General features: G+C 38.6%; 1 protein-coding gene across 1 annotated transcript; it reads left to right on the top strand.

Moving 5' to 3' along the window:
* Positions 1-14720: 14720 nt before the first annotated feature.
* LOC128655637 (vomeronasal type-2 receptor 26-like) lies at positions 14721-50764 on the top strand. Its single transcript, XM_053709228.1, has 3 exons — positions 14721-14834; positions 28816-28939; positions 49851-50764. Exons 1-3 carry the CDS (start codon positions 14721-14723, stop codon positions 50762-50764), a joined length of 1152 nt encoding a protein of 383 aa, XP_053565203.1.
* Positions 50765-72089: the final 21325 nt, after the last annotated feature.

Genomic DNA, 72089 nt, shown 5'->3' with positions numbered 1-72089 from the left:
GCCGCTACTTACATTATCCTTATGTACCCCTAATCTGCTGCCCCTAACACCGCCGACCCCTATATTATATTTATTAACCCCTAATCTGCCCCCCACAACGTCGGCTCCACCTGCCTACACTTATTAACCCCTAATCTGCCGAGCGGACCGCACCGCTATTATTATAAAGTTATTAACCCCTAATCCGCCTCACTAACCCTATAATAAATAGTATTAACCCCTAATCTGCCCTCCCTAACATCGCCGACACCTAACTTCAATAATTAACCCCTAATCTGCCGACCGGAGCTCACCGCTATTCTAATAAATGTATTAACCCCTAAAGCTAAGTCTAACCCTAACACTAACAACCCCCTAAGTTAAATATAATTTAAATCTAACGAAATTAATTAACTCTTATTAAATAAATTATTCCTATTTAAAGCTAAATACTTACCTGTAAAATAAATCCTAATATAGCTACAATATAAATTATAATTACATTGTAGCTATTTTAGGATTAATATTTATTTTACAGGCAACTTTGTAATTATTTTAACCATGTACAATAGCTATTAAATAGTTAAGAACTATTTAATAGTTACCTAGTTAAAATAATTACAAAATTACCTGTAAAATAAATCCTAACCTAAGTTACAATTAAACCTAACACTATACTATCATTAAATTAATTAAATAAAATACCTACAATTACCTACAATTAAACCTAACACTACACTATCAATAAATTAATTAAATACAATATGTACAAATAACTACAATGAAAAAAACTAACTAAAGTACAAAAAATAAAAAAGAACTAAGTTACAAAAAATAAAAAAATATTTACAAACATAAGAAAAATATTACAACAATTTTAAACTAATTACACCTACTCTAAGCCCCCTAATAAAATAACAAAGCCCCCCAAAATAAAAAATGCCCTACCCTATTCTAAATTACTAAAGTTCAAAGCTCTTTTACCTTACCAGCCCTAACAGGGCCCTTTGCGGGGCATGCCCCAAGAAGTTCAGCTATTTTGCCTGTAAAAAAAAACATACAATACCCCCCCCCCAACATTACAACCCACCACCCACATACCTCTAATCTAACCCAAACCCCCCTTAAATAAACCTAACACTAAGCCCCTGAAGATCTTCCTACCTTATCTTCACCATACCAGGTTCACCGATCGGTCCAGAAGAGCTCCTCCGATGTCCTGATCCAAGCCCAAGCGGGGGGCTGAAGAGGTCCATGATCCGGCTGAAGTCATCATCCAAGCGGGAGCTGAAGAGGTCCATGATCCGGCTGAAGTCTTCATCAAAGAGGGAGCTGAAGAGGTCCATGATCCGGATGAAGTCTTCTATCAACGGCATCTTCAATCTTCTTTCTTCGGGAGCCATCATCTTCCATCCGACGCGGAACATCCTATTCTCCCGACGGCTACTAGCCGAATGACGGTTCATTTAAATGACGTAATCCAAGATGGCGTCCCTCGAATTCCGATTGGCTGATAGGATTCTATCAGCCAATCGGAATTAAGGTAGGAAAATTCTGATTGGCTGATGGAATCAGCCAATCAGAATCAAGTTCAATCCGATTGGCCGATCCGATCAGCCAATCAGATTGAGCTCGCATTCTATTGGCTGTTCCGATCAGCCAATAGAATGCGAGCTCAATCTGATTGGCTGATCGGATCGGCCAATCGGATTGAACTTGATTCTGATTGGCTGATTCCATCAGCCAATCAGAATTTTCCTACCTTAATTCCGGACCTCTTCAGCTCCCGCTTGGATGAAGACTTCAGCCGGATCATGGACCTCTTCAGCTCCCCCTTGGATGATGACTTCAGCCGGATCATGGACCTCTTCAGCCCCCCGCTTGGGCTTGGATCAGGACATCGGAGGAGCTCTTCTGGACCGATCGGTGAACCTGGTATGGTGAAGATAAGGTAGGAAGATCTTCAGAGGCTTAGTGTTAGGTTTATTTAAGGGGGGTTTGGGTTAGATTAGGGGTATGTGGGTGGTGGGTTGTAATGTTGGGGGGGGGATTGTATGTTTTTTTTTACAGGCAAAAGAGCTGAACTTCTTGGGGCATGCCCCGCAAAGGGCCCTGTTCAGGGCTGGTAAGGTAAAAGAGCTTTGAACTTTAGTAATTTAGAATAGGGTAGGGCATTTTTTATTTTGGGGGTCTTTGTTATTTTATTAGGGGGCTTAGAGTAGGTGTAATTAGTTTAAAATTGTTGTAATATTTTTCTTATGTTTGTAAATATTTTTTTATCTTTTGTAACTTAGTTCTTTTTTATTTTTTGTACTTTAGTTAGTTTTTTTCATTGTAGTTATTTGTACATATTGTATTTAATTAATTTATTGATAGTGTAGTGTTAGGTTTAATTGTAGGTAATTGTAGGTATTTTATTTAATTAATTTAATGATAGTATAGTGTTAGGTTTAATTGTAACTTAGGTTAGGATTTATTTTACAGGTAATTTTGTAATTATTTTAACTAGGTAACTATTAAATAGTTCTTAACTATTTAATAGCTATTGTACATGGTTAAAATAATTACAAAGTTGCCTGTAAAATAAATATTAATCCTAAAATAGCTACAATGTAATTATAATTTATATTGTAGCTATATTAGGATTTATTTTACAGGTAAGTATTTAGCTTTAAATAGGAATAATTTATTTAATAAGAGTTAATTAATTTCGTTAGATTTAAATTATATTTAACTTAGGTGGGTGTTAGTGTTAGGGTTAGACTTAGCTTTAGGGGCTAATACATTTATTAGAATAGCGGTGAGCTCCGGTCGGCAGATTAGGGGTTAATAATTGAAGTTAGGTGTCGGCGATGTTAGGGAGGGCAGATTAGGGGTTAATACTATTTATTATAGGGTTAGTGAGGCGGATTAGGGGTTAATAACTTTATTATAGTAGCGGTGCGGTCCGTTCGGCAGATTAGGGGTTAATAAGTGTAGGCAGGTGGAGGCGACGTTGTGGGGGGCATATTAGGGGTTAATAAATATAATATAGGGGTCGGCGGTGTTAGGGGCAGCAGATTAGGGGTACATAAGGATAATTTAAGTAGCGGCGCTTTGCGGTCGGCAGATTAGGGGTTAATTATTGTAGGTAGTTGGCGGCGACGTTGTGGGGGGCAAATTAGTGGTTAATAAATATAATACAGGGGTCAGTAAGTAATAGAAGTTTCCCCTGTTCCACATTCTGATCATATCCTCCCTGGCCCACTAGATGGCAGCATAGACACATAAGAATACTTACTTATGATTAAGATACTTGCTAGAGGTTCCGTTTTCTACTCCAAATGCGGAGTGACAACAAACAGAAGGTAGGAATATTTGACAGTCCGCATTACTTCCATTTAATGTAGAGCATATCAGACAGGTTGATACCCTGGAAATGAAGTTTTGTCCTGCTCTAAATTATGTTTATATGTTCTTCATGTTAGGGTACTTAGCCTATAGCTTTATGTCATAAGGGTATGTAGGTACTAAAATTGTTCACAGAAACAAGTGTAGCAACTAACCTTAGTGAAACTATGATATATGTTACACAATATTCCATATGCTCTATACAATATCCTATTTTAATGGGGACCTGAGATCCCCTGGTGTATCAAGGTTTTTCCCATACTCACAATATATGTTGTACCATTGTATGCCATTTTTATTATTTCCCATGCAATGCTTTGGTCTAAAAGGGTCTCTTATGTCATGGTCAGCACCATAAACTTGTTAGAAAACTAATGTGCATATCTTCTCATACAGTTAGGGGGAGACTTTTAATGTATTGTGATATCTTTACACCCTACTATTTCCTTCCCCTATACATATAACGGTGTGTTTCCTCTTTCTCCCCCAGCCGGCGGGGGGGGGAATGGGGATTTATAGAATCTAGCAGAAACCATCTTTAGTTATCACCGCCTGTCTATAAGGTAATTGAATTGTACCAAACACCCTAAATGTGTTTTTTTTTCACAGTGAGAAATATAGCCCTGATTTATTCTATTCGCAACCAGATGCATCTACCAGGCTTAGAATTACTCATTGACCACTTGTGACATGTTGGCAAATACTTCCGTACATCCCATAAGGCCCCTGTAAGTGTACCTTAAAATATAGAAGTCGCCTACTTAAGTAGTTGTCACTAACTCCGGGGTATTTCTACAAATTGTGCTCCCCCTAGATAATCCTCTGCAGATGATAAATATGGATTCATATATAACACACTAGCCCCATGTTCAGATATTTTACTCATCATGGTTAGTCTAAGCTACTATATTGTCCTACCTCTGTTCATTTTATACTATTCATACGGTGTTTAGCTGTTGAACTCTATTTCATGATACATACTTTATATTACATAAGATGTCCGCTCCCTGCCCCCCATACACTAACATGGGCCTCTGCTGGGCTACACCCATAATATTACTTAAATATCAGGGGTACTGTTATCTATCTATTTTAAAGCAGTGTTTACCCACTGTTATGTTCTGATAATGTATAATTGATGTGGTTATAATTTTAAGAATGATATTGTTTCCTAGATCAATTGGTTCATAAGTAACCATCAGAACTGATCACTGTTTATTGCTATCCTGAAAACTTTAAAACGAGATTCTCAAGTTATTGTTAGCTAAGCATTATACAATTATCACATGTTGATATATGGGATGTAATGGTTTATTGTGCATTCACTAATTGGAGACATTTCTTGTTCATGTATAATATTTAGTATGCTATCTGTTGTTTAACTATCACGAATCTCAATAAAAGATTATTTAAAAAAAAAAAATAGTTCTCATTGTTTAATGTAACGGGAGGATTTTATCACTAAGTGGAACAATATACTAACACAGTGATCAATCACACTTTTAGATTTCTTGATTAAACTTCTTTTCATGCAGTGATCAAGTGCGACGGTTGCACATGAAACGCATATGCAGGAACACTCTATGCCCTTCATTGTTGTCACATCTGTGTGGCTTCTGTCATAATTGTGTGAGTGTAGCGATGTATTATATTTACAAGCAAACATATTATTGAGCCAATGACAAGTGACTTATAGCACAATCAATTCTCACCAGATAGCTCCCAGTAGTGCATTGCTGCTAAGATTACCTAGGTCACTTTTCAACAAAGGATATCAAGAGATCAAAGAAAATTTGATAACAGATGTAAAATGGAAGGTTGTTAAGTTGTATGCTCCCCCCCCGGTAGTGCAGTATAGAGAAAACTGCTATAGTCAAAATCTAAGAAATAGAACCACTAGTTTTGAAAAAATATAATTGATGTAAGGCTTTAGTAGTGAGATGTGAAAGACTGAGTGTATGCACAGGGTTTTGGCCAAGGCTACTTTGTAGGCAACAGGAGACAGTCTTTTCAGGACTTTGTAAGGACCAATAAACCTAGGCCCCAATTTGTGACAGGGTTGAGGTAGACAAATATGTTGAGTAGAGACCCAAACACGTTCACCTACTGAGATGGCATGTACAGAAGCTCTATGACGATCAGCAAACTTTTTATATCTAGAGACAGCTGAACGTAGCTGAGAGCGAATATGTTGCCATTGAGTGGTGAGTTCAGTAATGTGTCGGTCTGCAGCAGGAACCCCAGTGGACTGAGCAGAAAGAGGGAAGACACAAGGTTGATACCCTGCTGCGGCTTGAAATGGTGAACATTGAAGAGAAGAGTGCCAACGCCGCTAGGGGTAACAACTCGGACCAGTTGGTATGAAGAGCATTGACAAAGGATCTAAGATAAGCCTCAAGATCCTGGTTTACTCTCTAACGGCTAGATTTAGAGTTTTGTCGGTAACGACCCGCGTAGCTAACGCCGGCTTTTTTCTGGCCGCACCTCTAAAATAACTCTGGTATTGAGAGTATTGAGGGTCCAAAAAAGGAGCGTAGAGCATTTTTAACGCAACTGCAACTCTCGATACCAGAGTTGCTTACGGACGCGGCCAGCCTCAAAAACGTGCTCGTGCACGATTCCCCCATAGGAAACAATGGGGCTGTTTGAGCTGAAAAAAAACCTAACACCTGCAAAAAAGCCGCGTTCAGCTCCTAACGCAGCCCCATTGTTTCCTATGGGGAAACACTTCCTACGTCTGCACCTAACACCCTAACATGTACCCCAAGTCTAAACACCCCTAATCTTACACTTATTAACCCCTATTCTGCCGCCCCCGCTATCACTGACCCCTGCATATTATTTTTAACCCCTAATCTGCCGCTCCGTAAACCGCCGCTACTTACATTATCCTTATGTACCCCTAATCTGCTGCCCCTAACACCGCCGACCCCTATATTATATTTATTAACCCCTAATCTGCCCCCCACAACGTCGGCTCCACCTGCCTACACTTATTAACCCCTAATCTGCCGAGCGGACCGCACCGCTATTATTATAAAGTTATTAACCCCTAATCCGCCTCACTAACCCTATAATAAATAGTATTAACCCCTAATCTGCCCTCCCTAACATCGCCGACACCTAACTTCAATAATTAACCCCTAATCTGCCGATCGGAGCTCACCGCTATTCTAATAAATGTATTAACCCCTAAAGCTAAGTCTAACCCTAACACTAACACCCCCCTAAGTTAAATATAATTTAAATCTAACGAAATTAATTAACTCTTATTAAATAAATTATTCCTATTTAAAGCTAAATACTTACCTGTAAAATAAATCCTAATATAGCTACAATATAAATTATAATTACATTGTAGCTATTTTAGGATTAATATTTATTTTACAGGCAACTTTGTAATTATTTTAACCATGTACAATAGCTATTAAATAGTTAAGAACTATTTAATAGTTACCTAGTTAAAATAATTACAAAATGACCTGTAAAATAAATCCTAACCTAAGTTACAATTAAACCTAACACTATACTATCATTAAATTAATTAAATAAAATACCTACAATTACCTACAATTAAACCTAACACTACACTATCAATAAATTAATTAAATACAATATGTACAAATAACTACAATGAAAAAAACTAACTAAAGTACAAAAAATAAAAAAGAACTAAGTTACAAAAAATAAAAAAATATTTACAAACATAAGAAAAATATTACAACAATTTTAAACTAATTACACCTACTCTAAGCCCCCTAATAAAATAACAAAGCCCGCCAAAATAAAAAATGCCCTACCCTATTCTAAATTACTAAAGTTCAAAGCTCTTTTACCTTACCAGCCCTAACAGGGCCCTTTGCGGGGCATGCCCCAAGAAGTTCAGCTATTTTGCCTGTAAAAAAAAACATACAATACCCCCCCCCCCCCAACATTACAACCCACCACCCACATACCTCTAATCTAACCCAAACCCCCCTTAAATAAACCTAACACTAAGCCCCTGAAGATCTTCCTACCTTATCTTCACCATACCAGGTTCACCGATCGGTCCAGAAGAGCTCCTCCGATGTCCTGATCCAAGCCCAAGCGGGGGGCTGAAGAGGTCCATGATCCGGCTGAAGTCATCATCCAAGCGGGAGCTGAAGAGGTCCATGATCCGGCTGAAGTCTTCATCAAAGAGGGAGCTGAAGAGGTCCATGATCCGGATGAAGTCTTCTATCAACGGCATCTTCAATCTTCTTTCTTCGGGAGCCATCATCTTCCATCCGACACGGAACATCCTATTCTCCCGACGGCTACTAGCCGAATGACGGTTCATTTAAATGACGTAATCCAAGATGGCGTCCCTCGAATTCCGATTGGCTGATAGGATTCTATCAGCCAATCGGAATTAAGGTAGGAAAATTCTGATTGGCTGATGGAATCAGCCAATCAGAATCAAGTTCAATCCGATTGGCCGATCCGATCAGCCAATCAGATTGAGCTCGCATTCTATTGGCTGATCGGAACAGCCAATAGAATGCAAGCTCAATCTGATTGGCTGATCGGATCAGCCAATCGGATTGAACTTGATTCTGATTGGCTGATTCCATCAGCCAATCAGAATTTTCCTACCTTAATTCCGGACCTCTTCAGCTCCCGCTTGGATGAAGACTTCAGCCGGATCATGGACCTCTTCAGCTCCCCCTTGGATGATGACTTCAGCCGGATCATGGACCTCTTCAGCCCCCCGCTTGGGCTTGGATCAGGACATCGGAGGAGCTCTTCTGGACCGATCGGTGAACCTGGTATGGTGAAGATAAGGTAGGAAGATCTTCAGAGGCTTAGTGTTAGGTTTATTTAAGGGGGGTTTGGGTTAGATTAGGGGTATGTGGGTGGTGGGTTGTAATGTTGGGGGGGGGATTGTATGTTTTTTTTTACAGGCAAAAGAGCTGAACTTCTTGGGGCATGCCCCGCAAAGGGCCCTGTTCAGGGCTGGTAAGGTAAAAGAGCTTTGAACTTTAGTAATTTAGAATAGGGTAGGGCATTTTTTATTTTGGGGGTCTTTGTTATTTTATTAGGGGGCTTAGAGTAGGTGTAATTAGTTTAAAATTGTTGTAATATTTTTCTTATGTTTGTAAATATTTTTTTATCTTTTGTAACTTAGTTCTTTTTTATTTTTTGTACTTTAGTTAGTTTTTTTCATTGTAGTTATTTGTACATATTGTATTTAATTAATTTATTGATAGTGTAGTGTTAGGTTTAATTGTAGGTAATTGTAGGTATTTTATTTAATTAATTTAATGATAGTATAGTGTTAGGTTTAATTGTAACTTAGGTTAGGATTTATTTTACAGGTCATTTTGTAATTATTTTAACTAGGTAACTATTAAATAGTTCTTAACTATTTAATAGCTATTGTACATGGTTAAAATAATTACAAAGTTGCCTGTAAAATAAATATTAATCCTAAAATAGCTACAATGTAATTATAATTTATATTGTAGCTATATTAGGATTTATTTTACAGGTAAGTATTTAGCTTTAAATAGGAATAATTTATTTAATAAGAGTTAATTAATTTCGTTAGATTTAAATTATATTTAACTTAGGTGGGTGTTAGTGTTAGGGTTAGACTTAGCTTTAGGGGCTAATACATTTATTAGAATAGCGGTGAGCTCCGGTCGGCAGATTAGGGGTTAATAATTGAAGTTAGGTGTCGGCGATGTTAGGGAGGGCAGATTAGGGGTTAATACTATTTATTATAGGGTTAGTGAGGCGGATTAGGGGTTAATAACTTTATTATAGTAGCGGTGCGGTCCGTTCGGCAGATTAGGGGTTAATAAGTGTAGGCAGGTGGAGGCGACGTTGTGGGGGGCATATTAGGGGTTAATAAATATAATATAGGGGTCGGCGGTGTTAGGGGCAGCAGATTAGGGGTACATAAGGATAATTTAAGTAGCGGCGCTTTGCGGTCGGCAGATTAGGGGTTAATTATTGTAGGTAGTTGGCGGCGACGTTGTGGGGGGCAAATTAGTGGTTAATAAATATAATACAGGGGTCGGCGGTGTTAGGGGCAGCAGATTAGGGGTACATAATTATAACGTAGGTGGCGGTCGGCAGATTAGGGGTTAAAAAAATGTTATCGAGTGGCGGCGATGTGGGGGGACATCGGTTTAGGGGTACATAGGTAGTTTATGGGTGTTAGTGTACTTTAGAGTACAGTAGTAAAGAGCTCTATGAAACGGCGTTAGCCCAAAAAGCTCTTAACTCCTGACTTTTTTCTGCGGCTGGAGTTTGGTCGTTAGATTTCTAACGCTCACTTCAGCCACGACTCTAAATACCGGAGTTAGAAAGATCCCATTGAAAAGATAGGATGCGCAATTTACCTAAGGGGATCTTCGGTATGGAAAAGTCGCGGCTGAAAAGTGAGCGTTAAACCCTTTCCTGACTGACTCGAAATACCGGCGGTAGCCTAAAACCAGCGTTAGGAGCCTCTAACGCTGGTTTTCACGGCTACCGCCAAACTCTAAATCTAGGCCTAAGTTAGTCCATTGCTCTGAGGATGGTAGCCAGAAGACAAGGAAACAGTTGTTTCAATCAACTTTCAAAAGGCTCTCCAAAAGGTAGAGATGAATTGTGGACCTCTGTCGGAAACAATATTCACAGGAATGCCAGGAAGTCATACCACATGCAGGAGAAAAAGAGATGATAATTATTGGGCAGAAGGTAATTTTGTTAGGGGTACAAAATGAGCCAGTCTGGAAAAGCGATCCACCACAACCCAGATAACTGTATGGTGGTCAGTAGGAGGAAGGTCCACAATGAAATCCATTGTAATGTGTGTCAATGGTCATTTGGGAATGGACAATGGTTGGAGCAAGCCGGAAGCATCAGACTTCATAGTAGCTCAGCCACCATACATGTTGGGAAAGACACTCAACAGTCATTGTCAAATAGTGATGTCTTGAATTGTTCGCCGGTGAATAGTTCCCGGCGAACATAGCGATGTTCGATCTGCCCCCTATTCGTCATCATTGAGTAAATTTTGACCCTGTATCTCACAGTCTGCAGACACATTCCAGCCAATCAGCAACAGACCCTCCCTCCCAGACCCTCCCGGCTCCTGGACAGCAGCCATTTTAGATTAATTCGGAAGCTGCTTTCTTAGTGAGAGGAGAGACAGTGTAGCTGCTCCTGATTTAATAGGGAAATTGATAGCTAGGCTAGTGTATTCAGTGTCCACTACAGTCCTGAAGGATTCATCTGATCTCTGCTGTAAGGACAGCACCCCAAAAAGCACTTTTTAGGGCTGATTTTTTTTTCCTGTGTAATCTAATTGCAGTTGCCTGCCTGCCAGCATGTGTGTCAGGCTCACAACGTATACTGTGCCCACTTGCCCAGTGCCACCACTTATATCTGTTGCAACAGTAGAGTAAATTTAAAAAAAAAAACTTTTTTGACTGTGAAACATCAGTCTGCTAGTGTAATCTAATTGCAGTTGCCTGCCTGCCAGTGTGTGTGCCAGGCCCACTTGCCCAGTGCCACCACTCATATCTGTTGTAACAGTAGTGTAAATTTAAAAAAAAAAACTTTTTGGACTGTGAAACATCAGTCTGCTAGTGTAATCTAATTGCAGTTGCCTGCCTGCCAGCGTGTGTGCCAGGCCCACTTGCCCAGTGCCACCACTCATATCTGTTGTAACAGTATTGTAAATTTAAAAAAAAAAACTTTTTTGACTGTGAAACATCAGTCTGCTAGTGTAATCTAATTGCAGTTGCCTGCCTGCCAGCGTGTGTGCCAGGCCCACTTGCCCAGTGCCACCACTCATATCTGGTGTAACAGTAGTGTAAATTAAAAAAAAAAAACTTTTTTGACTGTGAAACATCAGTCTGCTTGTGTAATCTAATTGCAGTTGCCTGCCTGCCAGCGTGTGTGCCAGGCCCACTTGCCCAGTGCCACTACTCATATCTGTTGTAACAGTAGTGTAAATTTAAAAAAAAAAAAAACTTTTTTGACTGTGAAACATCAGTCTGCTAGTGTAATCTAATAGCAGTTGCCTGCCTGCCAGCGTGTGTGCCAGGCCCACTTGCCCAGTGCCACCACTCATATCTGGTGTAACAGTAGTGTAAATTTAAAAAAAAAAAACTTTTTTGACTGTGAAACATCAGTCTGCTTGTGTAATCTAATTGCAGTTGCCTGCCTGCCAGCGTGTGTGCCAGGCTCACAGCGTATACTGTGCCCACTTGCCCAGTGCCACCACTCATATCTGTTGTAACAGTAGTGTAAATTAAAAAAAAAAAAAAAAACTTTTTTGACTGTGAAACCTCAGTCTGCTAGTGTGATCTAATTGCAGTTGCCTGCCTGCCAGCGTGTGTGCCAGGCTCACAGCGTATACTGTGCCCACTTTCCCAGTGCCACCACTAATATCTGTTGTAACAGTAGTGTACATTTAAAAAAAAAAACTTTTTTGACTGTGAAACATCAGTCTGATAGTGTAATCTAATTGCAGTTGCCTACCTGCCAGTGTGTGTGCCAGGCGCACTTGCCCAGTGCCACCACTCATATCTGTTGTAACAGTAGTGTAAATTAAAAAAAAAAACTTTTTTGACTGTGAAACATCAGTCTGCTAGTGTAATCTAATTGCAGTTGCCTGCCTGCCAGCGTGTGTGCCAGGCCCACTTGCCCAGTGCCACCACTCATATCTGTTGTAACAGTATTGTAAATTTAAAAAAAAAAACTTTTTTGACTGTGAAACATCAGTCTGCTAGTGTAATCTAATTGCAGTTGCCTGCCTGCCAGCGTGTGTGCCAGGCCCACTTGCCCAGTGCCACCACTCATATCTGGTGTAACAGTAGTGTAAATTTAAAAAAAAAAAACTTTTTTGACTGTGAAAAATCAGTCTGCTAGTGTAATCTAATAGCAGTTGCCTGCCTGCCAGCGTGTGTGCCAGGCCCACTTGCCCAGTGCCACCACTCATATCTCGTGTAACAGTAGTGTAAATTTAAAAAAAAAAAAACTTTTTTGTCTGTGAAACATCAGTCTGCTAGTGTAATCTAATAGCAGTTGCCTGCCTGCCAGCGTGTGTGCCAGGCCCACTTGCCCAGTGCCACCACTCATATCTGGTGTAACAGTAGTGTAAATTTAAAAAAAAAAAACTTTTTTGACTGTGAAACATCAGTCTGCTTGTGTAATCTAATTGCAGTTGCCTGCCTGCCAGCGTGTGTGCCAGGCTCACAGCGTATACTGTGCCCACTTGCCCAGTGCCACCACTCATATCTGTTGTAACAGTAGTGTAAATTAAAAAAAAAAAAAAACTTTTTTGACTGTGAAACCTCAGTCTGCTAGTGTGATCTAATTGCAGTTGCCTGCCTGCCAGCGTGTGTGCCAGGCTCACAGCGTATACTGTGCCCACTTTCCCAGTGCCACCACTAATATCTGTTGTAACAGTAGTGTACATTTAAAAAAAAAAACTTTTTTGACTGTGAAACATCAGTCTGATAGTGTAATCTAATTGCAGTTGCATACCTGCCAGTGTGTGTGCCAGGCGCACTTGCCCAGTGCCACCACTCATATCTGTTGTAACAGTAGTGTAAATTAAAAAAAAAAACTTTTTTGACTGTGAAACATCAGTCTGCTAGTGTAATCTAATTGCAGTTGCCTGCCTGCCAGTGTGTGTGCCAGGCCCACTTGCCCAGTGCCACCACTCATATCTGTTGTAACAGTATTGTAAATTTAAAAAAAAAAAACTTTTTTGACTGTGAAACATCAGTCTGCTAGTGTAATCTAATTGCAGTTGCCTGCCTGCCAGCGTGTGTGCCAGGCCTACTTGCCCAGTGCCACCACTCATATCTGGTGTAACAGTAGTGTAAATTAAAAAAAAAAAAACTTTTTTGACTGTGAAACATCAGTCTGCTAGTGTAATCTAATAGCAGTTGCCTGCCTGCCAGCGTGTGTGCCAGGCCCACTTGCCCAGTGCCACCACTCATATCTCGTGTAACAGTAGTGTAAATTTAAAAAAAAAAAAACTTTTTTGACTGTGAAACATCAGTCTGCTTGTGTAATGTAATTGCAGTTGCCTGCCTGCCAGCGTGTCTGCCAGGCTCAGAGCGTACACTGTGCCCACTTGCCCAGTGCCACCACTCATATCTGTTGTAACAGTAGTGTAAATTAAAAAAAAAAAAAAACTTTTTTGACTGTGAAACCTCAGTCTGCTAGTGTGATCTAATTGCAGTTGCCTGCCTGCCAGCGTGTGTGCCAGGCTCACAGCGTATACTGTGCCCACTTTCCCAGTGCCACCACTAATATCTGTTGTAACAGTAGTGTACATTTAAAAAAAAAAACTTTTTTGACTGTGAAACATCAGTCTGATAGTGTAATCTAATTGCAGTTGCATACCTGCCAGTGTGTGTGCCAGGCGCACTTGCCCAGTGCCACCACTCATATCTGTTGTAACAGTAGTGTAAATTAAAAAAAAAAACTTTTTTGACTGTGAAACATCAGTCTGCTAGTGTAATCTAATTGCAGTTGCCTGCCTGCCAGTGTGTGTGCCAGGCCCACTTGCCCAGTGCCACCACTCATATCTGTTGTAACAGTATTGTAAATTTAAAAAAAAAAAACTTTTTTGACTGTGAAACATCAGTCTGCTAGTGTAATCTAATTGCAGTTGCCTGCCTGCCAGCGTGTGTGCCAGGCCTACTTGCCCAGTGCCACCACTCATATCTGGTGTAACAGTAGTGTAAATTAAAAAAAAAAAAACTTTTTTGACTGTGAAACATCAGTCTGCTAGTGTAATCTAATAGCAGTTGCCTGCCTGCCAGCGTGTGTGCCAGGCCCACTTGCCCAGTGCCACCACTCATATCTCGTGTAACAGTAGTGTAAATTTAAAAAAAAAAAAACTTTTTTGACTGTGAAACATCAGTCTGCTTGTGTAATGTAATTGCAGTTGCCTGCCTGCCAGCGTGTCTGCCAGGCTCAGAGCGTACACTGTGCCCACTTGCCCAGTGCCACCACTCATATCTGTTGTAACAGTAGTGTAAATTAAAAAAAAAAAAAAACATTTTTGACTGTGAAACATCAGTCTGCTAGTGTGATCTAATTGCAGTTGCCTGCCTGCCAGCGTGTGTGCCAGGCTCACAGCATATACTGTGCCCACTTTCCCTGTGCCACCACTAATATCTGTTGTAACAGTAGTGTACATTTAAAAAAGAAAACTTTTTTATGCAACGTCCCTACAGACAACCAACGCTGGTTTCTGGGACCCATCGCCTTTCGCCATAGCGCAGACACTATTTCAGGTGGGGAGATTTTCTCTCTCACACTTCTATACCCGCTTGGTGAGACAAACAGAGACTCTAATCCAAACCAACATGCTAACGAGACTGGCCGAGGACCTTTCAATGGCGGTGACGGTACAAGACTTAACGGACAGCCTAGACCTTGCAAGGCGGGCTACACTTGCGATTACTCTCAGGGAGGCGCAGGTCAGACTACTTCACAGAGATTATATCACACCTCATAGACTATCTAAATGGAGTGATCGGTACCCCAACCGATGCATTAAATGTAGCAGGGTATCTCCTTCTCTCCTACATTATTGGTTTACCTGCCCGATTACCAGACGTTTCTGGGGCCATATGCAATACTGGGTTACAACCACGTTCCATATAGAGATAGAGATAACAACAGCGGAGATTTACCTCTTTAAGTGGGGCGACGCACATAAACGACACCATCAGATACTAACATTATGCATGCTGCTGGCAAGGAAGTGCATCTTGTCTAGATGGACCTCCAAACATCCTCCAACTATAGCTCAATTTAAATGTTTACTAATTAGACAGCTATACATAGAGCAATATGATGCACGCTTAGATACAATGCGTAGACTAAGGCCGTTTTGGAAAAAATGGTGCCCGTTTATAAACACCTTACACAGGGACCTGAAAGACCAAATCCTAAAACCGTTCTTACACTCCGAAATACTACCCTTGCTCAATATTGGAGAGGATGGTGATGCATCATTGGTGCAACCCAACTCCCCTGTTGAGCGTGCCAGCGGCGCGACTCTCCCAACCGAGATTATGCTTTTTTAATATGTCCCCCCTTTTTTTTTTTTTTTTTTTTTTTTTTTCCTTCTCTCTCCCTTTCTCCGCTCTCTTCCCCCCCTTTTTCTTCACCTGTCCCTCTTCCATGAAGGGTACTCTCAGGGTAAATTTAAGACTTTGTTGTTAGTATGTTATAAAATGTTATACACTGTTTAGATGTTTGATAATTAAAAGAAAGAAAATTTTTGTAAAATCAGGGCAGATATGACGGACTTTAACCTGTGATTATAAAGAGACTCTTACTCAGATGCATCAGGGTTAATTGAATCATTCTCGGATGTTTGACCTACTTTTCATCATGGAATTAAACTTTGTTAACACACCCCACCATGTCTTATTCCGGGAACCTGTATCATCATGATGTATTTGTTATCTTGTAATTTGCTTTTGCCAATGACCTTGCATCTGATTGTTCTGATTGTTCCTGTTGTATTTGTTCCTGACTAATAAAAAGAATTTAAAAAAAAAAAAAAAAAACGTTTTTGACTGTGAAACATCAGTCTGCTAGTGTAATCAAATTGCAGTTGCCTACCTGCCAGCGTGTGTGCCAGGCGCACTTGCCCAGTGCCACCACTCATATCTGGTGTAACAGTAGTGTAAATTAAAAAAAAAAAACTTTTTTGACTGTGAAACATCAGTCTGCTTGTGTAATCTAATTGCAGTTGCCTGCCTGCCAGCGTGTGTGCCAGGCCCACTTGCCCAGTGCCACCACTCATATCTGTTGTAACAGTAGTGTAAATTAAAAAAAAAAAAAAATTTGACTGTGAAATATCAGTCTGCTGTTGTAATCTAATTACAGTTGCCTGCCTGCGAGCATGTGTGCCAGGTTCACAGCGTATACTGTGCCCACTTGCCCAGTGCCACCACTCATATCTGTTGTAACAGTAGTGTAAATTTAAAAAAAAAAATTGACTGTGAAACATCAGTCTGCTGGTGTAATCTAATTGCAGTTGCCTGCCTGCCAGCGTTTGTGCCAGGCCCACTTGCCCAGTGCCACCACTCATATCTGGTGTAACAGTAGTGTAAATTAGTGAGGACAAGGAACGGGACATGGCTAGCTTGGTATCCAACCTTGTGCAAATGGGGAGTTTGTGGTTGTGCAAATGGACTGTTTGCGGTTGTTTGCGGTGCGTTAAAGGGACAATCTAGGCCAAAATAAACTTTCATGATTCAGATAGAGCATGTATTTTTAAACAATTTTCCAATTTACTTTTATCACCAATTTTGCTTTGTTCTCTTGGTATTCTTAGTTGAAAGCTTAATCTAGGAGGTTCATATGCTAATTTCTTAGACCTTGAAGCCCACCTCTTTCAGATTGCATTTTAACAGTTTTTCACCACTAGAGGGTGTTAGTTCACGTATTTCATATAGATAACACTGTGCTTGTGCACGAGAAGTTATCTGGGAGCAGGCACTGATTGGCTAGACTGCAAGTCTGTCAAAAGAACTGTAAAAAGGGGCAGTTTGCAGAGGCTTAGATACAAGATAATCACAGAGGTTAAAAGTATATTATTATAAATGTGTTAGTTATGAAAAACTGGGAAATGGGTAATAAAGGGATTATCTATCTTTTAAAACAATAAAAATTCTGGTGTAGTCTGTCCCTTTAAACGGGGAGTTTGGTCTGTCACTGTGAAGCGGGCATAACCCTTACACTACCTGATCTATACAACATCATAACTGATGTTTTAAAGCACGTTATTCCAAACAATTTAGCAATGTTAGGTGATTTATGCCCTTTATGGCTTAAAAACAGACTCTGCATCAACTATGTAATTTTCCATGGGAATTTTGCCATGGATCACCCTCCGGCATGCCACAGTCCAGGTGTTAGTACCCTTGAAACAACTTTTCCATTACTATTGTGGCCAGAAAGAGTCCTTGTGGGTTTTAAAATTCGCCTGCCTATTGAAGTCAATGGCGGTTTGCCCGTTCACGAACAGTTGCAAAAGCTTGTGTCCGCCGTTCGCAAACGCAAATTTTTAGGTTCACAACATCACTATTGTCAAACCAGGATGTCCTGGGAGTTTACTGTCATGAGCCCAGAACAGTACAGGAGTGCGTAGGTTCAGAGGTACAAAAAAGATATCAGAAGCTACGGGGGCTTTAGGAGGTTCACTAGACTGGGCATGTTGCAGTGTTTGAAGAAGGGTGGTATTCAATTGAGCAATCACACAGGAGGGAGGTATGATGTGTTCAATAGGAGCTTCAGAGAAATCCCTTGAGTGAGGAAACTGACGGGAAAGGGCATCCACTTTCTTGTTTTTGGTCCCAGCAAGATAAGAGACCACAAAGTTAAAACGGGAAAAGAACAAGGCCCACCTGACCTGTCGAGGATTGAGTCGATGAGCAGTCTCTAGGTAATTCAGATTCTTGTGGTCGGTAAGAATCTAAATGGGATTAACGGTGCTTTCCAACCAATAACGCCATTCAGTCAAGGCCATCTTAATGGCTAAGAGTTCACGATTACCCACATTGTAATTCCTATCTGCAGGAGTAAAGCGTTTGGAAAAAAAGGGCTACAGGGTGCAACTTGGAGGTTAAAGGATCCCTTTGGGTAAAAAACTGCTCCAGCCCCTATCTCAGATGCATCAACCTCTAAAGTGAACTGTAGGTCAGGACCAGGATGGTAGAGCACAGGAGCAGAACAGAAAGCCTTTTTAAGACGAGTGAAGGCATATATGGCCTCAGGGGGTCAATGTTTACAGTCTTTGTTCCGTTTTGTTAATTCCGCGAGAGGAGCGACTGTTTGAGAAAAGTTCTTTATAAACTTGCAGTAATAATTGGAGAACCCCAAGAATCTCTGCAATTCCTTTAATGAAGTAGGTTGAGGCCACTCTAAAAATGCAGTGAGTTTAGCAGGATCCATGGCAAAACCTTCTTTTGAGATGACATAACCAAGGAACTGGATCTGAACTTGGTCGAACTCACATTTTTTGAGTTTGGCTACCAAAGAATTGTTCCTGAGACATTGAAGTACTTGTCTCACATGCTTATGATGCTCCTCCAGAGTGGAAGAGAAAATAAGGATGTCATCCAGGTAGACAATGACAGTGCAATTGAGGAGGTCATGGAAGACATAGTTGACAAATGCCTGGAAGACTGCATGGGTGTTACACAGCCCAAAAGGCATTTTGAGGTATTTGTAATGCCCTGATCTTGTGTTGAAGGCGGTCTTCCATTCATGGCCTGGGAAGATACGGATCAGATTGTATGCCCCTTGTAAGTCCAGCTTGGTGAAGAAGCAAGCATTCTGGAGTGAGTCATAGAGCTCGTGATCAAAGGAATAGGATAGCGGTTCTTGATAGTTATGTTGTTTAAGGCCCTGTAGTCGATGCAGGGTCTGAGCCCACCATCGTTCTTACTGACGAAAAATAAGCCTGTCCCAGTGGGAGAGGAGGAAGGGCGAATGAAGCCTTTAACTAGGTTCTCTTAGATATTCACCTCCATGGATTTGGTTTTGGCTTTGGAGAGTGGATAAGTCCTCCTTTTAGGAAGTGGGGCTCCAGGAAAGAGGTCAATCTTGCAGTCATATGGATGGTGGAGTGGTAGCACGTTGGCTGTTTTTTTCTCAAACATATCTGCAAAGTCTCTATACTAAGGGAAAGTTTGGAGGAGTCTGTATGCTGGCTATGGGTTATGCAGAGTAGAGGAGTGACTTTAGCAAGGCAGGAATGGAAACAGGAGGTACCCCAGGAGGCCAGTTGTCCTTCAGCCCAGTAGAACTGTGGATTGTGTATATGAAGCCAAGGAAGGCCAAGGATAACAGGCTGTGCTGGGGAATGAATAACCTTAAACTACAGCTGTTTGGTATAAAGGACTCCCACAGTCAGGGTCAGGGGTGCTGACTCAAAATGGATCAACCCTGAACCAAGGGGGGTGCCATCCAGGGTAGTTATTTTGAGACAATGGGGGGTAGTTATCAAGCCGTCTACTTTACCTGCCTTCGCCGGTCCAATACGCCCGCCTAAGCTCGCCTACCATCGCCGCCGCGGACCTTTAAAATTTCGCCTAAGTTATCAAAAAAGCTGTCAAAAAGCCGGGCACCAAGTACAGGGTGATGAGCAGCAGACTGTGAGAGTTATCACTCATCCGATCTCACTGCTCTTCGGCTTTTTCACAGCTTTATTGATACCCCTGTCACTAAGCACCCACGCTAACTACACTGTTCTACCCCCTATACTGGTGCCCCCGGAGCCCCCCACAACTAAATAAAGTTATTAACCCCTAAACCGCTGCTCCTAGACCCCTCCGCAACTCTTATAAATGTATTAACCCCTAAACCGCCGCTGCCGGACACCGCCGCCACCTACATTATACCTAGTAACCCCTATCCTGCCCCCCTATACCGCCACCACCTATAATAAAGTTATTAACCCCTATCCTGCCGATCCCAGACCCCACCGCAACTAAATAAATGGTTTAACCCCTAAACCGCCGCTCCCGGACCCCGCCGCAACCTATATTAAACTTATTATCCCTAATCTGCCCCCCCTACACTGTCGCCACCTATAATAAATTTATTAACCCCTATCCTGCCCCCCCTACACCGCCACCACTGTAATAAAATTATTAACCCCTAAACCTAAGTCTAACACTAACCCTAACACCCCCCTAACTTAAATATTAATTAAATAAATCTAAATAATATTTCTCTTATTAACTAAATTAATCCTATTTAAAAATAAATACTTACCTTTAAAATAAACCCTAATATAGGTACAATATAAATAATATATTATTTTTATTTTACAGGCAACTTTCAATTTATTTTAACTAGGTACAATAGCTATTAAATAGTTATTAACTATTTAATAGCTACCTAGCTAAAATAAAGAGAAATTTACCTGTAAAATAAAAACTAACCTAAGTTACAATTACACCTAACACTACACTATACTTTAATAAATTATTCCTATTTAAAACTAAATACTTACCTGTAAAATAAACCCTAAGATAGCTACAATATAATTAATAATTACATTGTAGCTATTTTAGGATTTATATTTATTTTACAGGTAACTTTGTATTTATTTTAGCTAGTTACCTATTTAATAACTACCTAGCTAAAAGAAATACAAAATTACCTGTAAAATAAATCCTAACCTAAGTTACAATTAAACCTAACACTACACTTAGTAGTGTTAAATTAAATAAATTAGCTACAAATAACTACAATTAAATTAAATAAACTAACTAAAGTACAAAAAATAAAAAAAGCTAAGTTACAAAAAATAAAAAAAATAATTTACAAACATTTGAAAAATATTACAACAATTTTAAGCTACTTACACCTAATCTAAGCCCCCTAATAAAATAACAAAGCCCCCCAAAATAAAAAAATTCCCTACGCTATTCTACATTAAAAAGTTACCAGCTCTTTTACCTTACCAGCCCTTAAAAGGGCCTTTTGTGGGGCATGCCCCAAAGAATTCTGCTCTTTTGCCTGTAAAATAAAAATACAACCCCCCCAACATTAAAACCCACCACCCACATACCCCTAATCTAACCCAAACCCCCCTTAAAAAAACCTAACACTACCCCCCTGAAGATCTTCCTACCTTGAGTCGTCTTCATCCAATCCGGGCGATGTCTTCATCCAAGCATGGCGCTGAAGAGGTCCATCATCCGGTTGAAGTCTTCATCCAAGCGGGGGCTGAAGAGGTCCAGCCAATCTGATTGAACTTGAATCTGATTGGCTGATTCAATCAGCCAATCAGATTTTTCCTACCTTAATTCCGATTGGCTGATAGAATCCTATCAGCCAATCGGAATTTGAGGGACGCCATCTTGGATGACGTCATTTAAAGGAACCTTCATTCGTCGGGAGTTCGTCGTGGAGGAAGGATGTTCCACGTCAGCGGGATGAAGATGGAGCCGGAAGAAAGAAGATTGAAGATGCCGCTTGATAGAAGACTTCAGCCGGATGGAAGACCTCTTCAGCCCCCTCTTGGATGAAGACTTCAGCCGGATGATGGACCTCTTCAGCCCCCGCTTGGATGAAGACTTCAGCCGGATGATGGACCTCTTCAGCCCCCGCTTGGATGAAGACTTCAGCCGGATGATGGATCTCTTCAGCGCCACGCTTGGATGAAGACATCGCCTGGATTGGATGAAGAATTCAGCTCGGCTGAGTGAAGACGACTCAAGATAGGAAGATCTTCAGGGGGGTAGTGTTAGGTTTTTTAAGGGGGGTTTGGGTTAGATTAGGGGTATGTGGGTGGTGGGTTTTAATGTTGGGGGGGTTGTATTTTTATTTTACAGGCAAAAGAGCAGAATTCTTTGGGGCATGCTCCGCAAAAGGCCCTTTTAAGGGCTGGTAAGGTAAAAGAGCTGGTAACTTTTTAATGTAGAATAGGGTAGGGATTTTTTTATTTTGGGGGGCTTTGTTATTTTATTAGGGGGCTTAGAGTAGGTGTAAGTAGCTTAAAATTGTTGTAATATTTTTTAAATGTTTGTAAATTATTTTTTTATTTTTTGTAACTTAGTTCTTTTTTTATTTTTTGTACTTTAGTTAGTGTATTTATTTGTAGGCATTTGTATTTAATTTATTTAATTTATTTAATGATAGTGTAGTGTTAGGTTTAATTGTAACTTAGGTTAGGATTTATTTACTGGTAATTTTGTATTTCTTTTAGCTAGGTAGTTATTAAATAGTTATTAACTATTTAATAGCTATTGTACCTAGTTAAAATAAATACATAGTTACCTGTAAAATAAATATAAACCCTAAAATAGCTACAATGTAATTATTAATTACATTGTAGCTATCTTAGGGTTTATTTTACAGGTAAGTATTTAGTTTTAAATAGAATTCATTTATTTAATGATAGTGTAGTGTTAGGTGTAATTGTAACTTAGGTTAGTTTTTATTTTACAGGTAAATTTCTCTTTATTTTAACTAGATAGCTATTAAATAGTTAATAACTATTTAATAACTATTGTACCTAGTTAAAATAAATACAAACTTGCCTGTAAAATAAAAATAAATCCTAAAATAGCTACAATGTAACTTTTAGTTATATTGTAGCTAGTTTAGGGTTTATTTTACAGGTAAGTATTTAGCTTTAAATAGGAATAATTTAGTTAATAAGAGTTAATTTATTTCGTTAGATTTAAATTAGATTAAATTTAGGGGGATGTTAGGGTTAGGGTTAGACTTAGCTTTAGGGGTTAATAATTTTATTATATGTTGCGGCGGTATAGGGGGGCAGGATAGGGGTTAATAAAAATATTATAGGTGGCGACGGTGTAGGGGGGCAGATTAGGGGTTAATAAGTTTATTTTTAGGTGGCAGCGGGGTCCGGGAGCGGCCTTTTAGGGGTTAAACTATTTATTTTGTTGCGGCGGGATCCGTGAGCGGCAGGATAGGGGTTAATACATTTATTAGGGGTGGCGGCGGTATAGGGGGGCAGGATAGGGGTTAATAGGTATTATGTAGGTGGCGGCGGGGTCCGGGAGCGGCGGTTTAGGGGTTAACATATTTATTATAGTGGCGGTGGGCTCCGGGAGCGGCGGTTTAGGGGTAAACACTTTATTTAGTTGCGGCGTTGTAGGGGGGACAGATTAGGGGTGTTTAGACTCAGGGTACATGTTAGGGTGTTAGGTGTAGAAACTACCATAGGAATCAATGGGATGTCGGGCAGCAGCGAACATGAACTTTCGCTATGGTCAAACTCCCATTGATTCCTATGGGATCCGCCGCCTCCAGGGTGGCGGTTTGAAAACCAGGTACGCTGGGCCAGAAAAGTGCCGAGCGTACCTGCTAGTTTTTTGATAACTAGCAAAAGTAGTCAGATTGTGCCGCACTTGTGTGCGGAACATCTGTAGTGCAGTGTTAATTTTGACGACAAATTTCAATTTAGTCTTAGTTTTAGTCTTTTGACTAAAATGCCATTTTAGTTTTAGTCGTATTTTAGTCATCTGAATTGTTTTAGTTTTAGTCTAGTTTTAGTCGACTGAATCTCCAGTAGATTTTAGTCGACTAAATCTCTAGTATCTACTGGAGATTTAGTCGACTAAAATCTACTGGAGATACAGAAGTGCAACTTTAAAATATAAAAAAAACAAAACTGTAAACTGTATTGGCTGTATTGCACATATTACCCAATATAAAAACTTTAACAGTTCTCTGTTAATAATTAAAACAAGTATCAAGTAACTCAACATAACAAAAAGTTTCTGCAGCTAGCACAGGCACAGCATAACTTAAATCCATACTCATGGGTTATGCTTATTTCTATAGGAAGAATCAATTGATTGTTCACAGATTCGAAACATTTTCGGCAACGAAATTATCACTGCTCTAGAACTTTGAAACAAATTATATAGTCCTGGAGTAAAGGTTTATTAACCTGATTTGATTTATGGTATTAAGGTTTGAACATGCAATACAGATTTAACAGATTTAACTGTTGTGGTATATAACATGTCTTTATTTATCTTAAAATTTAATAAAATTAAGTTTAGTAAATTTTACAAAAGAGCAGTAATTGGATAGGGATTGATTAACACCTTGCATAAAATGTTTTTGTCAGCAAATTTTGATTTAGTTTTAGTCATAGTCTTTTGACTAAAATGTCATTTTGATTTAGTTTTAGTCATAGTCTTTTGACTAAAATGTCATTTTGATTTAGTTTTAGTCATAGTCTTTTGACTAAAATGTCATTTTAGTTTTAGTCGTATTTTAGTCATCAGAATTTCTTTAGTTTTATAGTCATTTTAGTCTAGTTTTAGTCGACGAAATTAACACTGCTGTAGTGACGTAAGAATCGATCTGTGTCGGACTGAGTCCGGCGGATCGAAGCTTACGTCACTAAATTCTACTTTTGACGGTATCTAGGGCTTGATAACTAAGGCGAATCAGCCTCGCCACAAATTTCGCTGTGGAATTCCAGCTTATTTGAGGTTGAGGGCTTGATAACTAGGGGCCAATGTCTTTTCTGCAGAAGAGGCAAGCCGGCTTGAATCATAAAACGGTGATCCAGAAAGTTTCCAGCTGCCCCTGAATCAATGAAGGCTTGAGTGTGGACAGTATTCTGAAGGAAGGTAAGGGTTACAGGTACCATAATCTGAGTGGAATGAGGGGATTTTGTAGTGATCATGCTTAGAGGCACCCCAGTGTTATCCCCTAAGCATTGGCTTTTCCCGGCCGGATGTCACAGTTCGTTTGTTGGTGGGTGTTAGATCCACAATAAAAGCATAGCCTCAATCTCCTTCTTCTCTGTCTTTCAAATTCTGAAGGTTTGAAGGAGAGATCCATGGGTTCCCCCACTGGGGTAACTGGAGCTGTTGAAGGAGTAGAGGATACTGCTGAAACCAGATGAATAGGAGGACGGGAGGGAAGGACCCTCCTAGTTCTGTCTCTCTCGGCTTGTCTCTCCTGGAAGCAAGAGTCGAGACTGATACAAATCATTATAAAGTCATACAAAGAAGAAGGACTATCACAATAAGTGATTTCATCTTTGAGGCGTTCATGCAGACCCCTCCTAAAGGCTGCCTTGAGAGCACTGCCAAGGTGGGAAACTCAATGGCGAATTGTGCCACAGTCCTATTGCCCTGGCAGAGGTCCAGGAGAGACAATTCTACAGCAGAGGTAGGGCCAGAAGTCCCAAACACAGAAGATAATGCAGAAATGAAAGTATCAGCATCATGCATGGGTGGAGCGTTCTATTCCAAAAGGAGAGAGACCCAGGCTAGGGTCTTTTCTTTCAGTAAGGAAATGATAAAGGTTACCCTTGACTGGTGAGACTGAAAGGTATGAGGATCAATGCGAAAGTGCAGCCTGCATTTGTTAAGAAAACCCCTGCAATCAGTACTACCTTCATATTTGTCAGGCAATGGTATCCTGGGTATACTTCCAGAAGCAGAAGAAGAAGCCGCAAAGCTAGGAGCAGAGACTGATGGTACAACAACAGGAGCTGTATTCCTCGCTGTAACTAGTAAAGAGAGTTGAGCGGTTATAGCCTCTAGCTTGGAATCCCTATTCTGAAACTCTGTGGTATGGGTTCCCAACATCTGTCCCTGAAGATAAACTGCTCGTGCCACCTCATCTGGCTCCATGGCCCAAGTATAATGTAATGCTCGTGGGATACTCCTCTATCAGACCGAACTCGGCCAGTAGTCTTGTTATCTCGGCATCGAGCCAGAATGATAGGGAATATCCCCGAGCAGAGAAGGTTTGCAAGATGGCGTAAGCGGCACTCACCACAGGCAGGACAGTCCTCAGCGGTAACAGGCAGGAAAGCAGAGAAAGGTAGTTCAGGGGCAAACAACCAGAAAGGTCAGATAGCTAGGACCTGGCAACAGCAAGGCAGTCCAGAGGCAAACCACTAGGATGATCAGGCAGGCAGGGTTTGGCAACAGTAAGGCAATCCAGAGTAATAGGGGTTAACAGGCAGAGTGGTCAGACAAGCAGAGTTCAGCAGCAGTATATCAATCCAGCAGCTAAAGGGTTAACAGGCAGAGTGGTCAGATAGCAGAGTTCAGCAGCAGTATATAAATCCAGCAGTTAAAGGGTTAACAGGCATAGCGGTCAAACAAGCAGAGTTCAGCAGCAGTATATCAATCCAGCAGTTAAGGGTAAACAGGCAGAGTGGTCAGACAAGCAAGGGTCAACAACAATATAACAGGCCGACATAAGAATCAATAACACCCAGGAGAACAGTAAGTAACACCTATACTTGGGCAGTGATAGGTAGGACTGAAGTTACTTATATAGGAGCCACAGGAGATCCTGACCAGCTTCTGAAGCATGCAGCAATGACGTACCGCCGCACGCAGTGAGGAGCCGACTCCCCCCTAGGTAACGAGCAGAAAGCAAGTGCCATGTCCCTAGCAACAGCTAGAGCGGCGCGGCGTGACACTTCATGGGAGAAGCATCTTACAGCAGTCTAACAGGGAGACAAAGTCTGCAATTACAACTATGTGTCCCATGGTAACACAGGTAAAACAAGGAGAAACCGCAACCTTACAAAATCAGCAAGTAAAGCCTCACTTGCTTATTGTACAATGCACAGCTCTACTGAAGTTGTTTGCCCCTGGGCATAAAGGAATGACAGAAACCAACAAGTCACAATGAATGGAACATACAGTCCTTACTCACCGAAAAGGTTTGAGATGGAGCACAATAACATCACTGACAGATTTGCTTTGTTTTGATAGGGCCTTGAATACAGGTGAGCCCCGGTCTCTGGGATCATTGTGGTCTCATGAAACTTTTATGTGGCAATGTAAGTGGGACAATCCAGATATCTTTTTGTACTGGAGACTCCCCTGCACACCATTTTCTTCATATGGTTATTTTGGATAAGTAAGAAACAAGCGGCTAGATTACGAGTTGTGCGTTAGGGTTAAAAAGCAGCGTTAAGAGGTCCTAACACTGCTTTTTTTCTAACACTGGTATTACAAGTCTTTAAATGACAGGCTCACCGCTCACTTTTTTGGCCAGAGTCGTTAATACCGCAAATCCACTTACGTCAATTTCGTATCCTATATTTTCAATAGGACTTGCATATCGCCGGTATTACGAGTCTTACCAAAAGTGAGCGGTACAGCCTCTCCTGTCAAGACTGAAACCGCATTTAAAAGTCAGTAGTTAAGAGTTTTATGGGCTAACGCCGTAACATAAAACTCTTAACTAAAGTGCTAAAAAGTACACTAATACCCATAAACTACCTATTAACCCCTAAACCGAGGCCTCCCCACATCGCAAACACTAAAAAATATTTTTAACCCCTAATCTGCCGAACCGGACATCGCCCCCACTATAAAATATTTATTAACCCCTAAACCGCCGCCCTCCCGCATCGCAAAAACTAGTTAAATTTTATTAACCCCTAATCTGCCGTCCCTAACATTGCCGACACCTACTTACATTTATTAACCCCTAATCTGCCACCCCCAAAGTCGCCGCCACTATATTAAATGTATTAACCCCTAAATCTAACCCTAACCCTAACACCCCCCTAACTTAAATATAATTTAAATACATCTAAATAAAATTACTATCATTAACTAAATTATTCCTATTTAAAACTAAATACTTACCTATAAAATAAACCCTAAGCTAGCTACAATATAACTAATAGTTACATTGTATCTAGCTTAGGGTTTATTTTTATTTCACAGGCAACTTTGTATTTATTTTAACTAGGTACAATACAGGTGGCCCTCGTTTTACAACGGTTCAATTTACAACATTTCAGAATAACAACCTTTTTTTCCAGTCATGTGACTGCTTTTGAAAAGCATTGAGAAGCAGTGCATTTATTAAAATAGCCAGTAGGTGGGGCTGTCCGCTTGTGTTGCAGCAAAGCCAAGCAAGCTGAAATTAATCAGTTGAACCAGACCTGAGCTATCGAGCAGATTTCAAAGGAACAAGATCTTCCTGTCTATAAATCAGTCCAGATTGGAATGCATAGAAAGAACTGTTTGCAGAAAAATGCAAGTTAAGTCTGTGTTGTGATTGTTTTATTAGGTTTATAATGATGTTTAGCAAATGTTTTGGTTCATTTAACTTAGTTTAATCATGTATACTGTGTTGTGTGATTATTTTATTAGGTTTATAATGCTGTTTAGCATTTAAAGTCTTCATTTCAAAGCTTTAAAAATAATGTATTAGGTGTTACTTATGACAATTCTGAGAGGGGCCTGGAACCTATCTCCCTCACTTCCCATTGACTTACATTATAAACTGGGTTTCAATTTACAACGGTTTCGATTTACAACCATTCCTTCTGGAACCTAACCCCGGCGTAAACTGAGGGCTACCTGTAGTTATTAAATAGTTATTAACTATTTTTAGCACCACAAGCCTTAACGACAGAAACTCGTAATCTAGTCGAAGGTGTTTGCTAGGGTATATTCACAGTTTAGACCAATGTTCATACAACTGCATGTAATAGACACTACTTTAAAGAAGAGTATGCACCGATACTGATCTAGAAATCCACTATAAAACCTTTAATAAAACTTATTTAGAAGCTCCCAATTTAGCTCTGATGCTAAGATTAGGCTGGGACACCCAATGAAAGGGGCTGGAAAAACAGGAAAAGCAGACAGTCTGAAAATCAGCACTATCTTATTAAAAAAATAAGCAAAACTATACATTTTTACAAATAAATTCCCAGATGGGCTATATAAATGGATAATCTACAAAACATTTATGCAAAGACAAATTTAGTGTACAATGTCCCTTTAAGTTGGTAGCTAACCTCATTATAGATCACTACCCTGATGAGGTTCATTCTCTGTTTGCTGCCACTTCAAGCCTGCTTATTTATGGCAGTAAACCTTTTTTAACCCCGAGAAAACCCTTTGCTGAGATATAAATAATTCCCCCTTTTCCTCTGTACAGATCCCCCGCTCCACATGCAGTGATACCTGTCAGCCGGGCTATAGAAAATCTACTCGTCAGGGGGAGCCCAGCTGTTGCTATGACTGTGTTCCATGTTCTGAAGGCGAGATCACTAATGCAACAGGTGAGATAACAACTCACTTAGTGTTACATCCGTACGCTGAACTCATACAGAGGGTTAATGCTGTAGCCCCAGTATAGGGCATTTATCAAGGTGATAACATCAGTACTGGGGATGAAATACAGATCAGCACCTATTACATTTATGATTCAATTTTGTTTTTCTCTGTTCTACCAAAGAGATTAGAGGGCATGTTATATACTTACATATGTCCCTTTGTCTGTCCTGGTTACACATTGCACAGCTATTGCTTAGTGCACTGCACAAACTCATTTACAGTAACTCTTATTGGCCAAAGCAAAAAAGACTTGATGACGTTCTCAAAAAGATTTTTAAGAGATGTATTCCAGGAGTTGTCTAAATAGCAAAATCCTGCAAAAAGCAAAAAACATATCTATCTATCTATCTGTCTATCTCTTTCTATCTATCTATCTATCTATCTATCTATCTATCTATCTATCTATCTACGTATCTATCATCTATTTATCATCTATCTATATAAGATCTATCTATCTATCTATCTATCTATCTATCTATCTATCTATCTATCTATCTATCTATCTATCTATCTATCTATCTATCTATCTATCTATATCTATCTATCTATTTATCTATCTATGTCTGTCTGTCTGTCTATCTATCTATCTATCTATCTATCTATCTATCTATCTATCTATCTATCTATCTATCTATCTATCTATCTGTCTGTCTGTCTGTCTCTCTGTCTTTATTTTTTACCCGTCTATCCATCCATTTACAAACCTATCTATTCACATGCATACTAGTTGAGCAATTGTTAAGTTTGCATTATAGTCATGCGGTTATATGGGATTGGTATTCACTAAAAAAATGACACATTAGCCAGATGTGAACGTTTTTCTAATTTCTCCTACATTGCTCTGTGAGAATCTTAAAATAAAATCACACATAGGGCCAGATTACAAGTGGATCCCTAATTAATGCTCCCACTCGAGCAATAACTGCGCTAGAAGTAAGATTTTTGCGCTTGTTTGGTTGCGCTTGTATTATGAGTTGAAAGTAAACTGTTTTTGTCCGTGTGCTAGCCTAAAAAGCGCAAAAGTCCGAGTTAGAATATTGTGTTCACATATTTCCCCATATGTTGGAGAGAAAAAAAGGAGAAACTCCCCACTCTCACACAAACCCGATCACATATTCTCATGTGTGCTTACCTGACATGAAAATATGAATATTTCACATTACAGTCTTCTGCACAGAATAAGTTCTATTTATTTATATATATATATATATATATATATATATATATATATATATATATATATATATATATATATATATATATATATATATATATATATACATACAGAGAGAAGTGCACTCACAGGAAGGAGCAACCAGCTCAATACCATTGTTACCCTGTGCTATGGCGATTTACCACCTGGGTGCAACTTCTTTTAGCTCAGTAATGCTTTTCACAGAGTAGAACTTTCCTGTAGTATATCAGTCTGATCCCGCCTATTACGGTCAGTCCAGTGCCAAAATACCAGGCAATTCCTCTCTGAATAAGGAACACAGCAACCCCAGATGATCGTTTCAGCCATTATTGGGCCTCGTCAGTGAGGTGTAGCCATACACATGATGATATATAGTTATAGATACTGCATATACAGATTATATATATATATATATATATATATATATATATATATACAGTATATATATATATATATATATATATATATATATATATATATATATATATATATATATATATATATATATATATATATATATCTTTCATGTAATTGGCAAGAATCCATGAGCTAGTGACATATGGGATATACAATCCTACCAGGAGGGGCAAAGTTTCCCAAACCTCAAAATGCCTATAAATACACCCCTCACCACACCCACAACTCAGTTTTACAAACTTTGCCTCCTATGGAGGTGGTGAAGTAAGTTTGTGCTAAGATTTCTACGTTGATATGCGCTTCTCAGCATTGTTGAAGCCCGATTCCTCTCAGAGTACAGCGAATGTCAGAGGGACGTGAAGGGAGTATCACTTATTGAATACGATGATTTCCCTAATGGGGGTCTATTTCATAGGTTCTCTGTTATCGGTCGTAGAGATTCATCTCCTACCTCCCTTTTCAGATCGACTATATACTCTCAATTTACCATTACCTCTACTTATAACTGTTTTAGTACTGGTTTGGCTATCTGCTATATGTGGATGGGTGTCTTTTGGTAAGTATGTTTTTATTTCTTAAGACACCTCAGCTATGGTTTGGCACTTTATGCATTTATATAAAGTTCTAAATATATGTATTGTACTTATATTTGCCATGAGTCAGGTTCATGTATTTCCTTCAGCAGACTGTCAGTTTCATATTTGGGGAATTTAAACATTTTAAGAAATTTATTTCTTACCTGGGGTTTAGTCTTTTTTTCAATTGACTACATCTTGCTATTGCGGGTATTAGGCCTGCGGGTGCGTCAAATGCTAAACTTTATTGTGTCATTTTTGGCGCGAAAAAATACGTTTATGACACAACTTCGTCATTTTCATTTTCGTCACGTATGACACCGAGACCTTTCACACGGCGGCGTCATTAGTGACGCGAGTGTGTCATTTCCGGTTATTTTTTTCATTATTTCAATACCCCATTGATGTTTGCCTCTTGCTTTTTTCTCTATCAGAGGCCTATGCTTTTGCATTTTTTCCCATTCCTGAAACTGTCATATAAGGAAATAGATAATTTTGCTTTATATGTTGTTTTTTCTCTTACATTGAGCAAGATGTCCCAATCTGATCCTGTCTCAGAAGTTTCTGCTGGAATATTGCTGCCTGACATCAGTTCTACCAAAGCTAAGTGCATTTGTTGTAAAAGTGTAGAAATTATTCCACCAAATGTCATTTGTAATAGTTGTCATGATAAACTTTACATGCAGATAGTGTTTCCATCAGTAATAGTACATTGCCAGTTGCAGTTCCTTCAACTTCTAATGTACATGATATACCTGTAAATTTTAAAGAATTTGTTTCTGATTCTATTCTGAAGGCTTTGTCTGCATTTCCACCTTCTAATAAACGTAAAAGGTCTTTTAAAACTTCTCATTTAGCTGATGAAATTTCAAATGACCAGCAACATAATAACTTATCCTCTTCTGATGAGGATCTATCTGATTCAGAAGATCCTTCCTCAGACATTGACACTGACAAATCTACTTATTTATTTAAAATAGAGTATATGTGTTCTTTATTAAAAGAAGTGTTAATTACTTTGGATATTGAGGTAACCAGTCCTATTAACGTTCAGTCTAATAAACGTTTAAATGCTGTTTTTTAACCTCCTGTGGTTTCCCCAGGGTTTTTTCCTATTCCTGAGGCTATTTCTGATATGATTGCTAGGGAATGGAATAAGCCAGGTACTTCCTTTATTCCTTCTTCAAGGTTTAAAAAATTGTATCCTTTACCAGCAAAATCTATAGAGTTTTGGGAAAAAATCCCCAAAGTTGATGGGGCTATTTCTACTCTTGCTAAACATACCACTATTCATATGGAAGATAGTACTTCCTTTAAGGATCCTTTAGATAGGAAGCTTGAATCTTATCTAAGGAAGGCCTATTTATATTCAGGTCATCTTCTCAGATCTGCTATTTCTTTGGCTGATGTTGCGGCTGCCTCAACTTTATGGTTGGAGAATTTAGCGCAACGAGAATTGGATCCTGACATATCTAGCATTACTCGCTTACTGCAAGATGCTAATCATTTTATTTGTGATGCCATTTTTGATATTATCAAAATTGATGTTAGATCCATGTCTTTAGCTGTATTAGCTAGAAGAGCTTTGTGGCTTAAATCTTGGAATGCTGATATGACATCTAAATCTAGATTACTATCTCTTTCTTTCCAAGGTAATAATTTATTTGGTTCTCAGTTGGATTCTATTATTTCAACTATCACTGGAGGAAAAGGAGTTTTTCTGCCTCAGGATAAAAAAACCTAAGGGTAAATCTAAGGCTTCTAACCGTTTTCGTTCCTTTCGTCAGAATAAGGAACAAAAACTCAATCCTCCTCCAGAGGAATCTGCTTCCAATTGGAAGCCTTCCTCAAATTGGAATAAATCTAAGCCATTTAGGAAACCAAAGTCTGCCCCTAAGTCTGCATGAAGGTGCAGCCCTCATTCCAGCTCAGCTGGTAGGGGGCATATTAAGGTTTTTCAAGGATTTTTGGATAAAATATGTCCAAAATCATTGGATTCAGAGCATTGTCTCTCAGGGGTATCGAATAGGATTCAAAGTAAGACCTCCTGTGAGAAGATTTTTTCTCTCACGCATCCCTGTAAATCCAGTAAAAGCTCAGGCTTTTCTGAAGTGTGTTTCAGACCTGGAGACTTCAGGCGTAATCATGCCAGTTCCTCTTCAGGAACAGGGTTTGGGGTTTTATTCAAACCTATTCATTGTACCAAAGAATTTTTTTTTATTCACACCAGTTCTGGATCTGAAAATTTTGAATCTTTATGTAAGAGTACCAACTTTCAAGATGGTGACTATAAGGACTATTCTGCCTTTTGTTCAGCAAGGACATTATATGTCCACAATAGACTTGCAGGATGCATACCTTCATATTCCGATTCATCCAGAACACTATCAGTTTCTGAGATTCTCTTCTCTAGACAAGCATTACCAATTTGTTGCTCTTCCATTTGGCCTAGCAACAGCTCCAAGAATCTTTCAAAGGTTCTGGGTGCCCTACTATCTGTAATCAGAGAACAGGGTATTGCGGTGTTTCCTTATTTGGACGATATCTTGGTACTAGCTTTACATACTGCAGAATCTCACACGAATCAACTAGTGTTGTTTCTTCAGAAACATGGTTGGAGGATCAATTTACCAAAAAGTTTCTTGATTCCTCAGACAAGGGTCACCTTTTTAGGCTTCCAGATAGATTTAGTGTCCATGACTCTGTCTCTAATAGACAAGAGACGTTTAAAAGAGCTAAATGTCCTTTTAAGGGTAATGCCCATACAAATGCCCTTTTCAGGGCAATAGATAGCTAAGGTTATTTTAGATAGTTTTTTTATTTGGGGGGGTGTATTGGGTGGTGGCTTTTACTGTTGGGGGGGTGTTTGTATTTTTTTTTGCCAGGTAAAAGTGCTAATATCTTTGGGGCAATGCCCCACAAAAGGCCCTTTTAAGGGCCATTGATAATTTATTATAGGCTAGGGTTTTTTTTATTTTGGGGGGCTTTTTATTTTGATAGCGCTATTAGATTAGGTGTACATTTTTTTTATTTTTGATAATTTGGTTTGTTATTTTTTGTCATTTAGTATTTGTTTGTTTTTTGTAACTTAGTTTTCTTTTTTAAATTTAGGACTTTGTAATAATGTTTAATTGTATATTTAAATAATTTTAGTAGTGTTAGGTTTTGTAATATGTAATTTAGTTTATTTAATTGGTATTTTAATTTAATTGTAGTATAATAGTTAGGGTTGGTTCATTAATAGTTTAAAATGAGTTTATTTTAATTCTACTGGTAGGTTTTAATTTATTTGAAGATAGGGATGTTGTAATTTTAATTTAAAGTTAAGGGGTTGCTAGGTTTAGGGGTTAATAGCTTAATTTAGTTTTTTGCGACGTGGGGGGCTGACGGTTTAAGGGTTAATAGGTTTAGTTAGTGGTTTTGATGTGGGAGGCCAGAGGTTTATAAGTTTATTTAGTGGCGGTGGTGTCGGTGGAGCAGCGGGATAAGGGTTAATAATTTTATTTAGGTTGCGGCGATGTCGGGGAGTGGCGGGATAGGGGTTAAACACTTTAGTATAGTTGTGGCATTGTAGTGAAATGGTATAAATAAAGCTAGGAAAAAGCTGAATTGTTGACTTCTAGATAACAACAGTACAATGCTCATCGCCTCGTACTTGGTGCGCGTGTTTTTGACAGCTTTTTTTATAAATAAGGAGAACATATTGAGATTTGTGGCTGCGATTTTTGGCGATGTTAGGCAAGCGTATTGATGCCGGTGAATGCAACATAGTTGACATTTGATAAATATGCCCCTAAGTCTCTATTTTGTTATGTGCATTGGGTCCTGCATTCAACTCCTGCCAAATTTCCTGTTTTGTGAGGCAACTGTATTCTTTCTAAGTCTCTCTTTTTGTATGTGTATTCGGGTCCTGCATTCAACTCCTGCCAAATTCCATATTTTGTGTGGCAACTGTATTCTTTCTCAGTCTCTCTTTTGGTATGTGAATTGGGTCCTGCATTCAACTCCTGTCAAATTTCCTGTTTTGTATGGCAACGGTATTATTTCTAAATCTCTCTTTTGGTATGTGCCTGTAGTCTGTGACATGTTATGTATTTTCTTTGCTTATAGCTTGTCTTTAGCTAAGTAATGTTCAAACCTTGTCAATATTTGTGTTAATTCCTACATTTATAAGTTCACTAATGGTATAACCCCAGCGTCCTCCAAATTCTATTGTCTGTTTTTTTAACTATCTCACCCTGAATCAAATTTTCCCAATTGGCCTTTTGACTGTCTTTGATTTTATTGCAATCAGCTGAACACTTTGTCCTATAAATTTAACACTGCTATGGGGTTAGCATTGCAGGTTTAGATAGCAGTATTGTAACATCATATGTTCACATATCTTAAGTGAACATATATAAGTGAGGAACTAAGAATTGGGCAAAAGAAGATACAAGAATTGAACAAGGATTGGATAAGGGACAAGGCAAGTCCGATTGTAATACTGTGTTTTATCCACTGATTGCCTATTTTGTAAACATGTTCAATATCTTCATATTCCTTTTTGCTACCTTTTGTCTCTATAACAAACTACTTTATTCAATTACTACTGCCCCCTCACCACCTGCACATTTCATAAGCCCATCTCTCTTAACCTCACCTTACTTCTGCATTCATGAACTTAAAACATTCTTAAATTCTCTCTCTCTCCCCCTTGCACCTCATCCCAAAAACATTACTGCAAATCTGCATCTCATCTCATGTCACTCTCCATCTTGCTCATACTAGCTGCTGGTGACTCTCCCCTAATATTGGTCCCCTGCACACCCATGTGTACCTTTCAATACACTTCAAAAACAAAACTCTGGTAACCTTAATCTCATTCCTCTTGCTTCTAAAGCCACCACCCCCTTCACTTGTGCACTCTGGAACACTCGCTCTGTTTGCAACAAGCTCACTTCTATCCATGACTTCTTTTTCTTCCACTTTCTCAATCTTCTGGCTCCCACAGAAACCTGGCTCTCTCCTTCAGACACAGCTTCCTCTGCTGCACTCTCACATGGGTGTCTCCACTTTAGCCACACTCCTAGGTCTAATAATAGACAAGGAGGTGGTGTTGGTATTTTACTTTCCTCTTGTTGCACCTTTCAACAAATACAGCCCTTCTCTTTCCTCACATTTTCTTCATTTGAAACCCACATGATTAGCTTATTCTCTCCCCTCTCTATACGTGTGGCAGTCATATCCCACCCCCTCACTTTGCCACCTGGCTACCTTATTTTCTTTCCTCAGATACCCCTGCCCTCATTCTTGGCAACTTCAACCTCTCTGTTGACAATCCCACTGCCTCCTCTGCAAAACAATTTCTGCAGCTCTCTTCCTCTTTCGGGTCTGTCACAATGGACTGACTCTCCCACTCACAAATATGGATTGGTCACTCCCTTGATCTGATTTTCAGCTATCAATGCACTATCTCGAACTTCACTAACTACCCTTTTCTTCTATCTGACCATCATCTCCTCACTTGCAACATTACTTCCCTCCCTATAACTTCCCCGCCTTACACCCCTCACACCAAACTTCACAGAAGAATCAAGTAATTTTATCACCAACAGCTCACTAGTTCTCTTGAACCTCTTCTCTCTTTCATCCCCTCCTTTTCCTGCCCTGATGAATGTATCTGCCACTATAACACCACCCTTACATCGGTCCTTGACAATCTTGCCCCACCTACCATAGCTCGGAAATAATACACTCATCCTCATCCCTGGCATACTCCTCTGACATGGTACTTACGCAGATGTTCCCATACTGCTGAGCGACACTGGAGAAAATCTTGGAGTTCAGCTGACTTTCTTAACTATAAGTTCATCTTGAACTCTTACTATTCTGCCCTTAATCTATATAAGCAACATGACTTCTCTACTCTGATCTCTACTGTTTCTTCAACCCCAAAACATCTGTTCTCCATGTTCAATACTACTACCCACCCCCACCTCCTACTACAACTTCTCACTCAGCTCAAGATTTTGCCAGCTACTTCAACAACAAAATCGACTCCATCAGAAATGAAATCAGCTCTCAACATCCTACAGGTCTCCCACACCCTCAGAAGCTCACAATCATACAAAACTCACATAGCCATACATTAAGCTATTTTGCCCCTGTTACAGAGGAGGACGTGTCTTCCCTTATACTGTCCCCTCGCCTCACTACCTGTCCCCTCGACCCCATACCCTCACAGCTACTCCACTCCCTCTCTTATACCCTTACCCCTATACTCACACACATCTTCAACCTCTCCCTCAGCACTGGTATATTTCCCTCATCTCTTAAACATAAACTTGTCACACCTATCCTCAAAAAACCTTCTTTCATTCCTACCTCCCCATCCAACTACCATCCTATTTCCCTACTCTCTCTTTCCTCAAAGCTTGTTGAAAAGCTAGTATATGCATATCTATCCCATTTCCTTACATTAAACTCCTTCCTTGACCCACTGCAATCTGAATCTCGCCCCTTTCACTCTACAGATACAGCAATTGTTAAGGTAACCAATAAAATACAGCAAAATCCAAAGGCCACTTATCTCCTCCTTGATCTGTCTGCAGCCTTTGATACTGTCATCCAACCTCTTTTGCTCCAAACCCTCTAATCCTTCGGCATCTGCAACAAAGCTCTCTTGTGGTTCTGTTCCTATCTGTCTAACCATACCTTTAGTTTAGAATTCTCTGGAACATCATCTGCACCGTTACCACTTTCTTTTGGGGGCTCTGTCCTCGGTCCCCTTCTCTTCTCAATCTACACGTCATCATTAGGTTCCTTAATAAAGTCCCATGGGTTTCAATATAATTTTTATGCTGACGACACCCAAATCTACCTCTCTGCACCACACCTATCTCCTTCCTTGCTAACCGGTGTCCCTAACTGTGTCTCTCATATCTCTTCTTGGGTGTCCTCTCACTACCTCAAGCTTAATCTCTCCAAAACTGAGCTCCTTATTTTCCTCCCTTCTTTAAAAATCTCCACCCCCTATTTCTCTATAACTGTTGATTACTCCATCATTACCCCTACCCCACATGCCCAATGTCTTGGGGTCACACTTGACTCAGACCTTTCTTTAACTCCTCACATTCTGTCCTTGGCTAAAGCCTGCCGCTTCCACCTTAAAAACATCTCTAAAATTAGACTTTTCTTTATGCACGAGAAAACTAAGATTTTAATCCACTCTCTCATCCTTTCCCGCCTCAACTACTGCAACTCCATCCTCTCTGGTCTCCCTAGCTGCCGCCTACCTCCTTTACAATCCATAATGAATGTCTCTGCCAGGCTCATCTTCCTTACACGTTGCTCTTCATCTTTTGCACCTCTCTGCCAATCCATTCACTGGCTTCCTCTTGCCTCCAGGATTAAACACAACATTCTCACTGTGACATACAAAGCCCTCAACTGCACTGCTCCCCCCTACATCTCAGACCTTGTCTCCAGATACCTTACCTCTAGTCCTCTTTGCTCCACACATGATCTCCTACTCTCCTCCACTCTTGTTACCTCCTCATATTACCATTTACAAGACTACTCCAGACTTGCTCCCATCTTATGGGACTCTCTGCCTCGCCCCACAAGACTCTCCCCTAGTTTTGAAAGCTTCAAGCGCTCCCTAAAGACTCTACTATTCAGGGATGCATACAACCTAAACTAACCTTCCTATCTCCACTGCCATCACCTTGAACCCCTTAGAATGTAAACCTATGAGCCCAGCTGTTTGTAGTTTACCTTCATAAGAGCCGACTACAACAGTGTAAGTCTCGGCAGGGCCCTCTACCCATTTGATCCATGTAAATGTTATCTTAAATACTGCCTTTGTTTATAGCACTGCGGAATCTGTTGGTGCTCTACAAATACCTGATAATAATAATAATAACATTTAATAAATATAAATATAATAGTACAATAATAAATATGAATACAATAGTGCTATAATAAAATATAAATACAATAGTACTATAATAAATATTTCCATCTAAAGGGGAGGGCTTCATTCATTACTGTTGGGAATTAAGAACTTGGCAACCAGGAGGAGGCAAAGACTCCCCAGCCAAAGGCTTAAATACCTCCCCCACTTTCCTCATCCCCCAGTCATTCTTTGCCTTTTGTCACAGGAGGACGGCAGAGAAATGTCGAAGATCGGAGTAGTCTCTTATGGAGGGTAGTACTCTTTGCATTGGGACTGGAGTTTTAAGTAGTCCTGTCAGTCCTGCAGTAGTGATGTCCCGAACGGTTCGCCGGCGAACGGTTCCCTGCTAACATAGCTTGTTCGCGTTCGCCGCCGCGGGCGAACATATGCGATGTTCGATCCGCCCCCTATTCGTCATCATTGAGTAAACTTTGACTCTGTATCTCACAGTCTGCAGACACATTACAGCCAATCAGCAGCAGACACTCCCTTCCAGACCCTCCCAGGTCCCGGGCAGCAGCCATTTTAGAATCATTGTGATGCAGCTTTTGAAGAGAGAGGAGGTTTATTTTTGCAGCTCCTGATTTTATTTGGAAATTGATAGCTAGGCTAATCTATTCAGTCTCCACTAAAGTCCTGAAGGACTCATCTGATCTCTGCTGTAAGGACAGCACCCCAAAAAGCCCTTTTCAGGGCTAAAATTTTTTAATTTTTTTTTTGCATAGGGCTAGAACTCCAGTCGTTTTTTTTTTTTTTTGCATTTGCCTGCCTGCCACCAGCCTGTGTGTGAGCCTCACAGCATATATTGTGCCAACTTGCTCACTGCCACCACTCATATCTGGTGGTTTAACATTATTTCAAATTAAAAAAAAAAAAAAAAACTTTTACATTAGTTTGCTAATTGCAAGTTTAATCTAATTTTATTTTCAATCAGGCACAGGCCTACAGCAAGCATATATTGTTATTAATTGCTCTGTGCAACCACTAATACTTGTTGTTTTAACATTATTTTAAATTTAAAAAAAAAAAAAAACTTTTACATTAGTTTGCTAATTGCAAGTTTAATCTAATTTCATTTACCATCAGGCCTGTGTGCCAGGCGAACAGCAAGCATATACTGTGCTTAATTGCTCTGTGCAACTTCTCATACCTGTTGGTTGGTTTAACATTATTTAAAAAAAAAAAAAAAACTTTTACATTAGTTTGCTAATTGCAAGTTTAATCTAATTTCATTTTCCATCAGGCCTGTGTGCCAGGCCCACCGCAAGCATATACTGTGCTTAATTGCTCTGTGCAACCACTCATACCTGTTGGTTTAACATTATTTAAAAAAAATTAAAAAAACTTTTACATTAGTTTGCTAATTGCAAGTTTAATCTAATTTCATTTTCCATCAGGCCTGTGTGCCAGGCCCACCGCAAGCATATACTGTGCTTAATTGCTCTGTGCAACCACTACTCATACCTGTTGGTTTAACATTATTTTTAAAAAAATAAAAAAAACTTTTACATTAGTTTGCTAATTGCAAGTTTAATCTAATTTCATTTTCCATCAGGCCTGTGTGCCAGGCCCACCGCAAGCATATACTGTGCTTAATTGCTCTGTGCCACCACTACTCATACCTGTTGGTTTAACATTATTTTTAAAAAAATAAAAAAATATTTTACATTAGTTTGCTAATTGCAAGTTTAATCTAATTTCATTTTCCATCAGGCCTGTGTACCAGGACCACCGCAAGCATATACTGTGCTTAATTGCTCTGTGCTACCACTACTCATACCTGTTGGTTTAACATTATTTAAAAAAAAGGGGTTGTAACAGGTATTAAACTAATAAGAACAGTACTACCAAAATAAACCTACTTAACATGGTTCCAAGAGCGCAGGTTTTATTGTTGTACTTTGTTAGGCTAATCATGATGGCCATGTAGACCTCCCCCGAGAGGTGGCAGTAACAGGGATGAAAGTGCTAAGAATAGTACTACTTTAATAAACAGAGTTAGCCATGGGTCCCAGTCCAAGACCGAATGTCTTGTTGATTTATTTGGTGCGGCTAATCATGCAGGCCATATAGACCTCCCACCATTAGGGGTTGTAACAGGTATTAAACTAATAAGAACAGTACTACCGAAATAAACCTACTTAACATGGTTTAAAGAGCCCAGGTTTTATTGTTGTACTTTGTTAGGCTAATCATGATGGCCATGTAGACCTCCCCCGAGAGGTGGCAGTAACAGGGATGAAAGTGCTAAGAATAGTACTACTTTTGAAAACCGAGTTAGCCATGGGTCCCAGTCCAAGACTGCATGTCTTGTTGATTTATTTGGTGCGGCTAATCATGCAGGCCATATAGACCTCCCACCATTAGGGGTTGTAACAGGTATTGAACTAATAAGAACAGTACTACTTAACACAACCTAGTTACCATGGGTCTCAGACCGCATGTCTTGTGGTTATATTTGGTGAGGGTAATCAGGCAGGCCGTATAGACCTCCCCCGATAGAGGGAGTTACAGGGATTAAAGTGCTAAGAATAGTACAACTTAACACAACCTAGTTAACATGGGAACCAGACCGCATGTCTTGTTGTTATATTTTGTCAGGGTAATCATGCAGGCCATATAGACCTCCCCTGATAGGGGGAGTAAAAGGGATTAAAGTGCTCAGAATAGTACTACTTAACACAACCTTACCATGGGTCTCAGACCGCATGTCTTATTGTTATATTTTGTCAGGTTAATCAGGCAGGCCATATAGACCTCCCCCGATAGGTGGAGTAACACGTATTAAAGTGCTAAGAATAGTACTACTTAACACAACCTAGTTACCATGGGTCCCAGACCGCATGTCTTATTGTTATATTTTGTCAGGGTAATCAGGCAGGCCATATAGACCTCCCCCGATAGGGAGAGTAAAAGGGATTAAAGTGCTAAGAATAGTTCTAATATAAACACAACCTAGTTACGATGGTTCAAAAAACGCATGTCTTGTTGTTATATTTTGTCAGGGTAATCAGGCAGGCCATATAGACCTCCCCCGATAGGGGGAGTTACAGGGATTAAAGTGCTAAGAATAGTACTACTTAACACAACCTAGTTACCATGGGTACCAGACCGCATGTCTTATTGTTATATTTTGTCAGGGTAATCAGGCAGGCCATATAGACTTCCCCCGATAGGGGGAGTTACAGGGATTAAAGTGCTAAGAATAGTACTACTTAACACAACCTAGTTACCATGGGTACCAGACCGCATGTCTTATTGTTATATTTTGTCAGCGTAATCAGGCAGGCGATATAGACTTCCCCCGATAGGGGGAGTTACAGGGATTAAAGTGCTAAGAATAGTACTACTTAACACAAACTAGTTACCATGGGTCCCAGACCGCATGTTCTATTATTATACTTTTTCAGGGTAATTATATATCTATCAAATCTATCTATTTATCTTCTATCGATTCTATCTAACTATCAATCTATGTATATCTATCTATCAAATCTATCTATCTCGTGTCCGGACTGTTTTGAGACAGCCGCTTGTGTTTTTGAAAAATTAGAAGTAGGAGGACAGACCAATCATCTTCTTCCATCTCCCTGTTCCAAAAATGCAGGCCATATAGACCTCCCACGATGGCGGGAGTAACAGGTAGTAGTAAACTGCTAAGAATAGTACTACTTGACACACCACGGTTCCCAGACCGCATGTCTTATTGTTATATTCTGTCAGGGAAATTATATATCTTTCAAATATATCTATTTATCTATCAAATCTATCTAACTATCAATCGTATCTATCAAATGTATATTGCATCTATTGATCGATGTAATTCGTATCAATAAAATATATATTGCATCTTTTGATCGATGTAATTCGTATCTATCAAATGTATATTGCATCTTTTGATCGATAACATTCGTATCTATTAAATGGATATTACATCTATTGATCTATGTAATTCGTATCTATCAAATGTATATTGCATCTATTGATCTATGTAATTTGTATCGATCATATGTATATTGCATCTATTGAGCTATGTAATCTATGTATCTATCGATCAAATCTATCTATCTCGTGGTTGTGCAAATGGAATGTTTACGGTTGTTTGCGGTGCGTTACACTTGGAGTTTGGTCTGTCACTGTGAAGCGGGCGTAACCCTTACACTACCTGATCGATACGACATCATAACTGATGTTTTAAAGCACGTTATTGCAAACAATTTATAAATGTTAGGTGATTTAGGCCCTTTATGGGTTAAAAGCAGACTCTGCATCAACTATGTAATTTTCCATGGTAGTTTTGCCATGGATCCCCCTCCAGCATGCCACAGTCCAGGTGTTAGTACCCTTGAAACAACTTTTCCATCACTATTGTGGCCAGAAAGAGTCCTTGTGTGTTTTAAAGTTCGCCTGCCTATTGAAGTCAATGGAGGTTCCCGCGGTTCGCGGGTTCGCGAACAATAGCGGAAGTTCGAGTCCGCCGTTCGTGAACCGAAATTTTTAAGTTCACGACATCACTATCCTGCAGTCCGGAGATGCAGGGAGAGTCTTTCTTGCGAAACCATCCCAACTCATATTAACAGCTCCGCAAGCAATCAGCGTTGACTAGTTTCTTGAAGGGCCATGTTCCTGTTCCACGGCGTAGATTCTGGTAAGATCATTTTGTTTTTATTATATAATGATAACACGGAAGACAGGGTCACAGTGTGATGCCTTTTATCTTTAAAGAATCAAGGGTTAATATTCCTGGAAGGGGGGTTATTTAACAGGGGGGTTTATATGTGATATTGTTTATTGTGTCATTGCTGTGATATGTGCGAGATGAGGCTCTGGCAATGTGTGGAACTTTCAGGTCACTTACTGGAGGATTGCATGGCCCTATTTTTGGCACATTTTTTCCTTAGGCAGGGTCGGTCCTGCCAGGCATTCCATGTGACCAGGTGTGGTTATCTCTCTTCCTCTGTTGATCGGCGGCACAGGAGACGAAACGGTTTCTGTAGTCTGGGTCATAGGAGGTGGTGAATTCCCGGCCATTGGAGGTTATAAAGGTGCTTATTTATTAAGTTAATCTAGTCCGTAATAACAGCGCAAGCTATGGAGTACTCTGACGCGTTAGAGGGTTCGCCCTCTTTAACAAGGTCTCATTCCTGTGTTTATTGTGAGGAGGTTCTGGTAGAACAGCCTGCTCAACTATGTTTCACATGCCTTAATAAACTTACAACATCTAAAAGTAAAGAGATATCTAGTACTACTGAGCCAACCACCTCTGAGGGTTCCATGTCCTGTAAATGTGCGTTCCCTGCATTCATATCCAATTGCACATGTAGCGCCCCAGGGTCCAACCATTACTCCTGCGGGAGAGACTTTTTGGCCGTCAAATTTTGTGGATAAACTGTAAACGACGGTATCGAAAGTTATCCATGCCTTACCATGTTCTGCTAAGCGCAAGCATAGAGCGTATCATGGCGGCCCGAGTCAGAGTCCATGTCATCTAAACCTCCGGCTGCGGAGGAGCCTGACTTTAGGTTTAGGATAGAGATTTGCACTTTTTGCTGAAGCAAGTGCTTGCTACTCTGGAGGTTCTGGAAACGAGGCTTCCGGAGGAACCTGCGATTCCTAAACTTGATAAGGTTTATGAGGACAGGGTGGTGCCTCTGGCCTTCGCGGTTTCTGTTAAGATGGCTAATATTATTAAGAATGAATGGGAGCGATAAGGTTCTTCCTTTTCCCCTTATTCTTCCTTTAAGAAACTGTTCCCCATTCCGGACTCTCAGCTTGAGCTGTGGGGTACTGTCCCTAAGTTAGATGGTGCTATCTCCACTCTATCCTAAAGGATAGTTCGTTGTTTAAAGAGCCCATGGATAAAAAGTTGGAAAACATGTTAAGAAGGATGTTTCAACACACTGGGTTTGTTTTTCAGCCGGCAGCGGCCATAGCCGTGGTTGGCAAAGCTGCGACATATTGGTGTGAATCCTTGTGAGAAATGGTCGAGGGGAGACTTCCATCGATTACATACAGGATAAGATTTAGGTGCTGAAGGTCGCCAATTCTTTCATCTGTGATGCCAACATGCAAACTATTCACCTGAATGCCAAGGTGTCAGGTTTTTCTATTTTAGCTCTCAGGGCTCTGTGGCTAAAGTCTTGGTCTGCGGACATGATCTCTAAATCTAGGCTGTTGTCCCTGCCTTTTCAAGGAAAGATTCTGTTCAGTCCAGGATTGGATTCGATCATATCTACGGTTACGGGAGGCAAGGGAGCTTTCCCACTGCAGGATAAGAAGGCTAAGCCTAAAGGATCTACTTTTCATCCCTTTCGTGCGGACAAGGCCCAGTGTCAGCAGCCTGCCGCGAAAGGGAACCAGTCCAAAGGAACTTGGAAGCCAGCTCATTCTTGAAACAAGTCTAAGCAGAGCAAGAAGCCTGCTGAGACAAAATCGGCATGGGGGGCAGCCCCCAACCGGTTTCCAGACCAAGTAGGGGGCAGATTATCTCTCTTCTCAGAAGCCTGGTTTCAGGATGTTCAGGACCCTTGGGTTCTGGAAGTTGTCACCCAGGGTTACAGGATAGGGTTCAGATCCCATCCGCCCAGGGGCAGATTCCTGTCTTCAAGACCAGAAAAGAGAGAGACCTTTCTAGAGTGTGTGAGGGATCTCTCCTCTCTCTGCATTATCGCACCAGTATCCCAAGCAGAAAGGGGTCTAGAGTACTATTCAAATCTTTTTGTGGTTCCAAAGAAAGAGGGTGTGTTCCGCCCGATTCTGGACCTGAAGTGCTTAAACAAGTTTCTGATTGTTCCATCGTTCAAAATGGAAACAATCAGATATATTCTACTCTTAGTTCAAGAGGGACAGTTTATGACAACTATAGACTTGAAGGACGCTTACCTTCATGTGCCAATTCACAGGGACCACTTCAAGTTCCTAAGATTTGCATTTCTGGACCAACACTACCAATTTGTGGCCCTCCCCTTTTCCCCTTTGGTCTGGCGATGGCCCCAATAGTCTTCAAGAAGGTTCTGGGGGCACTACTTGCAGTGGCCATAGCCAGAGGCATTTCTGTGGCACCCTATCTGGATGACATCCTAGTCCAGACGCTGTCACTCAGTCTCGCAGAGGATCATTCGAGGGCTCTTCTTCTTTTGCTCCAATCTCACGGTTGGAAGATCAACTCAGGAAAGAGTTCCCTGGTTCCCAGCAGCAGGGTGGAGTTCCTGGGCATGATAATAGACTCTATGTCCATGAAAATATTTCTCACAGACCATCGACGCAGGAAGATTGCGTCCGCTTGTCTTGCCCTTCAGTCCTCCTCAAGTCTGAGGTGATCGGACTCATGTTTTCCAGCATAGACGTCATTCCATTTGCCAGGTTCCATCTCAGAACTCTTCAATTGTGCATGTTGAGACAATGGACCAGCAATTACTCAGATCTATCACAGCAGATATCCATGGATGCTCAGACTCGGATCTCTCTCTCTCTTGGTGGATCCATCTAGAGCAACTGTCTATGGGAACATCCTTCTTGAGACCGTCCTGGGAGATTGTGACCACGGATGTGAGTCTGACAGGATGGGGAGCTTTATGGGGTGCCATTATGGCACAAGGACAATGGACCCAGGAGGAGTCTCTCCTTCTGATAAATATTCTGGAACTCTGAGCAATCTACAATGCTCTGAAGGCATAGCCTCCTCTGGGGTCATTCAGCTTCATCAGATTCCAGACCGACAACATTACCTTGGTGACTTACATCAACCATCGGAGGGGTACGAGGAGCTCCTTAGCCATGAGGGAGGTGTCTCGGATCTTGAAATGGGTGGAGTCCCACAGCTGCTCGCTCTCAGTGATTCACATTCCAGGTGTGGACAACTGGGAAGCAGGCAATCCTTCCATCCGGGGGAATGGTCTATCTACTCCGAAGTGTTTGTGGAGATTTATGTCAGGTGGGGATCACCGATTCCAAGCTACCCCAATACGGGTCGAGGTCCAGGGATCCCCAGGCAGAGCTGATAGATGCCTTGGAGGTGTCTTGGGGTTTCAGCCTAGCTTACATTTTTCCACCGTTACCACTTCTACATTGTGTAGTGGAACAGATCAAACAGGAGCGAGCTATGGCCATTCTGATTGCTCCATCATGGCCACAGAGGACGTGGTTTGTGGATCTGGTGGGGATGTCATCCTCTATGCCATGGAGGTTACCCTGTCACAGGGATGTGCTGGAACACGGTCCTTTTTCAACATTGAAATCTTGATTCTCTGAGGCTGACTGCGTGTAGATTGAATGCCTAGCCTTGGGTTTTCTGAAAGTATGATTAATACGCTAATTCGGGCAAGGAAGCAATTTACTCGTAGCATCTACCATACTTGTCCTGGTGTAAGAAGCATCAATATCCTTGGCATAAGGTGAAGGTATCCAGGATTCTGTCCTTTCTCCAAGAGGGTTTGGAGAAGGGTCTTGCTGCCAGTTCCTTAAAGGGACAGATTTTGGCATTATCAGTCTTGTTGTATAGGAGACTCTCTGAGCTCCCTGACATACAATCTTTTGTTCAGGCTCTATCTAGAGTCAGGCCTGTCTCTAGACAGTCTACTCCTCTATGGAGCTTAAACTTGGTCCTTAAGGTATTGCAGAAGGTTCCATTTGAGCCTATGCACTCCATTGACATTAAGATTCTGTCCTGGAAGGTTCTTTTCCTGTTGGCCATTGCATCGGCACGCAGAGTATCTTAACTGGGTGCCTTGCAATGTGAGTATCCTTATCTGGTTTGTCATGTGGATAAGACTGTGCTTCGCATTGGTTTGGGGTTTCTTCCCAAGTTGGTGTCTAACCGTCACATCAATCAGGAAATAGTTGTTCCTTCTTTATGTCCTAACCCTTCTTCTTGTAAGGAGAGGTTACTTTATAACCTGAATGTGGTTCGTGCCTTAAAGTTCTATCTTCAGGCTACAAAGGATTTTAGACAGTCTACATCTCTTTTTGTGGTGTATTCAGGGAAGTGCAAGGGGCAGAAAGCCTCTTCTACTTCTTTGTCCTTTTGGTTGACGAGCTTGATTCACTTGGCCTATGAGACAGCGGGATATAAGCCTCCTCAGAGGATCATGGCTCATTCAACTAGAGCTGTGGCTTCGTCTTGGGCCTTCAAGAATGAGGCCTCTATGGAGCAAATTTGTAAGGCTGCTACCTGGTCCTCCTTACATACTTTTACAAAGTTTTACAAATTTGACGTTTTTGCTTTTGCAAAAGCTGTTTTTGGGAGAAAGGTTTTGCAGGCTGTGGTGCCCTCAGATTAGGGTCCACCTTTTACCCTCCCGGTTTCATTCAGTGTCCTCTAGAGCTTAAGTCTAAGTTCCCAACAGTAATGAATGAAGCCGTGGACTCTCCTCCCCTTTAGATGGAAAACATAATTCCTATAAATACAATAGTGCAATAATAAACATGAATGCAATAGTACAATAATTAATAAAAATACAATAGTGCAATAAAAAACATGAATTCAATAGTTCAATAATACATATAAATACAATAATGCAATAATAAACATGAATTTAATAGTTCAATAATAAATATAAATACAATAGTGCATTAATACATATAAATACAATAGTGCAATAATACATATAAATACAATAGTGCAATAATAAATATGAACACATTAGTGCAATAATAAACATTAATACAATAGTGCTATAATAAATATTAATACAATAGTACAATAATAAATATAAATACAATTGTGCATTAATAAATATAAATACAGTAGTACAATAATAAATATAAATCCAATATACTATAATGAATATGTATTCAATAGTGCAATTATACATATGAATACAATAGCTCAATAATAAATATAAATACAATATTGCAATAATAAATATGAATACAATAGTACAATAATAAATATAAATACAATATTGCAATAATAAATATTAATACAATAGTACAATAATACATATAAATACAATTGTGGATTAATAAATAGAAATACAGTAGTACAATAATAAATATAAATAGAATAGTACAACAATAAATATAAATGCATTAGTGCAATAATAAATATTAATACAATAGTGCAATAATAAATATAAATAAAATATTACAATAATAAATATTAATACAATAGTACAATAATAAATATAAATAAAATATTACAATAATAAATATTAATACAATAGTGCAATAATAAATATAAATAAAATATTACAATAATAAATATTAATACAATAGTACAATAATAAATATAAATACAATTGTGGATTAATAAATAGAAATACAGTAGTACAATAATAAATATAAATAGAATAGTACAACAATAAATATAAATGCATTAGTGCAATAATAAATATTAATACAATAGTGCAATAATAAATATAAATACAATAGTACTATAATATATATTTATACAAAAATGTAATAATAAATATTAATACAATAGTAAAATAATTAATATGAATACAATATTTAAATAATAACTATGCTCTGACATATTATAGTATTTTCTTTTCACATGTTTATGTTCCTTTAAGACAGAGCAGAAAACACATAATAAACTCTTATACTGTCTTAAACACTTAATAAAAAAGCCAAACATCTCATTTATTTCTTTAACAATTGCAACTATGATATTTAGCACATTCAGCTGCAAAAACTATCCTTCCTATTACTAACTAATGTCAGGCCCTAGACCTTTTACAACTACACAAAAATGCCAGCATGAAAATTATAATATTTTCTGTTTACAGATATGGAAACCTGCATTCCCTGTTCAGAAGATCAGTGGTCCAATCAAGGAAGAGACACCTGTATTCCAAGAACTGTAGAGTTCCTCTCATATGAAGACCTATTGGGTGCTGCTCTTGCTTCTGTGGCTGTTGTCCTGGCTGTAATAACAGCATTAGTGTTGGGACTTTTTACATTACATTGGGACAGTCCTGTAGTCCGAGCCAATAACAGGGGCCTCAGCTTCTTGCTCCTGTTTGCCCTCATGTTGTCCTTCCTCTGCTGCTTGTTATTCATTGGGTATCCTGGGAAAGGAACTTGTAAACTGCGACAAACAGTATTTGGATTTTTTTTTACTGCTGCTGTCTCTTCTGTCCTGGCTAAAACCATCACAGTTGTCATTGCATTCAAAGTCACAAAGCCTAATAGCAAATTAAGGAAATTGCTAAGGCCCAGCATGTCCTACCATTTTGTCCTTGTCTGCTCATTGGGTCAGGCTGTTATATGTACTGTGTGGTTAATCACTTCTCCTCCTTACCCAGACTATGACACCCAGTCCATCACAGGGAAGATGATATTAAAATGTAATGAAGGATCCCCTATTGCATTCTATATTGTTGTTAGTTACTTGGGAGTTCTCGCTGCTCTGAGTTTCCTTGTTGCTTTTGCAGTAAGGAAGGTGCCTGATCGTTACAATGAAGCCCAGATGATCACCTTCAGCATGCTGGTGTTCTGCAGTGTCTGGATCTCCTTTATCCCAGCCTACCTTAGTTCCAACAGCAAATACATGGTGGCTTTGGAGATCTTCGCCATCCTGGCATCCAGCAGTGGGATACTGGGCTGTATCTTCTTCCCCAAGTGTTACATCATCATGTGGAGACCAGATCTAAATAGCAAAGGGAACTTTATAACTAAACACACAAATATCAAAACATAGATCCTCATTGTTATTTGAATAAACAATTTACAAAAGAACATTTACAAAAAAACACTTGCACGTTTCTAATTTTTATATAATTTGGGCAAGTTTATAAGTGTCACCTTAAAGTTAGCGCAGGTCACTATAAGCAATATTGTGACTGTGCAATCTTGTTTGCGTATAATAAGTAAAAGTGTTTGCTTGAGGGAAAACAAAATTTTTACTTGTTGGGTTATCAGGACTGAAGACATCTAGTAAAGGCTAAGGGGCCTATTTATTATGGTGCGAGCGGGCATGATCCGATATAGTAGATCATGTCCGCTGCACATCAATAAATGACCACAGCATACACTGTCGGCATTTATCTTTGCACCAGCAGTTCTTGTGAACTGCTGGTGCAATGCCGCCCCTTGCATATTTGTGGCCGGGGTGTCAATCAACCTGATCGTATTCCATCAGGTTGATTTATGTCAGTCACCTCAGAGCAGGCAAACATGTTATGGAGCAGCGCTCTTTAGACCGCTGCTTCATAACTTCTGTTTCTGGCGAGTCTGAAGGCTCGCGGAAACTAGGGGCATCAAGCTCCATACGGATCTTGATAAAGGTTAAAACAATGTGCGCCAAACACAACATAAATACATTAATATAAACTGTTACACTCTCTGTTTGAAGTAATGGATGTATGTAGCAATAAGACTAGGCAAGTCAGTATGTTGTCCAACGTCATACAGAGACCAAGGTTAGAATTAAAATTCAATACATTTATTGTATAAAAGTTAAAAAAAACATTTTTGGGGAGACCTCTGTAACGCACACTTTTATCTGTTTTTTAAATGGAACAGGAGCATATTAGTTTAAATAAATCTATTTTTAATGAAGAGAATAGAACATGTTTTATGATGAAATCTTTAATACTATTGATAATCCCAGCTATGTGAATGATCTAATGGGTCTGTTTGTTCAACTTGAAAAACTATTATTAACTGATCTACGGCTCATGTGGGATGTTGTGTCCTTTAATCATTACATTAAAGGGACAGTCAACACCAGAATTTGTGTTATTTTAAAAGATAGATAATCCCTTTATTACCCATTCCCCAGGTTTGCATAATTAACACTGTTATATTAATATACTTTTTACCTCTGTGATTAACTTGTATCTAAGCATCTTCTGACAGCCCCCTGATCACATGACATTTTATTTATTATCTATTGACTTTCATTTTAGTCAATTAGTTCAGTGTCTGCCACAAGTCACGGGCATGATCACAATGTTATCTATGTGACTCACATGAACTAGCTCTCCCCTGTTGGGAAAAGCAAATAAAAAGCATGTGATTAGAGGCGGCCTTCAAGGGCTTAGAAATTATCATATGAGCCTTCCTAGGTTTAGCTTTCAACTAAGAATACCAAGAGAAAAAAGCAAAATTGGTGATAAAAGTAAATTGGAAAGTTGTTTAAAATGATATGCCCTCATGGAATATAGGGGGTATAACCTCCCCTATTAAGAGGAAAACAATTCTCTCACATCTACAGAGATTGAATACCTCTATAGCGCTATTACAGGAAACACATTTAAACACTGAGGAATCATTAAAATTAAAATCTATGTGGGTCGCAGAGGTACTGCTTGCTCCCTCACTAAGTAGGAAAAAAGGAGTAGCTATTCTTCTAGGGAAAAAATTAATCTATGATAAATTACTAACACTGATAGACCCAGAAAGCAGATATATAATACTAAAAATAAAAATCTTAAACTCAATATACACTATCTGCAATTTATATGCCCCTAATGTAATGGATTATCGGTTTTGGGACTCTCTCCAGGCTAAAATTCTCCAGGTTGCAGAGGGACATGTGATATTGGCTGGAGATTTTAATATGTCTCCACGGTTCCCTCTGGATAGACTTAGGCGCGGGGCATTACAAAGGAAGACTAAAAAAGATAATCTAGAAACAAAGCTATATAATAATATATTCCTAAATCTGGCAGTTAGAGATGTGTGGAGGGCTCAGAACGCGGATAGCAAGAATTACACATGTTACTCAAAAGCTATTAAATCCTTATCAATAATTGATCTCTTTTTAATAAATTATAGTTTATATCATACAGGGGCTAAAGCAGAAATCGCAGAAATCTGTATTTCAGATCACGCCCCCATAATGCTGGACATCCCAACTCAGAATCTTCGCCCAAAAGGGGCACGCTTTTTTTTACCCAAAATATCTTAGTAAAAACTTGAAATATAAAAACTGGCTTAAAAATAAGATGGAAGAATATTTCAAATTAAATCAGGGCTCAGTATCTAGCCCATCGACTTTGTGGGAGACAGCGAAAGCCGTTTTAAGAGGGGACATTGTCGCTTACACAGCAAAAATTAAGCGTGACTCCCGAGTAAAGGAGAGACAGATAACAGCTAGGGTAGCGAATGCATACAATAGATACCTTTCTTCCTCTAATGAGGAAAATTGGAAACAATATATCAAAGCAAAACAGGAACGAGATACCTTTATAACCGCTCACACAGTACAAGCAGATCTAAAATACCAATCTAGACTGTATAAATATGGCAACAAATCTGGTAAATTGCTATCTAAACTGGTGAATAACTCTAGACAATCTAACACAATCGAATACTTACAGGTTGAGAAGAAGCGGCTCAATACATCTGAGTAAAACTCAGAATCTTTCTTCCAGTATTACAAATCTATCTATTCACCTTCCACAATTGAGAAGGGAGCTCAGGACAGATTCTGCGAAAATCTACCCATCATAAGATGCAATGAGGAATTTAATACTACTTTAAATGCTCCTATTACGGAATTAGAAGTATCACAAACAATTCATGCACTAAAACTCGAAAAAGCCCCTGGACCAGACGCAATACTAAACGAATTCTATAAGAATTTAGAATATTCAATTACCCCCCATTTGACCAAACTTTATAACTTCTATTTTTCGGAAAATGTTCAAATATCTCCCTATTTTGTGGAATCTCATACCATACTCGTTCTTAAACCAGGAAAAAATCCACATAACAGGGAATCATATAGACCGATTGCATTACTAAACACGGACTACAAGATATTAACTACTATCTTAGCTAAGAGATTACAAAAAGGATTATCTGAGATCATTCACAGAGACCAAGTGGGGTTTTTAATTAAACGAAGTTCAGCTGCGAAAATTAGACAACTTCTAATGATTATCGACTATTTCAAAAATTCAGAGGATAGGATGACTACAAATTACCCGGATGCAGCAATATTAGCAATTGACGCTGAGAAAGCGTTCAATAGGGTTAGTCATGAATATTTAATCGACACATTAGAGTGTTTTGGATTGAGGAATAATTTCCTTAACCTGGTTAAAAATATCTGTTTACAATCCTCCACTTGTATAGTCACACATGGAGTGTTATCGAAAAAAATAAGATTAGAAAAAGGTACACGGCAAGGTTGCCCATTATCGCCGTTATTATTCGATTTAGCAATCGAACCACTAGCCACCAAAATTAGACAACTAATTAAAGGTATTAGAATCTCTAAAAAAGAGGTTAAAGTCGCATTATATGCAGATGACCTATTGGTATATATATCCAATACCCATAAAAACATTCTAAAGCTCCTAGAGATAATTGATCTCTATGGTGGCTTTTCAGGCTACAGAATGAATAAAATGAAATCAGAACTTTTATGGTTAAGAATAAAAGATAATTCTCTTATAGATAATCCCTTTAAGATGGTCTCTAAAACTTTTAGATATTTAGGGATCATGGTATCTGCTGACCCTCAAGATTGGTATTCTCTAAATATTTCTCCAATTCTCACACAAGCTATTCTTTATATGAAAAGTTGGCAGAATATGCCTCTTTCTCTATCTGGACGTATTGCGTTGTTTAAAATGGTATTACTTCCGAAGCTCTGCTATTTGTTTCAAAATATTCCTATCATACTGAAAGGGTATGACATTAAAAAATTCAACAGCGCACTCTGTCAATTTATCTGGAATTCAAAAAAACCTAGAATTTCCCTGCAGAGATTAAATTTACCCAAGCAATTGGCGGGTTTAGCAATTGCCCGATATATATCTTTACAATTTAGTTTTTTTAGGACGCATAGTAGCAGATTGGATTGCGGAGTCAAATCATTTCTCAGAGTATGATCTCGAAACAAATATGATTTATCCACTGCTGCCTATATAGTTGCTCCATCTTCCTTTAAACTTAATACCCAAACAAGTGAAAAACCTCAAAACAATCTATACGGTAATTTTAGCATGGAGGAAGATTGCAGCACGTGCTGAAGTAGATTCCAATATACCAAGAATTCAAACCTTTTTGGGGAACCCCGAATTCCAGGAAGGAACACAGTCTGCTCTACTACAACACTGGCATAATCAAGGCTTACAACGGGTATCACAAATCTTCAATCCAGAGACAGGTATTATCAAATCTTTTGAAGATTTGAAACGGGAGTTTAATCTCAATAATAAGGACTTTTTCGCATATTTACAAGCCAGACACTACGCGACACAATTGGTCAGTAAATATAGATGGAGCTGGTCATGGGGTAAATTGGAGAACTGGATAGTTTTATCTAAAGCAGGGCATTTTTCCATTGCCCCATGGTATAGGCATCTCGTTTCAATTAAAGGAAGCTCAAACTTAGAGATCATAGCTCAAAAGTGGACAAACCTTATTGACATTGACATAGAAGATGATTTACATGTGGCCAAATCTTTGAGATTACTTTTTCAGTCTTCCATAGCTGAAACCTGGAGAGAGTCTCATATAAAACTTTTATACCAATCCTATTTTACTCCGGATAAAGGCTATAAATGGCACAATATAAATTTTAACAAATGTCCAAAATGCAGCTTACCAGCAGCAGACCTAGCTCATATGATCTGGAATTGTCCCAAACTCAAACAATTCTGGAAGAAAATTGAATTCTGGCTACTTAAAGTGTTGAAAGTTACTTCTTTTATCCTCACATTCCCCATAATTATTTTTCTGATAACTAACTATGAGAATTTTACTGAGGCTAGGATAGTAAACTTAACTATCTTGGCAGCCAGAAATTTAATTCTTAAAAAATGGAAAAGCAAATTTATCCCTTCAATTATAGAAGTAAGGAACTACCTTAAAAAACAATTTCTAATTGAACAACTAGTTACAGATCTGAACTCAGAACAAGAAATATCAACTTTTTTCGGGAAATGGGCTAAATTTAAGATATTCCCATCTTCTGAAATTGATCATATGATCTTCCCGTTCAGAAACTCTGAAATAGTTCTACTAGACAGGTGGTGATATCAGGATGATCTAAATGGGAAAGAGAGGGGGAGATCGAGAGGAGGGAAGGTCTCTTTTTTTTTTCTGTTTTTGGTTTTTGTTTTAGGTGTTTTGTTTTGTTTTGTTTTCTCTTGGTTTCTGTTCTTGCTTGTTTTGTTTTTTGTTTTGTTTTTCTCTGTTTCGCTTCATATGAAGGTACATACTTTTGAGCGTGAATTGCAGAAAATATGCATGTTTTTTTTTTTTTTTCTTTAAATGTTCAGAAGAATTACAAGCTAAAAGCTGAATAAGAATTTATACTGTCAATATATGTATACTACGCTCTATTTTTTTTTTATTGTATTCCTCCAATGTTGTTGATGTAGTATTGATATATAAAATCAATAAAATTACATGCTGAAAAAAAAAAATGATATGCCCTATTTGAAACATGATTTTTTAAATTTATTTTTTGTACTTGACTGTCCCTTTACAGTTAAGAGAATTCCAAGGGGATTGCGAATAAAGAAGTTCCCTTCATTTGATTTAGATGACCCTTTACACCTACAGGAATCGAATGAGGCACTAACCACCTGTTCTCTTACCCTTAAGGATATTGCTAATAGGAGCAAGAACATTAGAAGGGAAAAATTGAAGGATCGCCTCACAGATGTTAAAATTAATCTTAAACCCATGAAAGCTGATGATAAATATGTGGTTCATGAAAAATGCCTTGAAGATAAGGTTCAAAAGATGGATGAGGAACTTACCACACATAAAGGCAATAAATATAACAGAGACTGGGAGGACTAAATGAATAACAGAGTGTACAATTGGTCAAGATTTCAAAGGAGACCACGCAAGCACTATAATGGGAATGCTAATGAAGAACAATCTAGGAACAAGGGAGGAAATACAACTTTAACTCCAAGGTCCATTTTTAAGCATAAGAAGGACCGCAAGGTGGCTTTCTCCAGATTCCCATGTCACTGATGGTAGTTGTACCTCCCTTCCACCCTCTGCTACTTTTCTTCCCTTCTTCCTCTCCCCCCTGTCTTCCTGTTCTTCTTTTTCTCTGCAGGTGCTGAGTGACGATGACTGAGGTGATGATGAGCCAGTGGTACGACCTAAGGAAAGAAAGACACAGGGGTTCCCTTTAGGAAATGAACCAGGAGAGCTGGAAGGAGAAAGAAGAAAATCCACTAGGAAACAGAAGAGACACAAGAAGGATTGTCTCTCATAAACATATCTGATACCATTTTAACATCAGAACAGATCACATTACTGAGTAAAGGGTTGGGATTTGATCCCACCAACACATTTCAGCATTTAAAACATTACTGGATGTGTTTTTCCTAATGTTTGCACAAAAGTATGTGCTATTAACAATTTAATTGTTGCAGTATCTTACAAAATATTGAACTTTTTCATTATAAAACGTTATATAAGAAAGTAAACTAAATAAAAAGTAAAATACTAAATTTAAGATAAAATAGAACGATTGTATGAAAATTGCTATATTAACATTTTAATATAAAAAATTTTGGAAATATTTTGGCACAATAACTTTTTATAACAAACTAACAACACATAAAATAAATATAAAATGTAGAACTTTTCTATCTTTTCATGGAGAGCGGTTGGCTTAGCATTAAAAGGTACGCCCTTTACAATCTTTTGTAAGATACTGCAACAATTAAATTGTTAATAGCACATACTTTTGTGCAAACATTAGGAAAAACACATAATTACAAACCATTTCATTGGTCACTCATAACAGATATTTCTGTTATTAGTTTAGCATGGTTTTATTTCCTAAAAAAGTTCTTTCTTGTAACAAACTCATCTGGATACTCCACCTCTAATATAAAACAAGTATCTCTAATTGTCATGTGTCTTGGTTGTGGGATCATGTCTCTTTAAGGGAAGTCTATAAATTCCCAGGATTCCTATGGCTTATTGCCAATAGTTCTAAGTGGTGTAACAAAAGGGTTCTCTGCACTGAACCGGTATATCCCCCAAGAACATTCAACAGCTCTTCAGCTGTCTAAAGCCTGCAAATATTTCCACACTATCGTTGGATTTAAAGACATTAACATTGGAACTGTTTTCAGCCATTTATTTCAACATTCAAAACCAACAAACTTCCTCATCTGTGTTATATTTCCATTTATCAAGGACTACAGAGATTGTGGACAAGGTATTTCCTAACAATTTATATACACAGTTCTCATACAACTTATCCTCTCTAAAGTTGACTTTATATTATCTTTATCATGCTAATTGGATTGTTTGTTTCTACTGCATGCTAGAGAGCATTGTACACTCTCCCTTCACAGAGCCTGTCAGCGTTTCCACGCATCTCATTGGTTTGACACCACACACCTCCAGGGTGATTTCACAAGCTCTCCGCTGCACTCTCCTTCACAGACAAACTCTGCAACACAAGGAAACGCTTATCTAAGCATAACATCATAAATAACTCAAGATAAAACAGTCATTTAAAGCTATACTATCAGCTTTAACTCATCGTTCTCAGCACTTACTAAACTTGAATGAACTGCTCCTTTGTGCTTTAATTACAAGTCAATAGTTAACTATTTCCTCTCCTGTAACCAACTAATCAGGAGACATCCAAACATTTTCCTTATTTTTCTCTCTGAGGTTAACTCTGCAGTTGTGATCCAATTAGAGATATTACTTGATTACTGAATTAAGTATTTGTTACCTTACATTACTATTGGCCATAAAAAAGAAAAATGAATCCAGCAGACATACCTACAGTTGTTTATAACTTAAGTCAGCGTGTGGATCAATTAAAACAAGGTCTTAAAGAGGTACAATTTCAAAATGAAACTCTACGCAATGTGATCAATGATAATACCCCTGAGACCAAGGTTTCAATGCCTGAAAAATTCTCTGGAGATCGTTCTTTGTTTAGACAATTTAGGAATTCTTGTTATTTACTTTTTCAAATAAGACCAAAGACTTACTTTAATGAGAGAATTAAAGTGATGACAGTCATTTCATTTTTGAGAGGTGAGCCCCGCAGTTGGACAGATATGTTTTTTGAAAACGATGACCCAGTTCTTGGATCTTTATCTGATTTTTTTTCTCAAATGATCTTTACAAGGTTTGATTGAGCTCACCATCAAGATTGATAGACGCCTTAGGGAAAGGCGAGCTGAAAGACAACACTCAGATGCTCCACATCGCATTCATACCTCTCACTCCCCTGCCTCAAACACAAAGGAGTCACCTGTTCCGATGAGATTGGTTTCATTAAAGGGACCTTTGTTGCCTGAAGAAAGGTTACGCAGGAGGAGGATGAATTTATGTATGTATTGCGCTTCTCCAGCCCACTCTGTCAGAGAATGCACAGTTCTGCAATGACAAAATCCTAGTAAGTTATCTCCTGTTACAAATTGTTTTTCAAATCGTAACATTGATTCAGCTTATTGTTCTTTATCTATTTCTTTGCAGTGGGCTCGCCAGGCAGTATCAACTAACGCCATCATTGACTCCATAGCTCAGTCCAATTTCATTGATGTTAACTTGATTAAAAATAATAAAATACCACTGCAAAATAAAAATACTCCAATCTCCATCCGTGTTATTGATGGTTTCGTTGTTACTCTCATTACTCATGAAACTGTTCCATTAATGATGATTACTTCCACAGGTCATTCTGAGTTGATTTCTTTCAATGTTATTCCATCTCCTCTTTTTCCGCTAGTACTAGATTTAGGATGGCTACAGAAACATCAACCCAATATCTTCTGGAAGGAATTACGTGTTGAGTTCATATCCATGTACTGTAAAGAAAATTGTATTCCTTATCAAACCTCTAGTCAAGCTGAAGTAGTACTTAACCTCAACATACCAGATGTTTACAAGGATTATATTGATGTGTTTGATAAGAAAGAAGCCGACACTTTACCACCTCACCGCATCTATGATTGCCCCATAGAATTACTACCTGGGTCCTCAATTCCATTCAGGCACATATACCCACTCTCACAACCCGAACTTGAACATCTGAAGATTTATTTGGACGAAAACCTAAAGAAAGGTTTTATCAGACCGTCAACTTCTCCTGCAGGTGCTGGCATATTTTTTGTCAAAAACAAAGATAATTCTCTTTGACCAATTATAGACTATCATCAACTGAATAAAAGGACCATTAAGAATAGGAATCCTCTACCATTGATTCCAGAGATGGTTGAGAGGCTTAGCGAAGCGAAGATATATACAAAGCTTGATCTAAGAGGTGCCTATAATCTTGTACGCATTCGTAAGGGTGATGAGTGGTTGACCGTTTTCTGGACACGCTATGGCCTTTTTGAATATCTCGTGATGCCTTTTGGCCTATGTAACGCCCCAGCCACGTTCCAATGTTTCATCAACGACATCTTCAGAGACCTGTTAGACGTGTGCTTGGTGGTATATTTAGACGACATCCTTATATATTCAAGAGATTTACAAGAGCATCAGAAGCATGTTCGTTGGGTTTTGGATAGACTTCGCACTCATCATCTCTTCGCAAAACCTGAAAAATGTCTGATCCATGTTACAGAACTCTCCTTCTTAGGGTATCAAATCACACCAAAAGGACTAAGAATGGAAGATAACAAAGTTGATACTATCATAAATTGGCCTATTCCCACTTCTAAAAAAGAAGTTCAACGTTTCATTGGGTTCTCTAATTTATCAAAGGTTTCTCCCAAATTGTTAAACCCCTCACTATTCTCACCGGTAATCAGTCAAGTTTTGTTTGGAATGAAGAGGCACAAGCAGCTTTTTCGTTACTCAAGAAATCATTTTCCTCAGCTCCCATACTTCATTTTCCTAACCCAGATTTACCTTATATCCTTGAAGTTGATGCTTCTAACTACGCATTTGGCGCCATACTATCCCAACAGGATTCACCCTCTGATCCTATTCATCCAGTGGTATTCTTTTCAAAATTAATGTCAGCTCCCGAGAGGAATTACTCCATAGGAGAGAAAGAACTCTTAGTCATTAGGAAGTCATTAGAACACTGGCGTCATCTATTAGAAGGTACTACTATTCCCATAACCATCTATACCGACCACCGTAACCTTGAATACCTACAATTAAGTAAGACTCTTTCTGCAAGACAACTCAGATGGAGTTTGTATTTCATCCGATTCAATTTCCATATAACCTATCGTCCAGGTTCAAAGAATGGCAAAGCTGATGCTCTTTCAAGATCACCAAAACCTCCTACAGATGATATTCCACCACAAACAATTCTTTCTACAAAACATTTCCTTGGTCTTACTCATCTTTCTAATGATGCTATTCATTCCTCTCAACAACAAGATAATTCTTTACCAAATGAGATTCTACATATAGGCAATGATGGGTTGTACTATTATGAAGACAAGCTTTACATTCCACCTAACCTCAGGTCTACTTTGACTGAAACTCACCATGATTCTCCTCTAGCAGGACACCCTGGTATGGCAAAAACTATCGAATTGATCAGAAGGAATTATTGGTGGCCTAACATGACCTCCTATGTGAAGGATTTCATTAATTCATGTCAGATTTGTGCCACCCTAAAACCGCAGAAATTCCATCCATATGGCTTCCTAAAACCTCTACCCATACCTTCACGTCCATGGAACACGGTTGGAATGGATTTTATTGTTGATTTGCCACCCTCATCTAATTGCAATACAATTTTAGTAGTCGTGGACTTACTCACGAAGATGGCACATTTCATTCCGTACAAAAAACTTCCTACTGCATCACAAACTGCTCATTTATTCATGGAAGAAGTGGTTAGATTACATGGTATACCTAATATCATCGTTATGAATCGGGGTACTCAAGTTCACCTCAAAGTTCTGAAAAGAACTTTGTTCCATACTTAAAATTAAACACTGTTGCAGCACTGCCTACCACCCACAGACAAATGGGCAGACGGAGAGGGTAAACCAGTGGTTGGAACAGTATATACGCTGTTACTGTTCTTTCAAACAGGACCATTGGTCAGATAATTTATATACTGCAGAGTTTGCATATAACAATTTACAGAATGCTTCCACTAAATGTTCCCCGTTTTTCGCTAACTATGGATTCCATCCAGTTGTCCAGTTATATACTCATTCACCAACTTCTTTGCCTCATGTCTATGATACCGTTAATTCACTTGCTGATACCTTCTTACAACTACAGGAGAACATTAAAGCAGCACAGGATCGACAAAAATATTATTATGATAGCAAAAGAAGATGTCCTCTTAAGTACAACGTAGGTGACAAAGTGTGGTTATCAACCAAGCATTTAAAATTGAAAACACCTTCCAAAAAGTTTTCTCAGTTGTTCGTTGGACCTTTTACAATAACTGCAATTGTAAACGAGAATGCTGTTAAATTGGATCTGCCATCAAGCTATCGTATTCATTCGACATTTCATGTCTCGCTCCTTAAACCATTCTATCCAACCAGACAGCAGACATCTGTTGATATACCCAGCCAAATCTTGAATGATGAAGACATTTATGAAGTCAAGTCTATCTTGGATTCTCGTTGGCAAAACGGTTCTTTACAGTATTTGGTGCGCTGGAAATGTTTCTCCTCTGAGGACGATACTTGGGAGCCTTCTTCTCATCTTAATGCTTCCCGTTTGTTTTCCCATTTCCACCAATCTCATCCAGATAAACCTGCTCCGTTGGCTGCAGTGCAGCCCCTTTGACGGGGGGACCTGTCATGTGTCTTGGTTGTGGGATCATGTCTCTTTAAGGGAAGTCTATAAATTCCCAGGATTCCTATGGCTTATTGCCAATAGTTCTAAGTGGTGTAGCAAAAGGGTTCTCTGCACTGAACCGGTATATCCCCAAGAACATTCAACAGCTCTTCAGCTGTCTAAAGCCTGCTAATTAGATTGTTTGTTTCTACTGCATGCTAGAGAGCATTGTACACTCTCCCTTCACAGAGCCTGTCAGCATTTCCACGCATCTCATTGGTTTGACACCACACACCTCCAGGGTGATGTCACAAGCTCTCTGCTGCACTCTCCTTCACAGACAAACTCTGCAACACAAGGAAACACTTATCTAAGCATAACATCATAAATAACTCAAGATAAAATAGTAATTTAAAGCTATACTATCAGCTTTAACTCATCGTTCTCAGCACTTACTAAACTTGAATGAACTGCTCCTTTGTGCTTTAATTACAAGTCAACAGTTAACTATTTCCTCTCCTGTAACCAACTACTCAGGAGACATCCAAACATTTTCCTTCTTTTTCTCTCTGAGGTTAACTCTGCAGTTGTGATCCAATTAGAGATATTACTTGATTACTGAATTAAGTATTTGCTACCTTACACTAATAGACTTATGAGAATGTTGCATGCTCTGATGAAAAAGAGATGCGTGTACTGCCTACATAGCTTTTAGAGTAGGTGCATTTAACATTTTAGTTGTGAAGCTTTAGAAGAAACCCTTTACATAAATATGCATGTATAACAATACAAAGATTCTTAAAAAGAAGAAACTGATTAAAATGAGAACAAACACTCCTCAACATACATTTAACCTTTTCCATGTGAAAGAAATAGAAATCATTTCGTTTACAGGGAAACAAGGATCCATAAAGCTGCAAATTTAAATCTATTTTGCCAGCTCATATACACTTTTAAAGGGGTTATAGAAAGTTTGCCTGAGAAACACATGACTAGAAATATTTCCAGAATACAAATAATTTTTAACAAGGCACTTAAAAGAAATGTAAATACAGTTGAATGATATAGCAAAAGTTCAACAAGCTTGAAAACTTTTTTTTTAGATCAGGATGCCCTGCAATCTATATTATAGAGCCATATGGCGGTTGCCTTATTTACACATGGCTGTTGCTGTAATTGTGAAACATAATGCAAAGTTTTACAAAACTAATTTAGTTCTAAACCTCCAATGTTCACCATTTAAACCTTGTAGATGTTTGGATAATGAGAAACCTTTATTTTATGGTATCAATAAATGTCAAGTATTGTGAAATCTCAGTGGATGATTGACATTACTAGCAGACCAGAAGAAATGAAAATACAGTTGAACGATATAGCAAAAGTTCAACAAGCTTGCAAACTTTTGCTATATCGTTCAACTGTATTTTCATTTCTTTTCACAGGAATCTTAATTTACCAATAGTTTTTACCTCTGTAATAGGTATTGTAAAGGTAACGATTGTTTATAATAACCTTATTGTGGTAGTTATGTACTGATGATTGCTAAGTGATGGTGCATTTAGTCTAAGCAATACAGATTATTAGACATGTGCAGCCGCAAAAAATTCGGTTCGGATCGATTCGGACCGATTCAAATTTCGGTTCGGATCGATTCGAATTCAGAAGAAATCAAATGAATTTGTTTCGGATTCATTCGGATTGTTTTGGATTCGTGTGAAACTCGGTTCGGTTCGATCCGGTTCGATTCGGTTCGAATCGATTCAGATTTTCGGAATTTCGGCACTGTTAAGTGGGATGTGCTGTGTATTACACTAGTATACTGTACAATACTAGTGTAATACATGGCCATCCGAATCCATCCGAATAAATTCGAATAGATTGGGATTTATTCGGTAGATTTGGCACTGCCGCAATTCGGAAATTCGAATCGATCCGAATTCCGAATTCGACAAAATTTGCCCGAATTTCAATTCGGACCGAACCGAATCGCACATGTCTACAGATTATCAACTTTATTTTCTAAAAGAGAATACAATTGCTCTGTTATGCCTGGCACTTTGATTAATTCATTGAAATTATAGGGTTGAATCATTGATACATTAAACAGTTGCAAAATGTAAAGAATATATTATTAGTGCTGAATGACTGAAAACTGTTTTAATTATATTTGTTACTTCAATCAGTATGTGGTTATGGGGATGTCTCACTAAAGACACATTACTTATACTTACATATACACAAATTTTGTAATTGTGTGTAGAAATCTTATTTAAATTTCATTGTGGTTTTATTTTTTATTTTAGTTAATGCTGGCAGTTATAGTATACAAATTGCTTTAGCAAATTCAGTGCAGGATCGTTTAAGACAGGAGCCGTGTTTAGATCACCGTGGGATCCTGCAAATACCCTGAGACACAAAGGCACTCACTGCTCAAAAACAAAGCAGGCAGTACAGTACCGCTCAGTATCCTAGAGGATCCTATATGCGGCGGTAGATGAAGAGAAGCCAAACTGGTCCGCCACATATAGGAACCGCTAGGATACTGAGCAGTTATTTTTGGTTCCTGCTTCAAAAGGCCCCCTTCACTCATATCGGCGCATTGCGCATGCTCCAAAAACGGGAATGCAGAGGTACAAAAAGTTACTAGCAGAAGAGGAAGAAGGGAAGATGTGCATGACTAAATACAGGAGGAGGCTGGCGGCCATTTCAAAACATCCGTGGGACATGTAATAAGTGATTTTACTAGAAAACTATTTATTTAGCAAAATTGGACTATAGTTTAAACTATTTACCCTTTTAAACTTTAACTGTAGCAGTAAGAACATTTTTTTGGGTTGACTGTCCCTTTAAGAGACACTTTAATCCTCATGATGAGAATGAGCATGACTCTGAACTTACTGATCTTGTTTCTAACTGTGATGATGCTTTACCCTGTATACAGACTTTTCATTTGGAGATTATGTTACTATAAATAAATTGAAGGATTTGGAGGGAGGCCAGTTTGGCCCTTGTCAATATGAGGTCTAATCTCCAATTAAAAAGTCTTCTGATTTTTATCCTGTACAGACCAGGGGCCGATATCTGAACCTCTGCCAAAAACAAGTAGAAAAGGAAATTTTAGAATTGGAAATAATTATTAACAGTGGAAAAAATAAGTCTCATTTTAATTTAACGTCCACAGAAAGAGAGGCTTTGGTAGCATTAACCAATCAACATATAGTCATACGATCATCAGATGGGCGGAAATGTGGTGGTCATGAATAAAGCTTACTATATTTCAGAAACTAACTGCCAATTTGGAGACTCATCCACTTATAGATGACTTCCCAGGAACCCCACTCAGGAATTTAAAACAAAATTATAACTGTTGATTGATCAAGCTGTAGCATTAGGAGTAATGACACAAGAGCAGGTTAGATTATTGATCCCTGAATACCCTTTGGTGAACATTTTCCATAATTTGCCTAAAACACACAAACACCTCTCCTGACCTCCAGGTTGCCCAATAATATTAGGGATGGGCTTTTTGTTTGAACCCTTATCGGAGTGGGTGGACTCATTAGTACAACCATTGGTAAAAAAAATTAAAAGACTTTTTAAGATATTCCACTCATCTCCTACAAATTTTGCAAAATATGGAGTGGAAACATGAGTACAGGTGGATTGTGGTGGATTTCACTGCATTGTATTCTAGTATACCAAACCTTTTAGGTATTCAGGCGGTGAGGTATTTTTTCAATACTGAAACTAGATTTTCAGAAGAATTTAATATATTCTTATGCGAAATTGTTGAGTTTTTGTTGAAACATAATTGTTTTATGTTCAACAGTGAGTATCACCTTCAGGTCTGCGGCACTGTGATGGGGCAAAATTCACCCCATCTTTTGCCATTATTTTTGTTGGATGGTGGGAGAATTTCTTTTTCTACAGTAGCTTGAATACCTTTTTAGATCAAATCATCAAATATATTAGATTCATTAATGATTTGATATTCATAGAGGAGGCACCTTTAGATTTTGCATAATTTCTGGAATATCTGAATAACATTGATCTAAATTTAAGATTTGTATGTATGAAAGGACTGTGGATTTTTTGGGGTCTTACTCTTATGGGGGATGTCAAATTAGGGAGAATTATTACTGACACATTTTGTAAGCCCACATCAGGTAATACAATTTTGCATGCAAAGTCTTGCCACCCACCACATTTAATACACTCAATTCCAAGGGGTCAACTCATAAGTCTGTTGAGAAATACTAAGTCCAATGTACTCTTCGATAAACAAACACTGGAATTAACAAATAGATTAAGTCAAAGGGATTATTATCATGACGCATTGCAAAATATTGTCATGGAGGTAAGGGACAAAACACAAAAAGAACTTATGTGTAGATCAGTAAAGAAAGACAAATGTATTCAAATTTATGTTGTTTTCTCTACTAAGTATTCTAATTTGTTTAAAAAGATTTGTTGTATATTGAAAAATAATTTGTATATACTGTGTGATGTAGAGGCTTTAGCAACAACTGTGAGCTCATGTTAATTTGTGTCTAAAAAACCACTAACACTAGCCTCTAGGTTGGCCCCTAGTCTGGTAAACTCTAAGAAACAGGATAGGAGTAATTGACTAAGGAAAAATGGTAATTTCAGGTGTGCTACTAGTTCATGTATCACTTGCAATGTCATACACATAGGTAACTCCTTTACCAGCTCCGTGACACATGAACACTTTGAAATCAAGTTCTATGCGAACTGCAGAACTGATTTTGTAGTTTATCTGCTTGAACAATGAATTTCTGATGACAGCTAGAGTAATTTATAGAGCCATTTTGTCCTGTAGGGGTGGTAACAGATATAAATTATTACAAAAGAGGGAGCTCTTTTGTATTTAAAAGCTTAGCACTATTGCCCCTATGGGACTAAATCGCAAATGGGACATGCGTCTCTTTGTAGAATAATTGCTGCTCATTTGAAATCCTTATTCTTTCTCTTCTTAAATTAATATTTTAAAAATTGTGAGTTTTATTTTAATTTTTAGTGATAAACTAAACTATGAATCCAATCAGAGGGTTCACCCATATGTGAAAATTTATTTTTGTTTTTTTTTGTTTTGTGTAAATGTGTGGGTTTAAGGGTTTAGTAAATATCTACTCGTCCTATAATATCTAGGAAAACGAGATTATTTTTTGCACACTGTTTCATTTCTCTCTCCCTCGCTCTCTCCCTCTCTCTCTCTCTCTCTCTCTCTCTCTCTCTCTGTCTCTCTGTCTCTCTGTATATATATATATATATATATATATATATATATATATATATATATATATATATATATATATATATATAAAAGCTATATAGAGTGTAACATATAAAATGTTTTTTAAATGTTTCTAAAATTGTTGTTATATTTTGATTGGCTATTTCCCCTTTAAATCCTTTAAATGACTAAGTGCCAAGTACCAGCATGAAATGCATAAGGAATAGTGTGTTACATATCTCTGTGCTATTTTTAACATTGCTCATTAAAGGTATGATTTTTTAACAGTGGCTATCGCTCACGTGCATTTGTTTTTCTTTCCTCTTTAAAAAACAATTACAGTTCAGCATGCAGCAAACTCTCACTGACCCCTACACGTCAACTGATGCATTTCGCTTGCACTTTGTATTTTTAAATATACATAGCTATATCTGGATTTATCTATACATATATGTATATAGTTATATAGGTATAGATATATAAATTACACAACATAATCAGATATAAATAGAAATATATATTTAAAATAAAAAAACGTTCTTCTTTCGAAGAATATTGGAATGTGAAATATTTATAACTAACTTTGGGTTTAGTACAGTTGGTCTATGGGGTTGGGTGTTTGTTTTGTTTTTAAAGCATGCTCAATTGAAGTCTATGGGGAGAATAATTTAACACACTTACAATATCCAAACTGCAGCTGGTAGCACGTGTTGGGTTTTGCCTGTATGCTAATTTGCTTTCAACTTCTAATATGAATGCAAACCCGTCTTAAAAGTTTACTTTAGCAGTGTTTGCGCACGAGCGAAAACATTATTTAGCATCTATTTAACCCCGTTTGTGCCAGAGGTTCAGATTTTTTTTCTACCACTGGAGGCCAGACAGATTGACATGATTTTTTTTTTATATTTTTCTATTATTATTATTACAAAAGATATGAGATAGAAACCATAACAAAATGAAACAAACAAAGGGTAAAATAAATGAGCCATAAATATACTGTACATCACGGATCTTAACCTGATACAGAGGAGAAAGGAAAAAAGAAAAACTATTGGTCTTATCACATGAGCGACATCAGCCGCAAGAGCTGGTGTCACCTATTTTTAGTTGGGACTAGCGATCACATATACGGCACTGCATACAAGTCATGCGCGTATATATTTCAACCGTTGCCCGCTGTTATTACTTCCATAGACTAACATAGAACCAGCGTTGGCAGTCCATATAACATATTCAGTGCAAGGACTTACGCACCGAGAATGGAGAAATTTTACTCTGTTTTTACCTCACCACACATAGGCAGGCGCAGTATATAGAGTATTTAAAGGAACATTAAACCCAATTTTTTTCTTTCATGATTCAGATAGAGAATACAATTTTAAACAACTTTCTAATTTACTTCTGTTATCTAATTTGCTTCATTCTCTTGATATTCCTTCCAGAAAAGCATATCTAGATAGGCCTAGTAGCTTCTAATTGGTGGCTGCACATATTTGCCTCCTGTGATTGGCTCACCCAAGTAGGCAATTTCCACAGGGGAAATGACGACATCAACACTAGGTCCACACACCAAGTTCTGCGAGGCCACACTGGAGCCAGTAGAATCAACGAAGCCTGCTCCTGTTTGATACGAGCTATAATAGTATGTGTTAGATAGATGATAATCAGCACTAATATTATATCCCAAAAGCCAAGAACTATAGAAAACTACTCCTCCCCAGTAGTTTATAGAAATGCAAAAAAGAGTCAAGCGTGGAAATAAGAAAGGGCACTAAAAATAGCTGGGATATAGACTACATTAATACAAGAGCTAAGTGAATATATATCACAAAAAGTCACAAATCTATAGTATACTGTATATGAAAACAAAAATGTATTTACTAATATGGCCTTCTAGCCCAAAGATAATATATAAAACCAGATTAGTAAAAGTCACTATAGTAAAAACAAATCTATATAAAACAATAGTCAATGTCGTATATATGGTAGTCTAAAAAATATATTAATCTGGCCCTTTAGCCAAAAAATAATGTGTTGAACTTAGTAGGTAAAAGTCACAATGATGCAAGCAAATCTATATACAGCAATAATTAATGTCGCTCATGTAATGATCTAAAATATAGCACCTCTGGATGTGTTGGTCAATCCGATGCCGGGAATAACGTTACTTTAAAGCTGTCCGTATGAATGCCAATATTGATAGTTTAACTATAAGACATAGATGTGTAGAATCCCAAAGCCTCTATGTGTAATGCAAGCTTTATATCTCTTACTCTTCCGATGTCTAGGCTCAAAATACCACTTGTATAATATTGATAATAATAAACTTCCCTTGGTTACGATATGCATTTTAGCGGCTTTGTACTCCCTGGTCCTTGTCCTGACTTCTCCTAAGCTGTACGAACTATAGAGTCCACACAAGGGGCTGGAGTGTAGCTGTAGGTATCTCAGGGTCTTTCTTCGGTTCTTGTATTAGTCCTGGAGTCAATCCTTTTGTTTCTTTTTGCAATCCTGGCATAAATCTACGTGTTTCACTCTTTGTGGGCTTTATCAATATACTCCAAACATGTGCAGTAGATTCTTTAAAGGTAGTCATTCTCATCTATTTGTTGGATTTTCTTGATTCAAATTGGATCCTGTTTTTTGGCACATGCAATACCTGATTATTTAGTCTTATTTGGAATTGTCACAGAACGTCTTTCTTTTACAATTTAAAATTCACAGTATAGTCAAAAACTTGCTATTTGAAAATGGGACTTAAAGAAATAAGCATATTAATTCTACAATTCTTAAAAACGATGGAATTACAGTGACAATACCAGACTGTTTGTCCTATAAAGCAATAAACCAGAAGGATGTTAGAGAATATTTGTAAATATCGAAGAAAATGGAGCAAAGATTAGGTATTTGAATATTAGTGAAATACTGATATCAAGAGAGGAGGTCTTATTTTATTCTAAGAATACAGCAGTGGGTGTTTAGAAAAAACTAACATTTCTAGTTCTGAGTTAAGTCCCTGAGGTTGAAGGCTTTGTAATGTGTATATAGTTTTTGATTCAATTTTAAGTAATTCAACCTTTAAACCCCTTCCCTCAATTAGGTGCCACTTTTTTAATTCCACAAAATTTAAAGTCTGCCAATTTGTTGTTATGTTTCTCTTTAAAATGCTGATATAAATAGGTGTCTTTTTTCCCTTTTACAATGGTCCAAAGATGTTTCCTGATTCTCTCCATGAGGGTTCTTGTCATTTCCCCAATGTATTGCTTATTGCAGAGGCATTGTATCTTATAAATCACTCCTTTGTCTTGACATCTGATAGTCCCATTAATGTCATATGTCTTTCCTGTTTGTTGTGATTTATACTGTTTTATCTTGGAGCTATATTGACACGATTTAGAGCCAAAACAGGGATAAAATCCATTTATCTCTTTCCAAGATTGATCTAATTGTCTTTGATTTAATTTATCTGTCTTGAACTCACTGGGTGCTAATATTATTTTGAGGATTTTGGCCTTTCGGTAAATAATGTTTGGATACGGTGTGATCATATTCCCAATAATTGGGTCATTTTGCACCAAGTGCCATGATCTTTTTAGGGTCCTGAAATCATCATTGTAGTTTGGTATTAATGACACATTGATCGGCTCTACTCCCTTATGGTTCTCTATTTTTTCATCTTTATATTTGAGTAGTTATTTTCTATCTATTGATTCTATCTCATTTTTGGCTTTTATGATTAGATCTTTCTTATACCCTTTTTCTAGGAATCTACGTCAAGAATATCTTCTTCTTTGAGGTAATCCTCCTTTTAAGATGGCAAATCTCTGAGTGGATTAGTCTGTTGGCGTCTAACATTTTAAAATGTGTTTTTGTTTTTAGTGAGTCATTCACTATTTCAACTTCCAGATCAAGGACGATTACTTTTTCCTTACTTATCATATTTGTAAATTTTAGGCCCACTGTATTACTATTCATGTCTAGTCAGAATTTCTCTAGATTAATTGAGTCTCAGCTCCACACCATTAGGATGTCGTCAATATATATTTTATAAAGCACAAGGTTTGTGCCAAGTTGATGAGTCTGGATAAAATCCTTT

This window comes from Bombina bombina, chromosome 4 (genome assembly GCF_027579735.1).
Source record: "Bombina bombina isolate aBomBom1 chromosome 4, aBomBom1.pri, whole genome shotgun sequence".
NCBI classification, from domain to species: Eukaryota; Metazoa; Chordata; class Amphibia; order Anura; family Bombinatoridae; genus Bombina; species Bombina bombina.
This window is presented reverse-complemented; position numbering and strand designations above follow the sequence as displayed.

Excerpts from the sequence above, each read along its gene's own strand:
- LOC128655637 (XM_053709228.1), top strand. The coding sequence starts at position 14,721 with ATGCTAACGAGACTGGCCGAGGACCTTTCAATGGCGGTGACGGTACAA. Across the intron at positions 14,835-28,815 it reads TTACTCTCAGGGAGGCGCAG|ATCCCCCGCTCCACATGCAG; the intron begins GTCAGACTACTT and ends TCCTCTGTACAG. Across the intron at positions 28,940-49,850 it reads CGAGATCACTAATGCAACAG|ATATGGAAACCTGCATTCCC; the intron begins GTGAGATAACAA and ends TTCTGTTTACAG.